Below are 72,089 nucleotides of genomic sequence, written 5' to 3' on the forward strand. Positions count from 1 at the left end.
AATTTGTTAAATGAAGAAGATTGAAGAAGAGCATAGGTGTACTCTTGTGCAACTCAAAGAGGCAAAATGTGAAGTAGAAGGACTCAAGGGAGAGGTGATTGAAGCTTACTCTAAGACCAAGTTTCTTGAACTTGAAATAATCCAAGCTAATGTCAAGGTTGAGCGTATCTCCACTAAGAAACTTGACAGCGTGTTGTCCTCATAGAAACCTTCACATGACAAGACCAGTTTGGGTTATACTAGAGAAGGAAGCTCCAGCAGCGAACCAAAGAAAGAAGTGAGGTTCGTATCAGGCAAGAGTGTTGAGAAACTTAAAGAAGTGATGCCTGAGACAGAGACCCTTACCGCTGAAAAGGGAACCATTAGTGCTAAACCAAAGGATAAAGGGAAGTCATTACCCAAAAATCAAAAGGGGCCTCAAGTGAAGCATGTGTGTCATCATTGTGGCGTCCAAGGCCACACAAGACCAAATTGTTTCAAGCTTCATGCACTCAAGAAGGCTGACTCAATGTGTGGCCAAGAAAGTTGAAAGAAAAGGCTAAAGGGAGCACAACCTAAGGGAGAAAATGAAGGACATCTCATTGGAGACGTCATGGAAATGCTGAAGAACATCTCTCTATGCCTTGCTAGCTTCACTCCGAGGTTGGAAAACTATGTTGGTCGTACCCCTCCATTTAAGGTTCTCACCCAAAACACTCGCAAAGTGTGGATGAAGAAGGTACTCATGCATGATTACTCCCTATGCCCATGCATTAATACTTTCAATGTTTAGGGTCATAGGTTCATGCATCTTGTCATGCAAAATCTTCTTGTGTCATTGCTTCCGGTTCATAACATGTTTCTTTTGCAAGTTGCGTTTATTACTTGTTTTTGTTGATCTTACTTTTCTTGTTATGTTTTTTAGTGTGTTGAAAAAATTCAAAAACCCATAAAAAATTGAAAAATCTTTAAAAAGTTTGATTGTTTGTTTTGTGTATGTCACATGTGAGTTTGGCCTAGTACCTTTGTACTAATGGCGTAGTGCATTTACGAGCTTAGCTTGTTATGTATGCACATCTATCTTGGTGGGAAAAATCTTGAAATTTATGTGTGATTGTTGTAAATCGATCTTCAAGCTTGTCATGAATGATTAGTCAATAGTCTTGCTGGTCTTGATACATGCAAAGACTTGTGCCTATATCTTTTCCCACGTTTATTTATTTATTTTTTTTTTGTATATAGCTCATCAAACGTCAAATCTAGAAAAGAGATATCGAGCTGCAAAAGCTGTCGCACATACTAGTATTTGACTAGGAAAAAGGGAAAGCGACTTATATTGAAATGTATGGTGCCTCAAAAACCCAAAAGTTTACTCACAAAATTGAAATATCAAAAATTTTAGGCATTGATCTCAAAATGAGATGTATTGTTCAAAAATAAACAAATGTTATGGTTTGTAAAGAAGCCAAATGAAAAGCTTCAAAGATATGTAATCATTTTCTTGTGGGAGGTCATATATGTTCATTTCTATAATTGAGATCGACCACTTGACTTAGTACTAGTTGTGTATGATTTGATTGAATTGATCATTGAAGCTTCACTCTAGACTAAAGACTATTCCATTTTTGATACTCACACACAACATACAAGACTTTGTTCAATGAATGCTTATTTCATTTGTGTGATTATACTTGTTCAAATGTGATGTGTATACTCAATTGCTTGTCGATTAAACCCAAAAATATTTTTGAGTATTTTTATGTTTTTGAAAGTGTTTTTATGCTTTCATGTTTTGAGTTTGTTTTCAAAGTGCATTCTCCTTGTTTTTTTTTCAACAAAAACTTGTTCAAAGGCATTTTCGCGAGAAGCTCGTGACTAAGCTCTTCTCGCGAAAATGGGTTAAGGCAAAAATATGAAAACACAAAATTCAGACAAAGACTTTCGCGACTATCTCGTGACTGTTTTGCGAGTAATGCTTACCCGCGAAAACCTTTGTGCTTCAAATGAATTTTTCGCGAGTAGCTTCGTGAGAAAGTAACCAGCAAAAAACGCGTGTTTTCAGTTTTAAAGGGCTGATGTAGATGGTTTTTCAAACATACCATATTTCACTCACTTTGCCTCCCTCGTGCCTCTCTCAACCCAAAACTGATTTTCACTAAAAAACCTAACCAAAACTCAAGAGAAAACTTTTTCAAATCATATCTAAGGTATGTCTATACAATCTTTTCTCTCTATTTACTTAGATTATGCATAAAATTCTAGGTTTTTCTTAGTTGGGTTCATTTTTGAAAAAGGGTTGGGAATTTTAAATTTTGTGAAATTTTTTTCAATTTCTTGATTGGGCTTTGTCCCACTTGATTTGTTTGTATTTGTGTTGGCCCCTTGTGGCAATTTAAGCATGTATTTAGGCAAGATTCACTCATGTTCATGCATTGCCTACATGTTAGTTTTATAAGTGCATATCAAGTGTTTGATGAAATGCCCAAATGGCATTATGGTGTTGTTTTGGACTCCGATGAGTACCAAACTTTGGGGATTACCACGATTGGACTTGTTTATCATGTCTAGATCATTGGGAAGGTTTTTTATACACTTTGACCCAAATGTGCTTAGTCATGACTTGCACATGCATTACGTATGCACACCACATGCACATTCGATGCACACACTTGTTTACTTGTCATGTGTTTGCATATCATTTATGCTAAACATATGTTGTTACATGTTTAGCACTTTTCAACATGATTGTGTAACACTGTTTTGTTCTTTTTAGGACTTTGTGCTTATTTTATGGACTAACTTGACACTAATTAAGTTTTTGTTCTTGTCTTTGTGATTTTGCACTTTTTTTTTTGTGCTTTATGTCTATTTTGCAGATGTCTCCTACAAAGCACTCTGCCACCAAGAAATCCTTAAAGCGTCCACGCACAGACTTGGAAAATTTCCGCTCAATTGAGGCAGACATGGCCTACAATAACTTTTACAGAAAGGCAACAATCATCATGGAAAGGGTTGTAAAAATGGAGACCCTTGAAAACACTGTCATTCTTGAGATATTCAAGGAGAGAACTTGGACAAAGTTGTTGAATCTAAGTGGAAATGTGTATGCTGAACTTATCAAGGAATTCTTCACTAATGCCATAGTGGAAGGAGATCACATCAGCTATTGGGTGCGACAAAAAGAGTTCATTATCACAAGGGATTCAATTCAAGAGTTCTTAGAAGTTCGTCCACCACCTTGACCAATTTCCATACAATATGATGATAGATTGGATTCTCTTGAGCCAATGGTGAGGCTCCTTAGTGGTACTCCCAAAAAGAGGTCAATGAACACCATTCCTTTCAATGCGGAGATGAGGACATTGGCTTATGTAATGATCCACAATCTCTACCTAGCGACGAACTTGACAACATTGTCCGCACCAAGAACTCTGTTCCTGCATGATCTCTTCACAGAGAAAGAGATCGACATATGTGGTCACATCTATCACCTCCTGACAAAGAGCATCACCAAAAGGAACTCAAGGACAATAATGTCATTCCCTACTCTCATCATGAGTCTCATTGCAAAGACAAAGCTGAAGATTCCAAGCGGTGTTACTGTCATGCAAAGGGACTGTCCCATTGGTGCTCAAACGGTAACTCAAAGCCAAGCACACATCTTTGGATCAAAAACTGGCATTTCTCAAATCCCAAGGGCCAATGTTAAGGAAGAAGGTAGGGACACAGAGGATGAAATTGACAGATTCACCTCAGCTCCAGAGGGCTCTATACAGCCATCTTCATAAGCTCAAGCACGGGGACGCAATCGTCTTGATCGCCTTATTGCAAGGGTATAACAGATGTATGGCATGCTAAAATCTCATGTACAGCACACTGCGGATTAGTTTGCTTATATCCAAGGCCAGATTACTGTGTTATCATCCCAAATTGAAGATATGACGATGGTGGAGGGATCCGATTCAGAATCTGAGCAATTCTAGCTCATTTGGCCATTCTAGTCAAAAAGGGAGAGAAAGTTTTGAGGGGGAGTTGCACAATTTGAGGGGGAGCATGGCGTAGCACATGCACATCAAAGATATATTGGTTAATTTTGGGTGGTTTAGTTGTCTACTTTCTTTTGCCATAGTTTCTAGAACATTTTTATTTACATTACTTTCTTTTAAAGCTTTCAGTACTTTGGTTTAATTTCAGATTAATATTCAGTACTTTGTGTTTTGTATCCTTGCTTTGTAGCATTTTTTTAGTACTTTTGGATTTTGTTGCATTATCTTTAGTACTACACATTTGTGCCCTTGTTGGATCATGTATCCTTAATGCAAATACTTTGATGTTTTGCATTGGTTGTGTGTTTGGACATGCAATTGAGTTTTGTTGTGCACTTAATTGCATTGCGTGTCTGGATGATCGTTTACTTGTTAAATAATCATTGTAGTCGCTCTTTAATGATTGTTCTTGTATGATCATGTTATGCTTCATTGTTTATATCTTGCTTATTACCTTGATCGCATTATACTTGCTCCTATACATACCTTGTATTCAACTTGTCATGAGCTTAATGAAAGTTTTGTTTGTGTGCAAGTGTTTTAGGATACAGGTGTATTCGTGCAAGTGCATCATAGCTTCTAGATTAGGCGTGAGTGAGTTTTTCCATTGTTCCCAAACTCATGTTTAAGTCTAAAGTCTGCTATAGGGTATTTTGTCACGGAATAGCCAAAGGGGGAGATTGTAAAGTTATGATTTACAACTATATTGTATTAACTTTAATTTTGTGCCAAATTTGATTGTAGGTTTGATTCAATCTTTTGTACCCTGTATTTTATGTGGGATTTATTTGTAAGAGTTGTGTGTGAGAGAGAGTGTGAAGACTCAAGGCAACATTGAAGACTAAAGAAGTTTTCGCGGGTAGCTCGCAAGTAGCCTTCCCGCGAAGTGAAGCATGTGCTCAGCATATGACTGGAATGCGAAGAGTCATAACAGATGGTGACAACTGGTTTTCGCGAGTGTCTCACGGGTAAGGTCTTCCCGCAAGATACCCGTGAAACATTCTGTTTTGCTATTTTGTCATATCTACTCCACCACATCCTTATACACACTATATATACCATCTTTACCCACATATTGAGAGAAGTGCTTTCAGAGAGAAAATCCTAGCCACAAACCCTTGAGAGTTAGAAATTGTCATACTCACAATCCTCTACACCATCCATTGTGGTTTTCCTCAACTCCTACCTCTTTATATCCAAATCCTTGAGAGGTTGATAGCCCAAAAACTTACCACACCCATACGGAGTGTCAAGTGAGGTTTTGGTACTGTTAGGAAGTATTGGAAGAAACCAAATTTTGGCGGATGCAATCGGGAGCATTGCAGGATCCAGAGAGCTAAACAAAACACAGTTCCAAGAAGCCTTGTTGGAGTAGGAGCTTGGAGGGCTTAGGTGCACTGGGTATATTAGGCTTGGAGGGTCTCTTGCTATTCTTGTATCCCAACTTATTATCTAATGGATCAATTTACCGCTGAGAGGGCAGCGGAGAGGTTTTTGTCTAAGTTCTTCGTTTTCCTCTTCGATAACACATCGACATATTATCTTGTGTTTGCATTTCTCTTCCCTACTCTTTTAGCTTTTATTTTACTACTGTGATTTGATGAATATGGCTTAGAGTAGTTGTATTGTTTGTTCGCTCGCATTTACTTTATTCCGCACTTAGTTTAAATTAGAGTAAAATCAACCGAGCCGTAATTTATTAATTTGGGATTTAAATAGCTCTTGTGTTTTTAACACAAAAACCGAACTTTCGTGTATAATTTAAGTTTCTTAGTGACCATTCTAAAAAGAATTCCTAGAGCCGCCACTGGAGCTTAATAATTAATTTGTCTGCAAAATGAGAGGGAATAATAATACTAACCACAATCATGTAGTCCAAGGAAACTATCTTTAATGGAATTTGTAGAAATTTGTGATAGAGTGAGGGAAACAAAAAAAATAAAGAGAGGGGAGAAAAGACAAAACGTGAGATCTTACGTAGTTTGGTGATTTGGTCTTGTGGCTTATATCCACAGTACAAGAGCCTACATGCTTACATTTTCTCAATCATTTTACTGGATAATCATGCTTTACAATGAAATCCATATTTATAATGGGAACTATAAAAAAAATTCAATCATTATTTGAATTTGAATTGCAGATTGTTTGCCTCAATCCCACATTTTTCTCTAGTAATCAATCTCCTGATTTATTAGCCAAGTTTCATGATTTTCTCTGGCCGTGTTGGACCAAATTAATTTTAGCTCAGATGACAAGCCGGAACAAAGGCCAAGTGAGGGCAATAATTGAGGCTTGAGTGTAAAGCACAGCGAAGATGATACGAGAAACTTTGCTTGAAAATAATAGAGACACGTGACAAAAAGAAATCTCATAAGGCTATTGATCCAAGACGTGGCTTGAGTAATGTGGCTTAAAGATGATAAATATCAATAAGTAGGAAGAAATCCAAAAGACAAGACTACGGATCAGAGTAGTTTGTGGCCAAGATGGTTGAAGACGCTTGATTGAAAGGAAAATCGAAAACTAGGTGCAGAAGAAAGATGTATGTGTCCGTTGAATTAATTTTAAATCACAAAGATCATTGTCAACATATAAGATCTGAGCAAAATCCGAGTGGTTTTTCGGACTTTATCTACGACAAGGGATAAAAGCATACAGAGTGGGTAACATTAACAATAATGGTAAAAGAGAGAACTTCGATGTTGTCCACTACAAAGGAATAGATCATGATGAACATTAATCATTGTGACTAGCACAGGTGGTGAAAGACGGAACATGTATCTAGTGACTAAAAAATATGAGTTAACAGAGATAATATAAGCCTGACTTTGATACCATATTAGAGAAAATGAAAGATCACCTTATACCATGTTAGAAAATATGAAACATAGTTATGATATCTTGAGAAAGTACACCGAAAAAGAAAAGGCATAGAGAGAAAAAGTAAAATGACAGAACACAAAAAACGTTGATAACTACATCTTTTTTTCAACTATATGTTTTATAATGAACCCATTGAAGGCTATTTATAGTATATTCTTACAATCTATGTAGTTATATTCTTTCAACTAAAGAAAAGTGTAATTCTATTCAAATGATAGTTATGCAGGGAAAATTATAGACTAGAAGAGCCAATGAGCTGAAGGAAGAAGTGAGAATGATGCTAGAAGAAGTGGTGGATCCTGTAAATCAGCTCGAGTTGATTGATATCTGGCAAAAACTTGGTTTATCATACCATTTTGAGGATGTGATAAATAAATTGTTGAAGAGCATATCCGACAATATTTCAAACAATGATACATAGGATAAAGAGGTTTTGTCTGCTGCTGCTCTCAAATTTAGGCTCCTTAGACAACACGGATGTAATGTTTCTCAAGGTATCCAAAGGAAGCCCTCTTCTTTGTTCACATTAAAAGAACAAAAAACTGGTAGTTGTATATTTAAGTATACTTTGACTTTAATGACTCCATCTTAAATGAGATATACATTCTTGTATGCAGAGGTTTTTAGGAGTTTTATTGATGAGTTCGGGGAATTTAAAGAACACCTTTGTAAGGATATTGAAGGAATGATATATTTGTATGGAGCATCATGTCTATCAATGGAAGGTGAAAATGTCTTAGAGCATATAAAAAATTTCACAACTACGCATCTTGGAGACTTCATTAATAGAAACAAAGACCAGTATCTTTCCATACTAGTTAGCCATGCCCTGGAGCTTCCATTAATAGAAAGAAAGACGTGAAATGCTTTGGCTTCCCTCCACCACAGAAAGTGACCCTGTTTTTTATAACCCCGGAAATGAAACTGCGTGCTTTAATATCTGGTACTTCTGTATGCATGATAATAAACAATTAACAAACCACACTTTGTCTTTTTCTTTATTCTTTGAGAACAAACATTTAAACAAAGAAAGAAAATAAATAAAAACTGATAGGCTTAAAAAACTATATAAATAGATAGACTAGCTTGTCTGAGAAGAACAAAATTTCTCTCCAAACTCATATATATATATATATATATATATATATATATATATATATATAATGTGAATTTTGAAAATTTAACTGTTGGATTGCATGTTTTTATTATATCCTTCATGCTTGCAAAATTTTAAAAAGATCAAAGATCAATTGCTTTGTCATCAAACAAATATTAAATTTTCAAATTTTTAAGATCTAAAATTGGCTATAAAAAATAAGTTTATTGATCGAATCGTAAATAATATCCAATTTGAACGAAATTCAATATGCATGTTAAGAACATAAAGAACATGAATTTCAATGATTAGATTTTCAAATTTTATATCCAGAAAAGAGATATATAAGAAGTTTGAAAAGTTCTTCTACAATCTAGTTTGGAGAGAAACTTTGTTTGACCGAGAAAGCAATCAACCAAGAAACTTAGAATATAGCTTCATCATAAGATCAATCACTATGAGTCTCCTTTACCTCTTCACTCTTCGGTTCATTTTCTCTCTTTCATTAAATTTCTAGCTACAATTAGAAATTCTAATACAGCAATTATGAGGAGAACAGCAAATTACTAACGTCCCATTCGGGACTACGACTATATGCAATCACTGAGAAGTGAATATGTGGTATAGCTATTGTTCTTATTGTTATTGTTGTTTATTGTTAGTTCTTAGAAGCACTAGCTTATGTATGCGTTGATGCATTTAAAATTAAACATGATTAGAGGCATATTTAGATTTATATTCAAATCTAAATTACTTTTAGTGAAAGTGGTTTCAAATGGAATTTAAATAGAATGGGTTTGAACTTTGAAGTAGTCTCTTGATGGACTTATAATAATTGTAAATATGATATGTGTATTACACATTCAAAGTGTTACATAGAAGTCTAACAAATCCTAATTGAGTCATTTTGTGTTTTTTTAGGTTTAGATTCCTAAAAGTTTCTCCAAAAAAGAATAGAAAAAAGAGGTATAGATTCTTGAATTACAATATTAAAGGCATATGACATGAATTTAGAGAATGGATAACACATATCACAAAATTAAAGTATATTTAAAATCAAAAGACACCTGGCATCAAATTAGAGTATTGCAATTAGAAGGACACTTGGCCAAAAATCATATTGTAATTAGAACTCTTGATTAATTGAGCTACTACTTTAATATTTTTATGAAAATTTGGTGTGTGTGTGTGTGTGTATAAAGAGAGTGAAAAATGAGTTTAAATTACACTCAATGTAACTTTACAGGAATTGAACATTTTTTATAAAACCTTGGTTTTTATAAAATCAATCCAATATATGCATGAAACTGGAGTTTCAAATGAAGATGCATATAAGTACATAAAATATTTGAGTGCTATAACATGGGTGAAGACACTACAACAAAATGTATTTTTAGTGAGGAAAATTAGTGAGGAAATATTTTTCATCGCTAAAAATACAGCTTTAGTGACGAAATATGCATTTCGTCACTAATGATGAAAAAAATTATAACATTTAGTGACGAAAAATAAATTTCGTCACTATTGTGATCTGAAAAATGGGCGCCAAGGGAGGGAAACTTTGGCACGAATTTAATTAATCTATAGTGATGAAATATTTCGTCACTAAAAGTTGAAATTTTTAGTGACGAAATATTTCGTGACTGTAGGTTTTGCACTTACATGTTTTTAGTGACAAAATCACAATTCGTCACTAAAAGTATGCTTTAGTGACGAAATATGAATTTCGTCTCTAAAAACCTTAACAAAGCCTTGGTTCTGTAGTGACAAAATTGACATTCGCCACTAAAAACATAAAAACCTAATACCTTTAGCAACGACAAAGTAGACATTAGTGATAGAAAAGGTTCGTTGCTAAAGACCTAAGTATATTAGGTCACTTAACCCTTTCATTTTGTCATTTCTCTCTTTTATTTCAGCTCCCAAAAGCCTCCCACACAAAAGAACCTTCAGACCAAATATACCGAACCTTCAGATCAACACACAATCGGCGACGGCAACGGTTCCTATCGGTGAGACGGCGACGCTTCCATTCGGCGGTTTCTATCGGCGACGGTTCCCATTCATCACCGATTTCGTGTCCATCACGACGCTTCAGCTCCCAATCGCGACGATTATGACGCCAGCCCCGATCGCGACTCTTCAGCTCGCCGGCGACGCTTCTCTCCCAATTGCGACGATTCAACTCACCGTCGTTGCCGTAGCCTCAGCTCGCCATCGCTGATTCAACCCCAACTGACTCTTCGCCTCCCCTTCGCTGATTCAACTCCCAAACACCGACCGTTCGCCTCCCTTCGCTGATTCAACTCCCAAACGCCGACCGTTCGCCTTCCCTTCGCCGATTTAACTCCCAACGGCCGACCGTTCGGATTCCCTTCGCCGATTCAACTCCTAACCGCCAACTACAACTTGGTGAGTTTTTTTTTTTTTTCTCTGTGATTTGATGTTTTCAGTAGTCCAACCCTTAAAGTCGTGGGTTGTACATTCCTTGGATGGACCCAACGTTAGATATTTGTGTCCCATGAAAGATCCCAGTTAAAGTTAATATTTTTTTTATTACGACTTTGTTTAACTTCTATATCTATTTCTATATATAGAATTTTCAATTTTATTGCCAAAGACAGGGTTTAGATTTCTTTGTTTATTAGCTTGGTCAAAGCTCAATAGGTTGTGTTTCTAATGGACAATCTGCTGGGTCTTCTTTAAGTTCGTGTATGGAAAGGCATTAATCTTGGTTTGAATGGGTTTTGTTTTTGTTTGTTTCCTCTAATGGGTTTTGTTTTGTTTTGTTTTTTTTTTTGTTTCTTTATATATATAATCTTTTATTGCAGAGAAATAGAACATCTATGGAGGTCTGATAAGCTCTGAAGAAGGTATTATGTAATCTAGTAAATTGGAAGTCAAGAATGGTGTTGTTGATAGAAGGAGGTTTAAGAACTTTGTTTTTAATAGAATGTGGGAAAAATTCTTATGGACTTAGGATCACTTTTAATCCAATCTCTCTTTGGTTCTTGAGTGAACATGGGAAATTTAGATATATGACTATGATGTTAAAGGACTCTCCTTTGTCTTTTTGTTTAGGTAAGCAATTCTGTTTTCAAAAAGGTGGAGCTATGTTAACTAAGCTAATAAATTGAAAGAACTAGACTTAGGAGAGTGGATGATTCTGTTTGATGGCCGAAACACTGAATAAATTCAGTCAATATTTTCTATTTGAGATTTGTTCTCTGTGGTGGGACGGTTTGTCTAAGTTGAATAAAGACCGTTCTCATTTTGTATAGATTTTTTTGGATGAGGGTTGTGCTGTTGTTGTTTGTGAACTGGAATGGTGGTTGTGGTTGTGGAATGGTGATTGTTTTAACATTTTGGTGACTTTGGTGGTACCCTTTTTGGGTTAGCTGAAATTGTTGTGAAATGTTTTTAGGTCTCAGTTTTGGGTCTTCACTTTGATAAAGCCAGATTATTTTTTTATGGTTTAGTTAGTTATTTTAGATTATTGTTTGTGTTCCTCAATTTTCAATTTTGTTTCTCTTTCTGCAGGAAAGTATTTCAACAGTAAGTGTACCTTTGGCAAAAACTAGTGATTGATCACTCCTGGCCTAGTGCCTTTGCTTCTTTTTATTATGAGAGGATCATTTTCAAGATTGAAGTATTTATAAATTTAACTTTTCTTTTGTAGGTTAAATACACATTGTTTGCAATAACTTTGGATTTTTTCTGAAAGTTGTAAGCTTAGCTTGAGCAAAGTAAGTAAATTTTAGTAGAAAACCTTATAAAACTCTATACGTGTGATGTTGGAAATTGGATTTGTGGTGGTATGTTGTGTTGGAGCAAGCAGGTGGCTTGCATGGTGTTATAAGGTGGGTTAAACTAATATTGAGAGTGTTTTTCATTTCTTGCAAATGTTAATGAGTATTGTTGATTAGATGTGATGAATAGTATTTTATTTGATTTCAATACTTGTCCATTCATGAATGAGATAGAACTTTATCTAAGTAGCTTATAGACTTAGATGTTAGAATACATTATGCATAAGTTATTCTTATTTTACTAAACTAGCATTTACCTTATTGTAGTCAAACATGGATAAAAGTTGGATGCCAATGGCTAAGACACCTAATGGCAGATTAAGTCGTCCATATATTGAAGGGGTCAATACATTTATTAATTTTGCAAGATCGGTTGTGGACTTGAGTGGTAATATTCCGTGCCCGTGTATTCACTGTGTGAATTGCTATCGACAATCTCTTCAAATTGTGCGTATCCATTTGCTTCATCGTGAGATTATGCAATCTTACGTTAATTAAAATAATCATGGAGAACCCCGTGTATTGAACGAGAACATTCATGATAATGAAATGTCAAATGGTGATCATATGGATGGTATCGATGCCTTGGTAGGTGACCGAATTAGAGGGGAACCAAGAAATGCAACCGAAGATGAGGAGGTGCGTCATTTTGACAAACTTGAGGAAGATGCAAAGCGTGAGTTGTATCCGGGTTGCACTGATTATAGTATCTTGAAGTTTGTTATTGAGATGTTGAATGTAAAGGTAATGACCAACTTGAGTAATAAGGGACTTGATATGATGCTAGAATTGCTAACAAAGGTTTTACCAAAAGATAACTTGGTTCCAAGGTCAACTTATGAAGCAAAGAAGATATTATGTGACTTGGGCATGTCATATGAGCATATAGATGCATGCAAAAATGATTGTGCACTATTTTAGAAGGAAAATGAAAACCTTGATAAATGTCCGGTGTGTGAGATACCTAGGTACAAGGATACACGTGCCTAAGGCAAAAAGATTCCTCATAAAATATTGCGTTACTTCCCGTTGACACCGAGATTGAGGAGATTGTACATGTTAGGCCAAAGAGCTAAGGACATGAGATGGTATATAGACAAACGAGTGGATGATGGGATAATGAGGCATCCGGCTGATAGTGAGGAGTGGAAGGAGTTTGATTTGCAACATCCTGATTTTGCCCTCGAACCTTGCAATGTAAGGTTGGGGTTGGCTACAAATGGATTTAACCCTTTTGGGAATATGAACAACAACTATAGTATGTGGCCTGTCATACTTATCTCCTATAACCTACCGCCTTGGCTGGTTATGAAGGAGCTATATTTTATGTTGTCCTTGCTTATTCCTGGTCTCCATCAACTAGGAAATGAGATTGATATTTACTTGAAACCATTGGTTGACGAGTTGAAGGAGTTGTGGGAAGAAGGTGTAGAAACTTATGATGCTTATAGTAAAGAGCATTTTTAGATGCGTGCAACTTTGTTGTGGACAATACCTGACTATCCTGGATTTGGTAACGTGTCTGGGTGAAGGACAAAGGGTTATCATTCTTGTTACACTTGCAATGATGAACCATATTTAGAAGCTTTGGAAAGTAAAATTGGATTCATTAACCATCGAGCTTATTTGCCTATGGAACATCGTTGAAGACATAGTCGGTTGTATAATGGTTTATCGGAGAAACGGAAGAGATCTTTAGAGTTACAAGTGGGAAAGATACAAGAGCAGTTAGATAGAATGCCAAATATAATTTTAGGAAAGCATCCAAGTAATAAGAAGAGACAACTCATTGGGGAGCCAAATTGGTCAAAGGTAAGTATTTTGTATAAGCTTCCATACTGGAAGAATAAGAAGCTTAAGCACAACATTGATGTCATGCATGTGGAAAAGAACATTAGTGAGAGTACTTACGGTACTTTGTTGGGCATTGAGGGGAGAAACAAGGATACTGACAAGGCATAGATAGACTTACAAAATATGAACTTTAGGCACACGTTGCATTTGAAACAATGTCCTGATGGATCATATGACAAGCCTCGGGCTTTTTTCTTCATTAAGCCTAAATGAAATGGATGGTTTCTATGACTTTTTGAAATCAGTCAAGTATCTGGATGGCTATGCAGCCAACATATCAAGGTCAGTGAATGCAAAAAATGGTAGATTATATGGTTTGAAAAGCCACGACTGTCATGTGCTACTACAACGAATCCTTCCAATTGGGTTGCGGGGGTTTGCACATAAAGATATTAGTATTGTATTGTTTGTGTTGGGTAGCTTCTTTCAAGACTTATGCTCAAGGACCCTAAAACGGAGTGAATTGGAGAAACTAGAAGAACGTATAGTTCTTATACTATGCAAGCTTGAGAGGTTTTTTCCTCCAGTATTCTTTGATGTTATGGTCCACCTTGCTGTTCACTTGCCTCGAGAAGCAATTCTAGGAGGCCCGGTACAATATCGGTGAATGTACCCAATTGAAAGGTAATTAGCACCTTTAATGCATCCATCAATTGTATCTTTCCCACGTGGTATAAAATCACATAATGTGTGTATTTTTTGCTCGTAGGTACCTTGGAAAATTGAAAAGATACGTTTCGAATCGAACTCGACCAGAAGGTTCGATTGCAGAGGCTTACATTCTCAAAGAATGTATTAACAACTAGTCTTTGTATATTGATGAGATCAAAACTGTGCATAATCGAAGAGAAAGAAATGAAGATTTTGGTGAATCTAGTGAAGGATTGATAGTTTTTTCACAGACTGCCCGACCTACAGGTGGTAGGCGGAATGATGGCAACTTGTCTCGTGCATTGCTTGATACTGCTCATTGGTACTTATTGTACAATAGTCCTGAGCTAGAGTCTTATTTAAAGTATGTGATTTCATATGCATGTATTTTTTGATCAAGTTTTGAATAATATTTGCAATGCTTAGCTGAAAATAAATCACCTTATTTTTAACCATGAACACAAAAGTACATTGCATAATCCTACTGGAGAAGCCATAACTCAAATCCAACGACAAGAGTTTCCCAAGTGGTTCAGAGAACATGTAAGACATTTGAAATTTAATCACACACTAATAAAAATTAAACATTTAAATAGTTTCATCATTACTTATTACTAATTAATATCACTTGTTGTATGTCATTATAGATGAATAGATTGAAAGTTAACAAGTCACCAGAAGCTACTAAAAAGTTATGGTCATTAGCAAATGGTCCTAAACCGCATGTGAAGGAGTACACAGTTTGTATGGTCAATGGTGTAAAGTTCCATACAAGGGACCTAGACAATCGTCGTGTAACCCAAAACAGTGGTGTATGTACGGAAGGGGACCATGAGGGAGAAATGTACGACTTCTATGGTCATGTGTGCAAAATTTGGGAATTGGAGTATGTGTTTTGTTCCAGTGTGAATGGTACAATACTGGTACCAATGGTCGAAGGAGAACGATAAGAATCGATGCACACTGCACAAGCATTGATGTTACAAGTCGGTGGTATGAAAACGACCCTTTTATACTTCCTAGTCAAGCGAGGCAAGTTTTTTACCTTCAAGATACCAAATTGGGTGAACCTTGGAAAATTGTGCAATCCATCCAACATAGGGTAGTGTTTGATGTCCCAGAAGTCTGGGGTGAAGAATCCAATGATAATACAGAAGATAGTGACGCATTTCAACAAGAAACGATTGTTGATGTTGTCTCTATCAATGTTGAGGATAATATTATTGACTATTGTATGGGTGATGTTGAAACTGAGGTTGTTCTTGAAGGTGGAACTTCAAGAGATGCTAATCAAAATGAAGAGCATGACATACCTGATGTTGATCTTGATATGGGTTATGGTATGTAGAGTTCATAACAATTGTCTTAAATGTTGTGTGCTTATCTTAAAGTTTTATGCTTGTCTAAGTAGCAATTGTTTTGTACTTATCTTGAACTTGATATGGATATTAATGTGGTCATTTGTTGTGTTGAGTTAGTAGTAATTGTGTTCAAATTTTGCACTTGTGAATTGTTTGATATGGATAATGGCGTAGACTTTGATATGTAAAGTTAGTAGTAATTGTTATTGAGATGTTTTATACTTATTTTGAACTTGATGACATCAATACATAGTTTCAAAAAATGCCCAAAGAAGCCAAATACACTCATAACATATCAAGGTATGAGATGACAAGATTGGATAAAATGAGGCAAAACCAAGAGAGAATTGATGCTTTGGGATTGAAGCACATCTTAACTTCTCTAAATGATACTGCTCAGTCCAATTGTGCAAAAGGGAAAAGAAGTAGAGCTAGTGTTGTGGTAGATGATGATTATGTATCACCTATTGGTGACGATGACAATGATGATGAGTCATCTAATTCTGTAATCCATAAGGTACAATAGATGTTCCATAGGATACAATAGATGATAATAATTTTATTGTTCCATTACTTGTAATAACTTTGTTGTTCCATTATATGTATGTTTGTTAGTTACAGATGGCACCAGGACGACTCACACGCTCACGAGGTGAGGCATCTATCCCGGTGGTTCAATCTACAGTCCAATCTACGGAAACACCTCCTGAAACAAATCCTCCCATCCAAACTTCTTCTAGTGCGGAGGCGCAAACTACTGGCGCATTAACTAGCACGATGGTAATTACATAGAACATACTTAATTACAACTGCACCCTGTTTTTACTATTGAGATTATACTTCACTTAATTTAGTTATAATATACATGGAATGTATAATTTCTTAACATTAATAATGTTTAAATAGGATCTGCTAGCAGAAATACCCGTGGAACAACACGTGGTATAGCAGTACGGGCACTTGTTGAAAAAAATGGTAAGTTGCCAGTACATATAGCTGCAGAATATGATGCTCCTGTTGGGAAGAATGCGTGCAAGCTTGTCAATCAAATTGGCTTACAAGTGCGAAATAATTTGTCCAGTTACAACGTGAAAAATTGGAAAAATGTTGATGCTGCTACTAGAGATGTGGTGCTTCAAAATATAGTGGTAAATTTACATTGATAACGTCTAACTCGTCTTTGTTGTCACTAAGCATATTAAATTCATATAATAGTATTTTTATAATACATATACACTTCATTTTACAGGATTAGTTTGAGCTACAAGGGGATTCCAACTTGGTAACAAAAACATTAAATACAAAATGTGGAAGATTATTGAGTTCCAGCTCCTACAAGTTGCATCAAGCTTATAAAAAGCTCGTACAATTTCATGGTGCTGACTATGCAAGAAGCCACCTGCCAAAGAATGCCAAACTTGAGCTGTGGACTGAACTCATTGATGAGAGATGGACCAATAAGGATTGGCTGGTGAATTATTTATACATATATTATTATTATCCAATGTTTACTATATTACGTTGTAAACTAATTAGATTAATACTTAGATAAAGTAAATGTATACTATTTTATTCATGATCTAATAGATATCTTGAATGTTGTTTATTAGGAAAAATCAATAAAGAACTCTGAAAATAGGAAGAAAATTTCAGGCAAACAAAGATGCGGGACAAAGACACTTGCTGTTAGAGTTGATAAGGAGGTGCGTATTTTTTCATTTTTCTTAAACTTTAGTATATTACATGTTGTGATTAATTAAGTATAACTATCTAACACTTGAATGTTAATTAATCAGACAAATAGTAATGACGGTCAAGTTTCTGAATTGGCAAAAATCTTCAAAGATGTTCATTTCAATCCAAATACAAATATGTGGATACACCATGAGGATGAAGCGACATATGTATGTATATCATTCCATCCTTATCATATTTGTAACGCTATAGCATATGTATTATTAATGTTGTGATTGTTTGTTTCTTTCTCTTTTTCAAATGATAGGAAAATATTCTCAAAGTGCAAGAGGATCATTGTCAAGATCCTAATGCAAGTCCCCTTAAACAAGAGGAGATCTCAAACTTAGTTTTTAAGAAGAAGTCCGGTATTGTAAAAGGACTTGGCATGAGATCTTCCTCTTCTCTAGTAACCACCGCCTCATCTAATTTCTCGGTGGAGTATATTCAACGGTTAGAAAATGAGATCATTGAGGTCAAAGAGACAAGAGCTAGGGACCAAGAGGAGCGAGCTAGGGACCAAAAGGCACGAGCTAAGCAAGAAGAGCTCCAAAAGAATATTCTTAACTTTTTAAGGAGGAATGGTTATGATGACGCTCTTATCTATAGGGGTGGTTCAACTTCAAGTTAAAACATGTTTTGGTTAGTACTTTCTTTTAGCAATTGACCCACATTACATGGTGTGACTACTCTTAATGTATTGTTAGAAATGTTTCTTCTAACATAATTAATGTTTTTACTTTATGATTTTAATGTAGTATTGGTTTTATTTTGTGCAGATTTCTTATTGGTGGTTTTAAGAAGATTTACTTTTGGCATTACTTGAAGACATATGAGAACATCTTCTGTTAGTTCTAATTATATTATGCTACACTTTTTGTATTGTTATAAAACATCTTAAGTTATTGTATATGTTGAAAACAATTATTGTATGGAAGGAGTTTAAATTAGATACTTGTTTTATTTTTTACTTGTGGAATGTATGGATCTTTTTTTATAAATGTGTAGTTGAAATAAATGTATTATTCAAATGTGAGGTTTTAGTAATGTAATAACAGGTTACAGGTTAATATCAAAACCATGAAAAAAAGAAAAAAAGAAAATAAGTTTTAGTGACGAAATATTTCGTCACTAAATGTAACAAAATTTTGTAAGAAATGGTTTTAGTGACGAAAATTTTCATCACTATATGTGCATGGATTTTCTTAAAAATAGTTTTAGTGACGAACTTTTTTGTCACTATATGTACCTAATAAATAGTTTTAGTGACGAAATTATTCGTCACTAAATATGATTTAATAAACTAAAGTGTTTTTAGTGACGAAATATTTTCGTCACTGGATGGTGTTTTTAGTGAGGAAAACATTTAGTGATGAAACGTTTTCGTCTCTAAAAGTTTAAAAAAAAAAAAAAATCAAATCGGACTTTTAGTGACGAAACTTTTCGTCACCAGGACTTTTAGTGACAGGGTTTCAGCGAAAAAATGAATTTTGTCACTAAAAGTCCAATTTCGTCATTAAAGGTTCTTAGTGACGAAATACTGGAATTTTAGTGATGAATTTTTTCATCACTGAAAATACATTTTGTTGTAGTGAGATGAATAAAGATCAAGTTGCAAAATCTTCCTATTATAGGGATTGCAACATGGGTGCTACAACTTTTATAGGGATTGCAATGAACCTTGCTAGGATGGCTATGTTCTTTTATCGTCATAGAGATAGGTTTGGAGTTAAGACTAAGGATCGCATAATATCATTGTTTGTTCAGCCATTTCCATTATATATGTGATTAAGTAACATTAGGTCAATGTTAAAAGTAAATTTTGTAATAGTTTGGTAGTTCAATAATATTACTAAGTGTTGTACGTGGGGAGAACTTGAGTTTCTATTCTCCCATCTCACCTGCTCTTAAAAAAGAAAACGAAAAAGGAAAGTGTTAAGAGTCAATGTTGTAAGGATCAATGTCATGGATATATTAGGTGATCGTGATTGTCAATATTGCGTTTGCAACCAATGTCTTTGTAGCTTTAGAAGCCTAAGAGATTGTCCAATTCATATGAGTGTTGTCTTGAAAACAAATTTTATTAACTATTTGTTAAGTATTGTAAAAGTTTGTCTTATTATCATATAAGTTGTGTTTTGATTACTTTGAAAATTGTATTTGTATTGGAAAATGTTAGAAGTTGTGGTGGTATTAGAGAGAATTGTTGGAGTGTATGATATAGAAAGGAACTAATTGAAATACACGTTAATAATGACATTTTAGGATCCATTTGGACTGAGGGGGAAGGAGGGAGAGTAGAAGAGAGTATAGTAGAGTTTGCTGAAAATAAACTAATTTTAGGCCAAACAGACCATTAAAATTATCATTTATGATTAACTAACTATTCATGCGAGAAAGAATAATATATATTTATGATATTCCTAAAGTATTATATAATTTTCCTAAAAACCATATGTACATATTACGTTATAAAATTTGTTAGGCTTTAATTCAACATTACAAACGTATATAGCTCCAAAAAAAAAAAAAAAAAAAAAGAAGACAAAACAAACATTACAATTTTACAAACATAGAAACAATCTTGATAAAAACCTATGGGAACTTGACCAACTTTGCGTTGCCAAGAACCCCCTAAAAAAACATAAACTAAACTAAACTACTATAAGACTTGGGCAATAACCGGCTCTCTTAGCAACTCAATAAGTTACACAAATAGAGGTGGTGGATTTTTAGAGGCCACTTCTTCCTTTAGTTCTGAACTTTCTTTTTCTCCTTCAACTGTTAAACTACTCCCACCATTTACTTTTTGTTCTCTACTTTTCCCCCACAAAACACTGTATAGCCCTCCAACCAACAAGAGGCCACCCAGAAGGCTACAAATACAAGAAGATAACGTATATAACTATGGAAACTGAAAGTAATAATAAAATGAATAGTGTCATTCACTATTAATAGAAATTATTAAATAAGTATTAAATGTTAGAGATATTATAAATTTTATTATTAAAATATATATATATATGTATGTATAATTAATATAAATTTTAAAAAATAATTAAAATATCTATTTATTATATTGTTGAAGAGATATCAACCAGTATTTCTAACTATTTTTATTCAAAACTCTAAAATGAAATTTGCTTTTTTTAACTCTCAATCTCAACAATTGAAAGCAATTGCACACAGTAAGCATTGCACCTGATCTCAATTTGCCCACCTAGACATCAATTTTTGTGGCAAGGATTTGGTTTATATAAAGAATTGATTACCTTCCCAAGCTAATGATCTCGCCTAAGAGAATTGCGGAAGAGAACATTGTCATGATCAGAGCCAATGGTGTAGACATGGCAAGGAAAACTGGTCCTTTCTTCTCAATAACCCATGCTTGCAAGTAGTATGTCAAGCCAGTCACCACAATTCCCTGGCAGAAAATAAATTCAACTAGTTTTGTTAGCTTTGTTATGTATAAATTAGTGAAATGATTTGAAATCAATTACAATTAATGCAGTTAATTTATCTGAAATGAAAGTATATATAGAAGAAAGTTTTATAGAGCAAATGGTTGTTTGAAATCGCACAATAACTATGTTATGATTCCGCGCATCCGTTTTGTTTTCCTTAATCTCTTTGGTCTCAAAATAGGGAAGTGATTGAAAAAAAGTAGTAGTGGAGATTTACACAGTAAGCTACGGCTAGGAGTCTGACATTCCAACCCAGCTTCCATTGATAAGGGTCTCTTTCAAAAGCAATGGCAATGGCAAATGACTGAATGGAGCTCAAAAAACACTGAAGAGTAGTGAAGAGAAGCTTTGGAGGGTAGCTCTTCATAACTGGTGCCTGCATCCAAAAAAAAAGAAAAAAGAATTAAGTCTACTACTTGGTGGGGTGTGTGTGTGTGTAGAAATTTATATATCTACGCAAACACACACTCATGTATACATCTTCTTCTTTTTTCTTTTTTTTTTTTTTTTTTTTGAGAAACCACACATATGTATACATCTATCAATGGTTTTTAAGGATGATTTTCGCAAACAGAAAAGGGAGTTGCGAGAACTGTTGTTGGGGGGATTGAAAGTGAAAAGTTAGAATATTAAAAAAAGAAAGAAAAGAAAAAAGAGCGGAAATAAGAATTAACATGGTTTAATCTAATGGATCCATTGACAATTTACATCTTTATTATTATGAGACTAATGTAGAAGCCTAGGCAAACCCTAAGATTGTACTAAAAATATAAGTAGAATTTGAGTTATTTTCCTTATTCTACAACTAGATGGATAATTGAGGCCTATAACATATTTGGACATCCTGGACCAAGATATCTCTACTAGGAGCCAACTCTCAATTGGCCACACTGTCAAGGCTAGGAGTCTTCCACAACTTAAACATCTTTCATGTATGACATATATTACCCATCGAGATCATGTGAATCGGTTACATGAAAAACATTGTTCTTGCTTCACGATAAAATTCTAACAAGGCAAATTTACACCTCAAACAAGAAGCTAAGAATTTACATACCTGCAAAACAAGCCATAGACCCCAAAAGGTGCTGGAAATAAGGAAGAGGAAGCAACCCTTTATCCACGCTTTGTTCGAAGGAAGATGAAAAAGGTGATCTCCGAGTTTAGGGTGACCGAAGAGGTGATGTTGGCCCAAGAGTTTCAAATGAGGTCCCTTGTAAAAGGCAAGGGTCGCTGCACCGGCTATGCAGAACAGTATACCTGCAAGCTTTGCAACCCCCGCAATTTTCCTCAACTCCAACACCTCCATCCTATATCATAGCTTTCGACATTAAATGAATTATCTATATATTTGAAATGGACTCCTATATACTTATCAATGAACATAAGCTCTGCATTAAATGATTCTTCTGTATATTTAAAGTGGACTTTTACTACATACCAAGCAAACATAAGCTTGCCTTAGACTTGGATTAACTAACTTGACTAATAAAATAGCTAATTAATCAGAATTAAATTCTTATTGTGGATAGGAAATAAGATTCTCATTGTTAACAATATGAAAAGCATCCTCCAATAAACTATGTTGTTCTACTTAGTATAAACTGGGCGTGTCAATAGCAAATTGTATTGGAAAAATAGAGAGTATGCGTTGTGTAACGGAAAACAATGTAATCTCTTGTAATTGAGCAATGTGTGTTGTAGAATTGTAAATGAAAAATTTTCAAGTGATCTCTGAGTATCTTACGTCAAGAGATCTTAGTTTCTTTGAACTTTAATTGTGGAAAATTATAAAGGTTGGGAGATATTTTTTGTACACTAGTGTGTTTAATTTCTCTAAACTAGGTCTCAAAAAAAAAATCCTCTATGGTGTGTTTGGATGATATGATGTGGACATTCGGATTTGGATTTGGGTGATTGAAATCCAAATATCTTGTTTGGGCAATTTAAAATATGTCAAGGATTTGAATTTGACAAATTCACCAAAGATTTAAAACCTATAAAATATTTGGATTTAAAACAACTCCTAAAATCAATAGATTTGAAATCAAGACATTTCAAATCTAATAATTTAAAATCCAATTCCAAGTTTCGAAACACAACCCCAAAGTATTTTGGAGTTTCTGTGTGTATTAATAGTGTTAGTTAAGATAAGTGGATTACTTAGCGCATAAAAATTAGGGTGTAAATTTTGCCATTTGACAGTTGGCAAGTGAAAGAATATATTGGTACCCTACCAAAGAGGATATCAGGGCTTAAATTGTTAAAGACTATGAATGCGTTTGGATCCAACTTATTTGCATTTACGTTTCCACTTGACATTTCAGCTCTTTTTTTTTTTTTTTTTCCCCCTACACAGCTCCTCAGCTTTTAAGGGACAAAGGCTACTGTTTATGCACTGTGCATGAACAGTAGCCGCAACTTTTGACCAATTCAACCGTGAACAGTGCATCGTGTACTGTTTATGGACCCACAAACTTCACTTTTCAGCAACTTTTTTCATTAAAAATGGATCTCACGGCACTATTCACATATTTAAAAATTATTTTGCTACAGTGTTTTCAGTTTTCAATTTTCAGTTTCAGCAAAATAAGTTCTATCCAAACAGACCCTATATTAGCTTTTGTTAACTTTTTATTTAAGAACAAAATTTAATTACAAAATTGGTTATAACTTTAGGCTATAATCTTAATATCTTTTTATTGGATATGAATTTTGATAAATTCACCATTGGATTACTTCTTCTTCTTATATCTCCCATACTTGCAAAATTTTTGGAAAATTAAATATCAATAGTTATGTCATCAATAAATTATTTAAATTGTAAGTTTTTGTAGTTTACAATTGTGCATAAAATATAAGTTATAGATCATATAGTAAATACCATCCGATTGTCACAAAAGTTGATATGTGTATTAAGAGTGTAAAAAACATACAACTCAACGGTTAGATTTCAAAATATGCAGTAATATTTATTCTATTGAGTAAGATTGTAACTTTATGCTATAACTAATTTTGTAACTAAACTTTGTCATTGTTTTAATTATCATTTCAAAAATGACAACCATTTCAATGTGTTTTTCTTTTTTATGATAATTCAAGTGTTAATAGAGGAAGGATTTGAATATTGGATATCTCCATTAGAAACATTAAAGAATTGTCAATTGAGCAACAAGATTGTTAGCATTATACACTAAATCTGGCTTTATTTTTACTGTTTTCACCATCTAATCAAAGTTCCTTGTACATGCATCAAGCAGCTAGCCTCTTCTGTTCGTTAAATGTGTTCATCCAAAACAAAATTAAAATGCAAAAGCCATGTTCGACTATGAACAGCGGAAGTGGACAGAGATTTGTGATAAGTTGCTTTATGTCATATTGTGCTTTAAGCATTCATCTTATTAATTAATACAAGGTATATAGACAAAAATGGGGTTTGTCGAGACATCACACCTAATTTTGGTTGCAATGTGAAAAACAACCTCCAATATAATCCAAGAAGATAGGCATCAAATTCATTAAAAAAAAAAAAATATATATATATATATATATATAGAAGATACATATCAGAAAATAAAATCATAGAATAACATGTGGCCTTGCTTCTCTGTTGTGGCATATATGAACTTTCTATCTATGTCTATGATACGCCTGTAAATAGAAGATATTTGCTATAAATATAAATTTTGCCGCTCTTGCAATATTGTGGAGGTGCCCATAACGTTTTAGGATTTTGCTAGTTTGCTTAGAGACATATACTTGATTGAGGCTGCCTAGTTTGGGTTGCAATTCAAAAGTTCAGTAATATACGTGGGGGGAATTCATCTCACTAGATATTCCAAAAATTCAAGGGACCCACACATGATGTTTTTCGTGTGTGCCACAGTGAGCAATTAATCCATGGTGGGGTTAAGAGAAAGGTAGCTTTCGCGTCTATTAAATGCATGCTCTAAAAGTTAGTAGAAAGACATGAGGAAGAATATTTACGTAAGGAGGACACCTTTTTTTTTTTTAAATAGTTATTGTCCTTACAATTTTCTTCTTGTCTTTTAGTTTGTCTTTTTATAAGGTAATTTTGCTTTATATAATTAGGAAAGAATTTATATACAAGACACATTAAGATGTAAATACATATTTAGTTTTGGATACATATTTATATCTTAACATATCTAATAAGTTAATATATATACGAGATACAAGCCATGTCTTGTACCCATTTTTGTAAGAGAATAATAAAGTAATAATACTTCTACTTTTGATATCACTCTTTTTTGTCTTTTTTTTTTTATATTTTATTCATATGTCAAGCTTTATACATAAAGAAACATTTTTTACTATGTCAAGAACTTTTGAGGTTTGGTTAGAGAAAAGTGTTATATTTGCAACATTTTTTTTATGATAAATTTTAAGTTGTAATAAATTGTTATTGATTCTAATTTGATAATAAGAGTGAGATTCAATAATGGATCACCAGTTGTTAGCCAGAGCTTGACATTATTTAGCAATCTAAATGTGCATGGCTAATGATGTCATTGGTATACCTGGATTACAAAAATCCTTTGCCTTTAGGTGAATAAGAAACTTTAATACCCAGGAAATATCATAGAAATCTCAAACTTTTCATTGTAAATTAAGTGTAAAGATGTTTCAAGGGTTGAATACCGTAAATATCTTTTCTGATGATAATCATATCATCAACATAGATAAAGAGTAGAATTTGAAAAATTAAACATGGAATCTCTCTAAACAACAAACATGATTCAAAGTTTGTCAGAACTTATCAAACCAAGCATGTGGTGCTTGTTTAAGACCGTAAAAGGCAAGGCAAAGTTTACAAACTTGATTGAGCTTATGAGAGTATCCTGGGGAGGATGCATGTAAAGTTCCTCTTAAGTATTACCATTAAAAAATGCAATTTTTTACATCCATTTGATAAAGAGACCATTTTTAGAAGATGCGACAAGGATGAGAGCCCAAACAAAAGTCATTCTTGATATAGATGCAAAGATATCTTCATAGCCAACTCCTTAGTCTTTATTAAATAACCTTTGGCTACTAACGGAGCTTTATAACACTCTACAAATCTAATTAGATGATAAACTATACCTATCTATTCCCCTTTTTCATTTGGGAAATTCAATATGTTTGGAGCCTTGATTGTACTATCCACATATATACTTTATAAGTTGACATATAAATGAGATATATACAAGTTGGTTAGATTATTATGTCATTTCTCTAAGAATTGAGAAGACACAAGAAAATTCCAACAAACATCAAGAGACAACTCAACCACTTGTCACTATGAGATTTTTACGGACACTTTCAAGGCATATCTAACTCAACCTATCAATGCAAAACTAGTTTGTAACTTGTATGAGTGGGATGTTAGAATAACAAAACCACCTACGAAAAAACTTTACCTATACGAGCGTCGCAATGGAGCTGTATGAGAATTTGAGATTATGCTTTGGAGCATTCATGAAACCAAGATTAAGCTTAGGGTTGAAGCATGCCAGCTTAAAAAAAGTTCATTTCAATATCTAGAACTTTATGCGTGAATAATAATTCTTAATAATTCAAATTTATGATCACTATTGACTCTAGAGTAGAGGTTACTATCTCACTAAATAAGATTCAGGAGTGGGGGGTTTGAACCCTAATTGTTTATGTGGGAAACACCATGCCAATTGATCCACAAGACTTTTTTTTTATTTTTTTTTATTTTATATATAAAATAAAATTTCTACTCTAACCAATCTAAGTGTATATATATGTGAAACTCCTTTTTAGAGACTTAAACACCAACTCTTGCCCCCACACCTCATAAGTATTTATACTTGTAGAGTGATCACCACACCAAGGGTGTGTGGTGGTGATCCACAAGACTCTTGGCTGTGTTCATAATGACTATAAAAGGAATTATGAAATATAATATAGCCCATTAAGACAAATAGTTGTTACAAAATGTCTTGTGATTTATTGTCCATTATTTTGTGATTAAGTTTTCATGTAACTCACAAATATTTTAACTCTAGATAAAGGAACCATGCCAACCTTGAAGAATATATAGATTAGAATTATTGAGATACATGTAGAGTGGGCATTGTTATGTTGTGGGAAAATATGTGTTTCTTTGGTGGAGCTTTTGCTTTATAGGGTGGGCATTGTTATGTTGCGGGAAGATATGTGTTTGACTGTTGTACTTGTATCATTGGAGAGATGAGCTAGTGAAACCGCTGCATCGTTTTAGATGTATGTTGAATATTCTCACATCGTAGTGAGAAAATACGCTTTAAGAAGAGTAAGAAACCAACCAAGCCACATGTCAGTAAAAGCTATTAGTAATTTTATTATTATGCACATCATGTGTTTTTTTTTTTAAATTCATATGATTGTGAGCTTCTTACTTTATTATGAATCGTTGAATTATTTTATTACATTTTTAAACTGTCTATCCAAATCTTTCCATTTCCCTCTAGAAATCTTTCCACAAAGTACCCTTAGAACAAAACCAAAAAACAAAACAAAACTTCCATACATTTAGAACTACTACACAGACTTTGGAGATAGCTTATACACAAAACTTGTAATTTATTTGTACGTTTACAAGATTTGTCAGCTCACATACCATGTTATATATATTTTTGTTTTCATAATTCAATGGTCACAACAAGAAGGATGAGAAGATTTAAATTTTGATTCTTTTCATGAGAGGCAGTAGACGATACCACTAAACTTCAAGTTGCTCTTGGCATACCCCATATTATAGTTTTGGAGAAAAAGAAACATGAATTATAAAATAAGTTACAATAGAACGCTACCTGAGTAATACTGCCAAGAAGAAAGTTATGACTGGAAGGCAGTTTGTAATTGCTGCAGCCAATGTTGCTGACGTATACACAATAGCTACGCCATAGATATCCAGGCTTAAAACGATCCTGAAATTGGAAAAAATAGAACAAGACGACGCATGAAAGCTTTTCTTTAAGGTTATAGTCATGGTTATCCACCAATATGTGGTTATGTAATAATGGTTTTCGTTCTTAATAGGTGACTGCAAAATAATGAAGAGAAAAATTTTGAAGCAAAATGAAATAAATTAAATTAAATAGGCCATACCCAAATAGAGAAAGAAGAAAGATCTTGCAGAAGGTCACCAATGTTAGGGGCAGCGCCTTTTTCCTAGAGCCCAATATAAAATAACCAAGATTCATTCACCATTTTCATCACCAAATAAACTCAGGGACAAAATGAAAAAAAAAAAAACAAACAAAACAAAGGTAATATTATTGTTGTTATTAATACCGTTCAAAGAATACGGCGAGAGGAGCTAAGAAAATAGTTGCTGCAGCTTGTCTATAAAAAACAAACACGAAATTGTTCATACCACCATCTAATGCAGCCTTTGACAGCAAGAACATGCCACAATATATTGCTTGTATAAGAATCACAATCAAAAAAGGCTTTTTTTCATTCATTTTTGGTGAAGTGAACCCTAAAACCTAGCTAGAGTCATACATGTTCAAGTAGTAGTAAGGTTAAAACTAGCTAAATGGCTTATATATATATAAAATTTAAAATCAACATTATTAGTGGACAATATTCAAGGGAACGCTCAATGAAAAGAACATGTCTCCTATATTATGACGTGTGTGGTGATGATATCAAGTTGCTTTAATATTAAGGGGCCACCAAAAGGTGTTAGTGGTGTAACTATTCACCAGTCATGCAGAAGTTCCAAAAAATTAGTTGTCCCTTAAGATCAACATGGGTATTTTCTCTTGTAAGGCTTTGGATCCTCTACATTGATATTCTTTCCCACTGTTGTGTTGTCCATTTTGTCCAAATTTCCAGACAAGTATACAAAAGACAAATGGCGCATCATGTAAATTCAAATGAGTACGTACCTAGCTACCTCCTATATATCATACCAAAAATTGTATACGATATAGCTGTCAAAACAAGAGTAAAAAAAAATATATTATGAGGAAATCTTTTAATTAAGCATAACATTTCTAAATTAATTTAACTCATTCTTTGACACATCTTTTAAAGATTTTTCTCATGGTTCAAATCATAATATCGAGATGGTATTTGATTAGCTAGCTTCTTAAACCCTCACTTTCCGATAATTAGGAGGTCAATCAAAGTATAAGTAAGGAAAAAGTAGAAAACAGCCATTTTTTCTCAACAAAAAAGAGGAGGGGGTAGAAGAAAAGAAAAAAGTAAAAAACAGCCAATTTATGGAATATGCTTGTTTAGTGCTTTTGCTTTCCTTCTCCTTTTGCGTCTAAGATAGCATTCCATTACACTGCATGGTTGCACCTTGGGCCCCGTCCTTGGGCCCTACTAGAGAAAAGCCCCCAAAAATGGGAGCAATATGTGATTTTTTTTTTTTTAATGTGAGTTGTATTATTTTTCCTCCACACTACAAGAAATCTGTACTATTGTGGTAGTTTTTTTTTTTGGTAGCAGGTTCAAAAACCACCGCTATATGTCGCATATTGCAACATTTTTTGAGACCACTGCAGTACATAGGCTCTATTGCGACGTTTTTTGGGACCACCGCTATAGGTATAGTCTTTTGCGGCATCCTACAACGGCGAGACATAAAACCACCGCAATATATATGTTTTAGTGATGGTAACTGAGATATAGTAGCGCTCCAAAAACCCGTCGCAATAAGTATATCATTTTGTGCAAATGCTATAGCTATGGTAGAGAAAAACGCTGCAATAGGGACTCCTTTTTGCAGCGCTTTTTCTTGGTTATAGTGGCGGGTTGGACCGTCGCTATAGACTTTTAAATCTCCAACCCCAAAATTTCCCTTTCCCTCAATTTTTTCCATCTTCCCTATTATTCTGTTTTCATTTTCCCACTTATTCACTTTTCCCACTTATTCATTTTCACTCTCTCCAAACTCTCACTCTCTCCAAAACCCTCACTTCATCTCCATCTCTGCCGGTGTTACTTCATCTCTGCTGCCACCACCATCACTTCATCTTTGCACTCGCTGCCGAAGCTTTCAATCCAAGCTAACCCTCACTTAATCGGTGCTTCACGGTGCAAGGAACGTTTTGCTCAAATCATCGGAGACATCATGAGCTCTCTCTCTCTCTCTCATTGTGAATTCAAAAACCAAATAACAGTTTTTTTTTTTTTGGAATGAAAATTTGGGGTTTTTGAAGCGTAATTATTGGAATCTACAAGAAGATACAAAGGCATTTCAATTTCTTCAAGTATCTCTCTCCCACTCTCTTTTTACTTTGAAAAATATATTTATTTCTTTCTGCAATCTACTTTATATATATATATATATATATATATATATATATATATATATTTTTTTTGTTGAAATTAAACCAACCTAAAAATAGCATTTGTTAAATTGTTGGGTTTGTAATGTTTAGTAATGGAATAAATTATCAAACAAAGTTAAGAGCAATTACTTGCTACCAATTATGTACAAAGTTAATAAATTACCAAATGCACAATGATTGTGACTACTCTGTGTGATACGTATGTTTGTAGTGGAGCTCAGAAATCATTTGAATTGGTATTGGATTATTGTGTTTTGGTTTTTTTTTTTTTTTTTTTTTTTTGGGTATTGGATTTTGAGGTTCAGTTCAGCAAGCTAGTGTGAGATTTCGACTATGCACCAAAAATTGAAATTGTTATCTCTAATTCATTGGTAAGTTATATATGCACTAAGTGATTGAAGATAGTATTATAACTGCAGTGATAGACTGATAGGATAGTTAGGACTGTGAGTTGGGATTAAAACTTAGTTTAATTGAGTTCTATCATTGATAATTATGATTTAGCATCATAATTAAGTTAGAATTTCTTGGATATCTGTAAACTTTTGAGGAGAAATATATATTGAGATAGATCATGAGGCAGTAACATATATGGCTAAAGTCATTTGATCTACCATGTATGGTGGGATTTTATTTAGAAACTAAATAAGGCTGTTAGCACTACTTATATTACAACACCTATAATTAATGACCAAGCAATATATCTTCATCCAATGATACAACTCAATTAAACTAAGTTTTAATCCCAATTATATAAACAACAACAATATTTTCTAGTTGGCATATCTGCATGAGGACTGTGAGTTTCCTTTATGTTCCATCTTTGCATTACAAACAATAACAATATTTTCTGGTTATAGTTTCACTCTCCTTTGGAGCTAAATGTTCTTCAAGTCAGCCTAAGATCATACACCGTGACATCAAGGCAGCTAATATTCTTCTTGATGATAACTTTGATGCAAAGGTAAGTCTAAACAACTAATATTCTAGTATAATATTATTTTTTTTTTGAAAGATCTTGGTTTCTTTTTATTACTATTGAATTTTTGTGAGTATTAAAACTGTTGTTTTTGGTTCCTTTAGAAGCATTAGATTTGTCTACATCCATTTTTCGAGTTTGGGTATCTCTTTTTGGATTGCTTGTTTGTTGCTTTGGCTTTCTATACATGCTTCAATCTAAGCCTCATGTGTCACCACCTTGTGACTTTTTAAATGAGTTTTGAAGAACCATTTGTAGTGTTTTCAACACAACTCTATGAGCAGTTATAGACAAATTTTCTGTTAGGTTGTCATCTTCTTTAGGCACTGCCATATGCTAATTTTCTCTCAATTTGTTGGCTTCCTTGTCCATGGTTGTGCACTTCTCCATTGCTCTCTTCTCTAAGCTTCCCCCCGCCCCCTTTGTGCACAAGGAAATGGTGTATCTCATTGGCAATTTGTTAATCATCATTAGGGTGAGATCAAAGAAAGCTGTCTTACATGATTACTTAGTCATGTGTACAATATATATATATATATATATATAATTTAGTAGTATTAAGTAATTTGGCTGATGGCTATTAGAAGAAGGTGATTGCTAGAATTACTATGTGCTGTGATTAGAATTACTATAATTCATTATTAACATGGTGAACCATGACAAAGATCCCCTTCTTTATACAATGATCATATCCTTTCCAAATCACTATATTGCTAGTCCAAACTTTCATACTGTAATTAGTAGTAACTTAATATATGAAGTGGATTATCTTACAGATTTGTGATACTCTACCTTCTAATATTACTAGTCCAATCCTGTTGTTGACACTTTGCAGCATTTGGACCGTTGATCTCGCATAGATACAATTAACTGCTGGCAAAGTAATTGAAGTTGGTGAAATAATTAAGGTACTCTCTCTCTCTCTCTCTCTCTCTCTCTCTCTCTCTCTCTCTCTCTCTCTCTCTCTCTCTCTCTCTCTCTCTCTGTGTGGTTGTGGTGTGTTGTTGAATTAGGGCAAGTAGGTGGCTTGCATGGAGTAATAAGGTAGTTTTATTTGATATTAGGAGTGTTAACTGTTCTGTGTAAGATTGGATGATTTTTGTTGAGCTGTTTTTATTTGATTAATTCATTTTAGTCTATTGCTAGTAATGATGTTATAGTTACCAAATGTATTGATAACTTCTCTATGTGTTTAAATTCATTGTTTTGTTAGGAACATAGCTGAAAGTGAATGATTAAAGAAGATTTGTTTCTTAAATTAAAGTGAAATTGTGTAAATGAAATCTGTGTTAACTCTTGTTTTGTGCTTTCATGAAATCACATTATAGGTATTTCTTGTAAACCACTTTATAGCAATGGATAGGAGTTGGTTGAAACTTACGAATAGAAGGTTGCGAGAATATTTAGATGGAGTCCAACAATTTCTGAATTTTGCATCTAACCATGCACACTTGGATGGAATGATTTCATGTCCGTGTAGAAAATGTGTGCATAAAAATTCGTGGCCTATAGATGTTGTACAGGTTCACTTAGTGTCAAAAGGGATTTTTAAAGGTTATAACCCTTGGGTTTTTAATGGGATATCATCATTTGCACAGACTTCTTCTGAAATTCCTAATAGTCATGTCCAAGAAAACCCGATAGAGTATGTGGATCTTCGTGACAAGTTGCATGACATGTTCCCTATACGAGATATGATATCTAGGCCAATGGAAGAAGTCCCTACTGTGCAACAACCCACAGAAGGTCCTACAAAAGGTCCAATTGAAGATGCACTTCGGTTTATAAAATTGCTTGAAGATGCTAATCAACCTTGTTATGAAGGTTGTAAGCATTTTAGCAAACTGTCATCCATTATGCATTTGTATGACATGAAGTGTCTTAATGGTTGGACCAACAAATCATTTACCATATTATTGCAATTTTTGCTTGATTTTCTTCCTTCAATTGCTAAGTTGCCAAAAGATTGTTATGAGGCTAAAGAATGTATTTTATTGGGCTTGAGCTATGAGAAGATTCATGCTTGTCCTAAAGATTGTATTTTATATTGGAATGAGAATGCCAATCTTGAAGCTTTTCCGAATTGTAACCATTCAAGATGGGAAAGTAATGAGTATAAAGGTCAACAAAGTACTAATGCTTCCTCCCAGAAAAAAGAAGAAGAAGAAACCTGCAAAGATCCTACTGTGGTTCCCCTTAAAGCTAAGATTGCAACGACTATTTATATATCATGAAATAGCCAATCATATGAAGTGGCATGCCAATGGTCATGTGAATGACGAGTTACTAATGCATCCTGCTGATTTTGAAGCTTGTAAATCATTTGACTCTAAGTACATAGAGTTCTCATCCGAGCCTCGTGATGTGAGGCTTGGATTAGTAGCCGATGGATTCAACCCGTATGGAAATATTAGTAGTACTCATAGTACATGGCCTATCATTTTGATCCCATACAATCTCCCTCCATGGATGTGCATGAAAAGGTATTCTTTCATGCTATCATTATTGATTCCCGGTCCGACCTCGCCCGGGAATGATATAGATGTGTACTTACGGTAGTAGAAGAACTGAAGGAGTTATGGGATATTGAAGTAAAAATGTTTGATGTGTCTTCCAAAAAATCATTCCAAATGCATGCTGCATTATTGTGGACCATAAATGATTTTCCTACATATGGTGATATCTCAGGTTGGAGTACCAAAGGTGCTCCTGCATATCCCCCTTGTAAAAATGATAGTCAGTCTCGTTGATTAAGATATGGAAGGAAATTTAGCTACATTGGACATAGACGATTCTTGGATAGTGATCATAAATTCCATAAGCAAAAATAATCATTTGATGGGCATGTTGATAAGAGATCAGCTCTTATTACAGTGAGGGGAAATAATGTTACAGTTATTTTGTTTGGGAAGAAAACAGTTAATTTGCCCAATAAAAGAAAAAGAGAAGAGGAAGCCTTAACTATGTGGAAAAAGAGAAGTATATTTTTCACCTTGCCTTATTGGGAGGACTATGTGTTGTGTCACAATCTTGACGTGATGCATATTGAAAATAATGTAGTCGATAATATAATCGGCACATTGTTGAACTTGGATGGCAAAACAAAGGATTACTTGAAGGCACGTCAAGACTTACAGGATATGGGTATAAGAAGTGAACTTCATTTGGAAAAGGTTGGGAATGATAAGACAAATATGCCACATGCCTGCTATCATATGAATGCTAGTGAAAAGAATGGTTTTCTGCAAGTTTTGAAAGATGTAAGAGTGCCAGATGGATATTCTTCAAACATCTCACATTGCGTTAAACTCAAAGAACGCAAGATTAGTGGGATGAAGAGTCATGATAATCACATCTTAATGTAACAACTTTTTCTAATAGCAATACGTGGATCATTTCCCTCTGAAGTGTGTAGGCCTTTAATTGGCTTATCTTGTTTCTTTAGGGAGATTATGTTCCAAAGTACTGAATGTGGATGAACTTGGGGCTCTTGAGAAGAGAATTGCAATGACATTGTGTGAGTTGGAAATGATATTACCTCACTCTTTCTTTATAGTGATGGTACATCTTATCATGCATTTAGCTAGCGAAGCCAAAGTTGCTAGCCCAGTTCATTATCGTTGGATGTATCTCATAGAGAGGTAACATGTATAGTAACTTTTTATATCTAATTAATTGTTTTTCACACCAATTTCCCGTTGTTGATCTTGGGTTTTCCAATAGGTACTTGTCAAGATTTAAGTCTTACGTGCATAATAAAACTTATCTAGAAGGCTCCACTGCATAAGGGTATATAGCAGAGGAATGCTTAGCATTTTGCTCAAGCTCTTTTAAATTTGTTTAAATTGCATTCAATCGGCCAGTAAGGAATGCTGAGGAATCCATGGCTGCGGTGATGAGCATTACACTAGATTCAAATTCATGGATCCAAGCACATCATTATGTGCTATTCAATTGTGAAGAAATCACCTCATTTCGCGAGTAAGTAATATGTTATTGCGTATCCTTTCAAAGCATTCAAGTACAATATTCTAACTTAACACTAACACGTTTGTCTACATAGTGTACACATAGCGAAGATCAAGGATGATTTTCCTTTTCATGTAACCGATGATGTTATTCAAAAGCAGCACATGGAGAAATTCTGCAGCTGGTTTAGGAAATATGTAAGTAAAGCATGTATATAAAACTCTATTGTTTACAATAGGTGATATCAATATCTACATATAAAACTTGGTTGTAACACTTTAGATAGCATAATTATAATAAATGTCATTGTCTATATTAGGTGATGTCAATGGATGCATCTGAGAAAAAGAAACTCTCTGATAAAGTCATATGACTTGCTCGATATCTAGATAATGAAGCAAAACAGTTCATTATACATATCTTTTGTTAGTGTTCTTTTTATTGTCTTTAACCGCATATGTAGTTATGCTTTCTGAGGCACCATTATGTGCCATTTTCTATAAGTTTGTGATTTTATTTTCTCTTATTTTTTCTTTCATTATACAAAATGGATTATCTTCTATCTTGTAGAGACATAGCTCAGAAGTTTTATTGGGAGCTTGTCCATATTAGCCACCTCACTCTCTACCTTGCATACATTATTTGACATCCTGGTGCTCTTTTGGGCTTAAAATAATTTTAATTGTTATATCTCATCTGTTTGAATTTGTTCTTTGGATTTGCATTGGCTACTTTTGTAGTTGTTTCAAGCAGAGTGCTTGGAGCAGGTTTTGCCAGTTTTTGGCAAGGTTGTAGATATTTGTTACTTAAGTGTAATTCTTGGATTAATTTTTTTCTTAAAAAAACTATACTGTTGTTCTAAACCTCATTCTTTGGAGAAATCAACTATGTTGGACCAGGTTCTATAAGTTGTTTTGTCTTTTCAAATCTAAAATCTGATTACTTTTTTGGTTGTTCTTAGTGTATGTTAGAATAATAATGCTCTTAATTGAGTTCTTGCACTTTTTTTTTTTACTGAAAGAGCATATTAAAGTAGTCAAAGTCAAAATTTTTTGATATACATTTTGAGATTGTTTTTTTTGAACTTTTGACCATTTGCTTAAATTCTTATTATTGGCATAACATATTTGCATTTTTTTTCCCGATTATTATTTTCTTACAAATTTGGCATGCAGGACCCTAGCCTAGATGGAGAAAATAGGTGGTTCTGAGGAAGCTGGTGGGCCACCACCACCTTTGCCCCCACCGCCTTCAACCATACCCCCCAATGTTAAGCCAGAACGAGTGACCACTACTAAGTATACTATTACCAGCAAGCGTGGAGTTGGGACTACTGGTTCTTCTTGCAAAAGTGTACCAAGAGCATCTTCTTGCAAAAGTGTTGAAGGATTGTTTAAATACTTTGGAACTTTGATAATGGTTATAGGCAATGTTATATGTATTTGATAATATATTTATATATTAATATTACGTTAGTTTGGACACATTTGTGGTGTTGTTAATTAGTTGCATTTGTGGTATTGTGTTAGTAGAGCTAAAACTATTACAGGTTTTTTGTAACATGTCCGTAAAAAGAAAATAGTGGTTTTAAAACCTGTTGAAAAAAAAAAAAAAAAAACCTATAGCGGCAATCAAAAAGCGCCGCTGAAGGTGCATATATTATGATTTAAATGAAGCTCTATGGCGGCATTTTTGCCCCGCTAGTAAAAGGTTTATACATATAGCAGCGTTTCTCCCCGCCGCTAAAAGTGAAATGAGTCCATTTTAATTAGTTCCCTATAGCGACGCCTTTTGCTCACCGCTAGAGGTGGACACCAATAGCGGTAGACATAACCTGCCGCTAAAAGTCAATTGACACGAATTTTGACCCCATATGGCAGCAGTTTTCTGCCCATCGCAAAAAGCCAAAAATGCCACTAAATGGTGCATTTATAAAAGCATTTTTTGTTACCGCTGCAATAGAGCTATTGTGGCAGCGCAAGGCTAGCGAGTAGAACCGTTGCAATAGCCCTCGCTGCAATAGGCCAAATGGTCCTTTAGCGGTAGTTTTTTTGGGCTTTTGCGGCAGTTTTGGCCCACCACAATAGAATTTTATTTATTTTCTTTCCTTCCTCATGTTATCACTAATTTATGGGTTTAGCTTAAATCTAATACTTTTTAAACTAGACATATCATTTTATTTTAAATATACAATACCAAGTAGTAGTGAGTTTTAATCTCCACATTTTATTTATTTATTTATTAGTACAAGATAGAATTTTTACTCTAGCCTAATCTAAGTGTATATGTGTGTGAAGCTCCCACCTAGAGACTTGAACCCCGACCCGAACCCCCCATACCCCATAAGCATTTATACTTGTAAAGTGACCACCGTATCAAGAATGCACGGTGATAATCTCCACCAGTGAGTAATGTGACAGTCTATCATTAAAACAAAAGGAGATTCCTTTTTCAAAAGTATTAAAGTTAAGCTAAACTTCTAATTTCTACACGTGATTGCATATGTAAATATATATTCTCGTTGACATGAGAAATCATGCTTCCACTCATTGAACAATTTGAAAAAATTTAATATTCTCTTGTTATATTTTATATTATCAGTGTCACTTTATCTTTATCTACATGTTATTATTTTGTGATAGATGCTTCCTTTTAATTTTTATGCATTTCCTGGAGCACTGAGTCTATGACTATGACCTTAAAGAAAATGGGACTATGCAACTGTAGGTTTGCTTTGTCTGATAATTTAGGCACCTTTTTTTCTTTTTTTTCTTTTTTTTTGGGGGCATGATCTTGTTAAAGTAAAGATTAAATTTTTGAGTCCCCCTTTTTCCTGGCTATTTAATAATTTTAATGTTCTTCACAAGCAGCTGATGATGACCTCACGGTCACTTTAAAATGCCTAAACACTTGTTAATTATATTTGTTCAATCAAGTATAACGCTTTAGGTTATTCAAAGCCGATTTCAGTGGCTGTGGGAAGAAGATAAGCCTAGCTATTTGCTATTTGTCATTGTTCCTGAAAACACAACCCAATTATATTAGAGAGAGAAAGAGAGATTACTATTCCAAAAAAAGATTTACTATTATTTTCCCTTCAATAATTTATTCTATTTTTTTATGTGGAATTTGTATTCATTCATTGTGTTTGGAAAAGTAATAATGAATTAGTTTTTTTTTTTTTTCTATACTTTCACATTTAAAAAAAAAAAAAAAAACCCAAATATATATGGTCATATCTAATTGGCACTACTTAGTGGTCACTAGTACTGTTGGTACCCCTCCCCTTTTATTTAGCCAAGAAAAGAAATCTTTTCTTTTCTTTTCTTTTTTTTGGGGAAAAAAAATCATATTAACAAGCCAGCTTCCCACTCATTGGACTTTTTTTTTTTTTTTTTTTTGTAAATGGACTGTACTTTTTTCCTTTTTGAGAGAGAGGGAATTTAAGTTAAACACATATCTTCATTCCCAAAAAATGCAAGGCATCATCACTTTTTTATATATATAAAAAATATCATAAAGGTGGTCTCGAATCTTATTTATGTTTTCAATTATCTATAGAATACAAGTAGAAACTAATAAAGATTTTGGACATTTTTTTTTGTAAATGGACTATACTTTTTTCCTTTTTAAGAGAGAGAAAATTTAAGTTAAACACATATCTTCATTTCCTAAAAAGGGCAAGGCATCATCACTTTTTTTTTTTGGCGTAAATGCACTTTTAGTCCCTACATTTTAGGGTTTTTTCTATTTTGGTCCCTACATTTTATTTTTACCACTTTTAGTCCCTAAACCAATTAACGTGTGACATTTAAGTCCTTACCATCTCCAAACTAATAGAAAATGCTAACGTGGCTAACGGCATAGTAAAATAATAATTAAAAAAATATTTTGACATTAAAAAATTGCCACGTCAGCATTTAAATTAATTTTAATTAAATAAAAAAAAATTAAAAACAAAATTAATCTTGTGCTCTGTTTCTAAAAAAAAAACATGTGCTCTCGAATTTCGTGTCCAAATCAAAGTTCTCAAATATCGTCTTTAACAAAAAGCAAAAAAAAAACCCAACTTTTCTTTACAACTATACATGATTGGTCTCTAATTTTCAAGTTTCTTTTCACAAACTGTGATTTGCTGAAATGGCGGGCAAATTGGATTCTTTCAGATACACTTTTACAGAGAAGAGAGAGAGGTTGCTATCAACAAAGGGGTACTCAGACCTAGGTGGGTTCAATCCTCTAGAACCCTATGAAGAAGAAGAAGAAGAAGTAAGTGTTGGTCGTTTGGTTTGCTTAAGGATAGAGTTTCGAGGCTATGGAGAACAGTGAAAGATGTGGGTTACAAAGCTTGGAAGATGGGTCGGACCGACCCGAGAAAGATTGTGTTCTCAGCGAAAATGGGTCTGGCTTTGACTCTCATTTCGTTGCTGATTTTCTTGAAAGAACCGGTCAAAGACCTTAGTCGATACTCTGTTTGGGCTATTCTTACTGTTGTTGTGGTCAAATCTCTTGTGTTTGGGATCGAAGAAAGCAAAGTGAAGTGAAGAGAGAGAGAGAGCGGCATAGCTTTTTCAATAGGAATCTCGGTCTGGTTCCGTCTCGGTGGAAGGGAGCTTGTTGGTGGGTGCTGGGTTCGTTGGTTGCGATTGCAGGGTTTGTTGTTGTTGTTGGTTTGATCGGTTTGGGTTTGTTGTTGTTGGTTTGGGTGTGGTTCGGTCTGATCTATTTTGTTGTTGTTGTTGTTGATGTTCATGTTCTTGATTCTAGGTTTGATGTTCATGTTCTTGATTCTAGATTTGTTGTTGTTGATGTTCATGTTCATGTTCAATTTTTGTTTCTAATTTTTTTATTTAATTAAAATTAATTTAAAATCAAACGTGGCAATTTTTTAATGCCAAAATAGATTTTTTAATTATTATTTTACTGTGTCGTTAGCTACATCAGCATTTTCTATTAGTTGGGTAACGGTAAAGACTTAAATGTCACGCGTTAATTGGTTTAGGGACTAAAAGTGGTAAAAATAAAATGTAGGGACCAAAATAGAAAAAGTCCCAAAATGTAAGGACTAAAAGTGCATTTACGCCTTTTTTTTTATATAAAAAACAAATCATAAAGGTGGTCTCGAATCTTATTTATATTTTCAATTATCTACAGGATACAAGTCGAAATAATAAAGATTCTTTTTATTTATTTATTTATTTTTGATAATTCGATAGGTAAAGATTCTTTTTTTCTTAAATCTTCCTTTCAATGAGAAAAATAAAACCCTTAATCAAAGAGAACATACAATTATATTAAAATCTTTAATAAAAAAAAAAGCAAAACAAAGACAAAGCATATTATGAGAAAACAAAATATTCATAATCTCATAGACATTAATATGTTGTGTTGTAATATATTTATTTTGTAGCTCTTTTATTTATGTATTAAAAGTCAAAGTTGAGAGAAAATTCAATTAAATTCTAAATTGGATTCTAATTGTTTAATTTTGCGTCATTTGTCCTATTGAAGTTTTTGTTAATTTGTTTTTCTAAATGAGTTAATATTATGCAAAAAACGAAGAGTTTAATATAAATAAACTATTAAAAAACCCGAAAACCAAAAAAAAAAGTAAACTCATGAGTATATCCAAAAAAAAAAAACAGAAAGAGAGAGTAAAAGCTCATGTATATGTATCTAAAGCTTAAAAATGTTGTAACTCTTAAATTATGTATAATTTGAACTCATATATGTGTGTGATTATTATTTTTTTTAATTGTACTATGCATATGCATGGATTATACATTAGTTAATAATAATAATGATGATAATAATAATAATAATATTAATAATAATAATAATAATAATAAGGCGTAAATGCACTTTTAGTCCCTACATTTTGACTTTTTCTATTTTGGTCCCTACATTTTATTTTTACCACTTTTAGTCCCTAAACCAATTAACGCGTAACATTTAAGTCCTTTCCGTCACTCAACTAATGGGGAAAGCTGATGTGGCTGACGAAGACAATAAATAATGATTTTTTTTTACCCACCCCCACCGTCTAGCTGCTTAGTCACACCACCCACCTCCGCTGATCAAAATCCATAGCAAAATCTAGCCAAAAAATCAAAATCCAACCTAAATCCATAGCAAAATGCAGAATCCAAATCCAAAATCCAAATCCAGCCAAAATCCATAGCAAAATGCAAAATGCAAATCTAAAATCAAAATCAAAATCCAAAATCAAAACCAGACCCACCATTGCAAGAAACCCACGCCAAACCCACCACCGCAAGAAACCCACGCTACCGCTGCCACTACTACACCACCTAACCCATGCCCACATCAGTCACAAACCCACTCGTCGATCTCCACCTGACCCACGCCCACTTGCCGATCTCCACCGCCAAAAATCACAAAAAATACCCAAAAAACAATGAAGAAAATACCCAAATCCACCTAAAGATTATCATGTCGATGAGAATAAAAGTGAGAGAGGGCTGAGAGGGTAGATGAGAAAATGATGAAGAAAGAGAGAGTTGAGAAAGATAGAGAGCATCTCAACCCAAAGAAAGAGAACAAAACAAGACCACGCTAAGAAGGAATGTAAAGAAAAATGAGAGAGAGAGAGAGAAGTAATACATATGAGGGAGATTGATGATAATGGTGGTTTAAGAGAGAGGCTGTACGACAGAGGTAGAGAGCTGATTTAGGGATTAAAGTCTAATTTGGGATTTTTCTTTACCTGTGCACCAGATTGGTTGGTGAGTGACATACACGTGTGGGGCGGGAAAGCCATGGGTCGAAGTGGGTGGGGCCATGTGTAAAAAAAATAATTATTTTATTGTCTTCATCAGCCACATCAGCTTTCCCCGTTAGTTGGGTGACGGAAATGACTTAAATGTCACGCATTAATTGGTTTAGGGACTAAAAGTGGTAAAAATAAAATATAGGAACCAAAATAGAAAAAGTCAAAATGTAGGGACTAAAAGTGCATTTACGCCTAATAATAATAATAATAATGTATTATACCATACCAAAAGCTTACATTAATGTATATGATTAATGATCAAATAATTGGAGCACAAAATTATTCAACACTTTTGTTTTTTTAAGAAACAAAACTATTTACCACCGCATACTCTTGGTGTGATGCTCACTCTATAAGTATAAGTGATTGTGGGGTGTGGGGCAGCAAGAGCCGGAGTTCAAGTCTCCAGGATGGAGTTTCATACACATTTACACTTAGATTAGGTTAGAGTAGAATTTCTATCTTGTATCCAAAAAAAAAAAAAAACTATTCAACACGAAGGCTTAAGATAACACGTAAAACTTTTAATATAATGTGAGTTATAAAGATGGACAAAAGATTCTAACTTAATTTGACAATGGAGAGTGGAGACCACCTAATCGATATTTATTTTTCTTTAAAAAAAAATCTATATTTATTTTATTCTAAATCAAAGAAAAATTTTCTCTTGCTTAATTTATAGCTACCTTTTTTGAAAACAAGGCATTCATTCATTCAATAATATGTAAAGAATCTTGGTATAAAGCCTGCACTGCAGGTGGTGGTGAATCCTTTACCCAATAAACTTCATCACTAATATTTTTTTGCATACCTAGCTAATGAATGTGCTACCATATTCCCCCCTCTCTTAATACAACTAATAGAAACATGTTGAATCCCATTAAGGTAAGCACAAATATCCTCATAAATGTGTACAAGTAAGGAGTTATGGCAAGACCCGAGACAGCTCTCATCACTGTGACAATATCACCTTCAATTACAAGCTCTAAAAATCCAGTTTCCATGGCAAAAATCATTGCTTTTCGACATGCCAAAGCTTCTACCTCTTCACTATTTCTCACATAGGGCTCCTTTAACGACATCCCAGCCATCACTTCCCCCTGTGCATTTCAAATTATTGCTCCAATCCCTAAACACTGCTGATCCATGAACACAGTTGCATCAAAATTCAACTTAAACATATTCGTTGGTGGAGGCTGCCATTTTTGTCTGCTTGGTGTTGTGTTTGAAACAACTAGATGTTTTTGTGCCTTCTTGTATTCTTCCAGGTAATCTGTTGCTCGCCTGTTCAACCAACGTGGATCCTTCATCTGTCCGCCGTGCACCATCATGTTTCTTTGGTTCCACACAGTCCAAGCTTGAACAATAAAAATTTCCATCCCAGCTGCTTCCAAACCTGTTCATCAATGCCTCAAATAGCTACATAAAATCATTACTGGTGGAACTACCAACCCACACATCTTGGGCTGCTGGACATTCCCAAATGGCATGAATAATCATTTCTGGAGCTCTCGGACAACAATGGCATGTATTCTCCATAATGATCTTTCTTTTGGACAAATTTACTCGGGTTGGCAATATCTCATGACAGGCTCTCCAAGCAAAAACTTTCATTTTGTTAGGCACCCATACCCTTCACAGCTTCTTCCATATTTGTTGCCCTGAACTTGTCGAGCATTTAGCCCACTCCCTAAGCACCTTTCTAGCCACATGATAGCCAGACTTGATTGTGTAAACTCCCTCCCTATTATGTAGCCACACCACAACATATGTCACACGCCTATGGCTAAGGGGAATTTTACAAATTGCCTTCGCATCCTCTCTATTAAATCTTTCCATGATGATATCTCACCTCTAGCCATGTAATTCCGAATCAATAAGATCTGAAACCCTCCAATCCTCCTCACCCTCATGTACCGGATGCAATATCTTGTTTGATGGATAATTAGGAATCTATTTATTCAACAAAACTTTTATGGATTCACCATTTCCCACATGCCAACAAGATCCACTTCTCAAGATTGACATGGCAGACATAATACTTCTCCATACAAAGGAACTATTGGGAGACACAGCTACATCCAAGAAGTGGCATCTTGGAAAGTATCTAGCTTTAAATCATTTAAAGAAAAGAGAATTTTGATCATGCATTAATCTCCAACCTTGTTTAGCTAGCATTGCATGATTAAACAACTTCAAATCCCGAAATCCCATCCCTCCATCAGCCTTTGGTTGAGTTAAGCTACCCCAATTCTTCCAATGAACCTTTCTTTCAGTTCCCACTTGTCCCTACCAAATTGAGCACACAAAGCATTCAATTCTTCACACAATTTAATCGGCAACTAGAATACCCCCATAGTATATGTAAGAATTGCTTGTATAACTACCTTTACTAATACTTCCTTGCCTGCTCTTGATAACATCATGCCCTTCCACCCTTGTAATTTTTTCCAAAATCTATCCTTTAGATAGGAAAAAGTTTGATACTTTGTCCTTCCCACCAGAGTAGGCAGCCCCAAATACGATTCAAATATGTCCACCACCTTCACCCCTAACATTGACACAATCTCTGCTTTTTGTCCTTCTTGAGTGTTACTGTTGACATAGACCGAAGATTTCTCCATATTGAAGCATTGGCCAGAAGCATTAGCATAGGTTTGCAAAACTTCATTAATCATCCCAACCTCTCCACCAATGGCTCTACAAAAAATTATGGAATCATCAGCAAACATTAGATTTGATATTCTAGGCACCCTTTGACATAGAGAAGCTCCCTTGATACGACCATCGAACTCTGCCTTTCCTAATAATGAAGTGAATCCTTCTGCACATAATAAGAATTGATATGAAGAAAGGGGATCCCCTTGCTTGATTCCTCTAGATGGACAGATGTTGACATATGCTTTTCCATTAATAAGAATGGAAAAGGAGGGAGTGGTTACACACCCCATCACCCACTGAATCCATTTGTCTAGAAAGCCCAATTTATTCATTATGCCTTGCAAAAGAGTCCACTCAACACGATCATATGCTTTACTGATATCAAGCTTCAATGCCAATGATCATTTTTTTCCTTTTTTCCGAGAATGCATAGAATGCAAAACTTCATAAGCCACCAGTACATTGTCAATAATAAGCCTCCTTGGCACAAAAGCACTCTGTGTAAAAGATATAATAGATGGCAAAATCGGTTTCAACTTGTTAGCCAGCACTTTGGAAATAATTTTATAAATTACATTGCACAAACTAATTGGCCTAAAATCAAGCATTCTCTCAGGAGATTTAATTTTAGGTAATAGTACAATATTAGTGTGGATTATATCAAGCCCCATAACACCAAAATTTAAATAATCTAATACTACATTAACTACATTATCCCCCACTATATGCCAAAACTTTTGGTAGAAAAAAACATTCATACCATTAGGTCCGGGCACCTTTGTTGGTCCTATTTGGAACACCACTATCTTGATTTCACCAGTAGTAAAATCACTGGACAATGTTTGTTGCATGTCTGGGGTCACCCTATGCCCCACCATGTTAAGAAAATCATCAACCTAAGTACAAGTACCTACATTAAACAAGTTTTCAAAATAATTTATTGCCACCTGAGAAATATCTTCCTCCTTCTCCACTCAATCTCCATCAGAATTTTTTACACCCTGTATATAATTTCTCCTTCTTTGTTGTGTTACTTTAGAGTGAAAAATTTTGTATTCTTATCTCCATGCTTAAGCCAAGAAATTCTAAATCTTTGTGCCCAAAAAATCTCCTATTTCAACAATAAATCATCCAACTCCTTGCTCACCTCCGAGAATTCTACCTTTGAAGCCTCCGTGGTCACCTTTGTATTCAAGTTTTCCAATCTTTTTTGAAGCTGTTTGATATCTTCACTATTCGGTCTGGCCTTAGAAATTCCCTAAGCTCTTAATTGGTCACCACAACTCTGAATTCTTTGCTTAATAAGTGCCAACCCACGCCCTCCATTATGTTCCACATTCCATGCTTCTTTGACAATAGCCTCACATTCCTCCCAAAGCAGCCATGATTCCTCAAACTTAAACCCTTTCCTTCCTTGTATTCTATGCTTCTCAAATTTTTGTGTGTGAAGAACAATTGGCAAGTGGTCCGATGCATGAGGAGCCAAATGCACCACTAAACTCAGCTGAAACTTTTCTCTCCATTCCTTCATTGCAACAGCTCTATCTAACCGGATTTTTGTGTTTGCCTCCCATGGCTTTTTATTATTCCAAGTATAAGGATATCCCTTAAAACCCAAATCCTCCAACTGACATTCCTCCATTGCAGCCCGGAAATCTTCAACTTGGCTTGCTTAGGCTGGCTGTTTACTAAGCTTTTTAGAGGACTGGAGAAAAGCATTAAAATCTCCTATACATAGCCAAGGACCTTCCAAAAAGACTTGAGATGGTTTAGTAATTCCCAAGACTTATGTTTTTGCTATGCTTCCGGCCATCCATAAAAGCATGTCAAACACCACTCAAATCCGTCTTCCTCCTTCACTTTTGCAAGCAAATGATTATCAGTGAAATTGATCAAATCCATCCTAATATCATCCTTCCACAGTAAAGCCAATCCTCCACCCAAATCAGGTTTCTTGACAATGACTTATGACTAAAACATTTTTGAGTAAATTATGTATTTGGTTCATATTCTTTACACCATATTTCAATATAGTCTCTAACCTTTCAATTGTATCAATTTGGTCTATAACCTTTCAGTATCATGTCAATTTAGCCACTACCATTGTCTCTTGGATGAAAATTGAAGACGTGGCAAATGGCCAAAATAAAAAAATTAGTTTCTATTGATGTGGCAATAAACTATTTTTTTTATATTTATTTTGGTCGTTTGCCATGTTAGCAATTTCCATCCAAGAGATAACAGCAGAAACTAAATTTACACGCCATTGAAAGATTATGAACCAAATTGGCACAATTGAAAGTTCAGGGAACAAATTGAAATACTATGTAAATAATAGAGATCAAATACATAGGTTACCCAATAATTTTAATAGTTAGATATACACCAAGTACAAATTATGTAAATTTATGCTTTTATTTAATTATCCCAAAATTTGATTGGGTATTACAAAAAAATTTATGGATGAGAATAAACAATTACATAAAGAATAAGATCTTATTAGTCTTTTTTTAATATCACTTTTGAAAGATAACTGTAAAATTGTTTTTTCATTTCGTAGAACACTAAGGTCATGTTTGGCAATTGTTTCTGTTTTTTATTTTCAAAAACATGTTTTCAAGCATAAAAATAAAAGTTTTCTTGTGTTTTCAAGATTAAAAATTCATTTGGCAAGCTTGAAAATTACAGCTAGATTGTTTTTACTCTAACTTAGACTTACTACGGAACAAGAGTAAATGAGCGCAATGAACCGATAACACTACCCTAAGCCATATTCATCCATTATTAACAATAAAGTAAAAGCTTAAAGGATAGGGAAAAGAGATGCAAACACAAAGATAACACAGAGACATGTTATCGAAGAAGAAACCAAAGAACTTGACAAAAAACCTCTCCGCGATCCTCCAAATCGAAATCGATCCACTAGAGAATAAAGTTGGAGTACATGAATAACAAAAGACCCTCCAAGTTTAGTCTACCCCATGTACTTGAACCCTCCAAGCTCTTACTACCAACTGACTTCTCAAAGCCTTGTTTTCTCTAACTTTCTGAATCCCGCAATTCAGCCCTATTGCATCCGCCAATGAATGGCACCTTCCAATACTTCCCAGTAGTACCAAAATCTCAATTTACACTCAGTATGAGTGTGTTAAGTGTTTGGGCTAGCAACCTCTCAAAGATCTAGCGATGGTGAGGTAGGAGTTGAGGAAAACCAATTAGAAAATGTGTAGATGATTGTGAGTATAACAATCTCTAACTCTCAAGTGAATGTTTTAGGATTTTCTCTCTAAAAAACACTCCCCACCATTTGTGGGTAATAAGGGTATATATAGTGTGGCTAAAGACTTGGTAAAGTAAAACACAACTTTTTGCCAAACAGAGAGTTTTGCGGGTCCTTCGCAGGTTAGCCTAACCCGCAAGAAAGTTGCAAAAAATCCAGCCTGGCATGACTCTTCATCTTCCAGTCATGTGCTCTACACATGGCTCATTCGTGGGTTGCTTCTTGCGAGACAGTCGCGAGCCAGTTGTGAAATTCACTTGATCAACTTTTGAAAATTAATTCTTCACCCATCTCTCACACTCATCCCTTACAATTAATCCCACATACATGTAGGAAAAATGATTAAAGAAATTACAATCAAATTTGGCACGGAATTAAAGCTAACACAAAATAGTTGGAAATCACAACTATACAATCTCCCCCTTTGGCTATTCCGTGACAAAACCCCTAAACAGACTCTAGACTTAAACGTGAGTTTAGGAACATAGGCAAAACTCACTCACACCTAAATCTAAAGGCTGTGAAGCACTTGAATCATATACACTTGTATCTTGAAACACTTGCACATAACAAATAAACTTCATTAAGTACAAGACAAGTAGAACACAAGACATATATAAAGAACAAGTAAAATGCGATCAAGATACCAAATGAAATATAAGCTATAAAGCATAGCTTGATCAAACATGAACAATCATTAGGAAATGACCACAATGAACCTTTTCAAGTAAATGATCATCTAGATATTCAATATGATTAAGAGCAATGCTAAAATCAATTGCATGCCCAACAAACACATGATGCATTAAAGAAAATAAAGCTATATGCAATATAAAATAGTAAGCATCAAAACGGCTATAAAAACCAAGATACAAAACAGTACTAAAGAAAAACTGAGTTTTAAACTAAAGTACTTGAAAGCTTTAAATGAAAGCACTGTAAATATCCAAAAAAATATAAAAGAATTAAATAAACTAGAAACCATCAAAGTAAACCAATGCTATGCTAAAGTCACTAAGTTACTAAGGTACTACTCCCCCTCAGGCTGTACTCCCCCCCAATCTACTCCCCTTTTTTGACCGGAATGGCCAAAGAGGCTAGAATGCATCGGACTCCAAATCTAACTCCGGCTCTGATTTCCTCATCAAGTCATCAACTTGAGATGAGAGGACAATGATCTAGCCTTCAAGGTACGTGAATTGAGTTATGGAGTAGTTGATATGTGAAGCTAGCATCATATGCAACTCTTCAACCCTTCCAATTAGATTATCAAGGCGATCTGGTGCTTTTGCTTGTACTGGGGAAGAAGGTTGTGCAGTGTCCTCTAGAACGGAAGTGTATTGATCAATGTCCTCATCAGTGTTCCTTCCTTCTACTACTTCTTCATCTCTTGGAATTTGAGACACACCGACGCTTGGACCTGAAATGTGTGCTTTGCTTCGGATAATGGTCTGCTCACTAATAGGATCTTCCCTTTGCATCACTTGAAGTCCGCTTGGAATCCTCACCCATGTCCTTAAAATAAGATACATGACAAGGCTTGGAAATGGTAGAATTAGCCTTGCATTCCTCTTTATGATGCTTTTAACGATCAGGTGGTAGATGTGACCACAAATGTCAATCTCCCTATGAGTGAAGAGATCATATAAGAATATGGTCCTTGGCCCTGACAAAGTCGTCAAGTTCTTCACCAAATAGAGGTTGAAGATCATGATGTAGGCCAATGATGTGTAGGGCCTTTTTCTTGAGTTGTCCACCAAGAACTTCCACAAGGGACTCGAGTTTCTCCTTTATCTCATCATACAGTAGAGATGTGTCCTGAGTCGTTGGTCAAATCTCTAGAATCTCTTGAATTGATTCCCTTAAGATTGAGAGCTCTCTCCCCCTTAACCAATAATTGATGTGATCACCTTCCACAATGGAATTAGCGAAGAATTCTCAAATGATATCTTCAAACACATCACCCATCGGATTAAGCAACTTTGTCCATTTCCTTTCCTTGAACACATCTAGAATGAAGATGCTCTCTAGGGACTCTAAATCCACAATCTGCTCTAGGACAATTGGGGCCTATTTGTAGTGATCAATATAGGCCATGTTAGCATCGTCATTTCTGAATGAGTCCAAGGAGGTGCGGGGACGCTTTAAAGGCTTTTTTGTGGCCTTTTTCTTAATAGGAGACATCTGCACAATGAACAACCACACAAACAAATAACAAACACAAGCATGGAAACAAACTTGATTAGATACAAGTTAGTCCATAACAACAGACAAAAAAGTCCTAAAATTGCATAAAAACTATAGAACAAAGTCACAAGATCATGCTTTAAGTGCTAAAGGTCTAACAAGACTTATGCAGCATGAATGAAATGCAAAACATGTCAAGTGATCAAGTGTGTGCGTCAAGTGTGCATCAAGTGTGCTTGTGGTGTGCGTGTGTGAGGCATGAACAATGCATGACAAGGCACTCATGGGGCAAAGTGTGTTAAACACACAACCAATGTTTAAAACATGTTAAGAATGTAAAAACACAGTAAATCCCAAAGTTTGGTACTCATCGGAGTCCAAAACAACGAGAAAATGTCATTCTAGCTTTTTATCAAACACTTGGAGTGCATACACACCATTAACATGTAAAACCATGCATGAACATGTTGAAATCTTGCCTAAATACATGTTCAAATGCCACTTGGAGCCAACTCAAACACAAACAAACACAATGGGACACAACCCAATCAAGAAAAAATAAAAAAAATTTCAAGAAAATAATTTTTCCCAACCCCTTTCAAGAATGACCCAACCCTAGAAATCCTAGAATCTAAGACTTAATCTAAGGAAACAAGAGTGAAAAAGTGTTAAAACATACCTTAGATGAGTCTTAGGGATGAAAGTTCTTGAGATTTAGGTGAGATTTTGAGTGAAAAGGTGTTTTAGGTTAAGAGAGGCATGGAGGCAAATAGAGATATTTGAAAAACTGTCACTGTTTGCCCTTTAAAAAACTGAAAATCCACTCATTTCGTGGGTAAGCTACTTGCGAAGTTACTCACGAAATGACCTCTAAAGCACAGGATAGGTTTCGCGGGAGTTTTCTTATCACGAAAGAGTTGCAAGGGAGTTGCGAAACTCCCTATGTAAATTTTTGAAAAATTGAAAATGGCTTCCTCATTTTCGCGGAAAAGGTTCTTACTTGCTAAAATGCCTCTGAAGGAGTTTTTCAACAAAAACAAATTGGACTTTTGGAAAAACTATTAACACAAAAATGCTACATAAAAACACTTTAAAAAACATATAAAATACTCAAAAATCTTTTTGGGTTTAATCATCAAGCAATTGAGTATACACATTACATTTGAACATGTAAAATCACACAAATGAAATAGGCATTCATTGAACATTAGACTTATGTGTTGTGTGTGTGAATTAAGTATGAACTAGTCCATAGTCTAGTATGAAACTTAAATGATCAATTCAATCAAGTCATACACAACTAGTACAAAGACAAGTGACCTATCTCACTTATAGAAATGAACATATATAACCCCTCACCAATGTGTCTACATTTGATTGAAAGCTTTTCATTTGGCTTCCATTTTTCATACTTTTGACCAGATATAACTCAAATTTTTTAGAAACAATGCCATGAGCTTTTTGATATTTTTGACAAATAAGCCTTTGGCTTTGGCACCATATATTTTAATACATGTTTGCTCTACCTTTTCCTAATCAAACTAGTTTTTGAAGCAATGCTTTTTCAGTTTTTTCTCTTTTTAGAGTTTGACAATGTAGAGCTCTTTGAAAAAGGAAAAAATGTGAGGAGATATAGAGGCACAAATCTATACATGTGTCAAGATCAAGCAAGACTATTGACCAATCATTCATGACAAGCTTGAAAATCTATTTACAACAATCAAATGTAGATATCTAGATGTCGCTCACACTTAGGAAAAAAATTTGCATACATAACAAGCTAAGCTCGTAAATGCACTACGTCATTAATACGGAGGTATTAGGCCAAACTCACATGAAATATACTCAACACAAGTGATCAAAATTTTTGAGATTTTTCATTTTTTTTATGGGTTTTTGAATTTTTTCAACAAACTAAAAAAAAAGCAATTAAGTAAGATCAACAAACCAAAAATAAGGTAAACAAACAAAGACCTATAAAAGAAATATGCTTAAAACGGAAGCAATGACACAAGAAGACTGCATATGTCATGATGCATGAAACTATAACCCTAATATGTTGGAAGTATTAATGTTTGGGCAAAGTAAGTAATCATGTATGAGTACCCTTCTTCACCCACACTGTACGAGTGTTTTGGGTGAAATCCTTGGAAAGAAGGGTACAACCGACATAACTTTCAAACCTTGGGGTAAAGCTAGGAAGGCATGATGAGATGTTCTTCAACATCTCCGTAACATCTCCAACGAGTTTTCCCTCATTTTCCTTTTCAGCTTGGTTTCCCTTCGACATTCTTCTTGAGTTATCTTCGCCACGTAGAGAGTTAGCCCTCTTAAGAGCTTGAAGCTTGAAGCAATTTGGCCTTGTGTGCCCTCGCAGGCCACAATGATGACAAAAGTGCTTCACTTGAGGTCCCTTTGACTTTTGGGTAATGACTTCCCTTTTTCCTTTGGTTTTGCACCAAAGATTCTCTTTGCAACAACAAGGGTCTCAACTTTGGCCTTCTCTACATTTTTGGCCAACACGAACCTCACTTCCTTCTTGGGTTTGCTGCTTAAGCTTCCTTCACTGGTATAGCCTAGACCGGTCTTGTCATTGAAGGTTTTTAAGAAGAAAGTCACTGTCAAGTTTCTTGATGGAAATGCGCTCCACTTTGACATTTGCTTCAATGATTTTAAGTTCAAGGAACTTGATTTTCAAGTAGGCATTCAACAATTCTTCCTTCAACCCTTCAACTTCACATTTTGCGTCCCTGAGTTGCACAAGAGTGGACTTATGCTCTTCCTTAATTTTCTTCATCTTTTTAACTGCGCTCTTTGCAACTTTGGCATATTTACCACAATCTTCAAGCAACGCATCATACACTTCTTGAAGGTTCTTCTCACCTTCATTGAGGCATACATCCTCATCTTCCGAATCCTCAACTTCTTCACCTTCGGAATGTACACCTAGCTCATCAACCAAGTCGCTCAACTCGTCTCTAGAATCAATAGTGGTAATTGCCATGAAGGCCGAATAGCTTCCATCACTATCACATTCTCCTTTAGCGTTGGAATTTGAGCTTTCCGAGTCACTAAGAGTAATGGCAAGTACTTTACCCTTTCCTCTCAAATAGTTTGGACATTCTTTCTTTAGATGTCCATGACCATTGCATTTATAGCACACAATTCCTTGGGTTGATGAAAAATCTTTCCCATTCTTCTTCTTGAACTCCCTCTTGTCAATTTTAGAGGATGAAAACTTTTCTTTACCAAACGACTTCCCATTGTTCTTCATCTTGATAAATTTCTGGAAGTTCTTTGCTAGAAACACCACCTCCTTCTCTACATCATCTTCATCGGAGGAATCACCCATTCTCTCATTTAAATTTTTGAGAGCAAGTGATTTGCTAAAATTGTGAGAGGGCAGTCCAAGCTCATAGGTTTAGAGAGATCCAATGAGTTCTTAAATCTTTATCTCATCCAAATCTTTACTCTCCTCTATGGTTGTGACCTTAGCCCAAAAGCTTTTGGGTAAGGATCTCAAGATCATCCTCGTCACCTTGACGTCTTTAATCTTCTCTCAAGATTGAGCTTGGCAATCACTATCTTGTTGAGTCTCCCATAAAAAGAATCGAACGACTCATCGTCGCTCATCTTTACTTCCTCGAACTGAGTAGTGAGCATTTGAAGCTTAGTGTCCTTAACCTTCTTGGTACCTTCATAGGTTGTCTCAAGAATGGTCCACGCCTCTTTAGCGGTCTTCACATGTGAAATCCTGTGAAACTCATCAGTAGAAACACCACAGAAAATAGCATTAATAGCTTTGCTATTGGCATTTGCCAAAGCAAGAGTGGCTTTATCCCATTCGGATTTGGTAGTAGTGGGTCTTACATATCCATTCTCAACTGAATCCCACACCATCTCATCAATAGCACAGAGAAAAGCACGCATACGTACTTTCCAAAGGGTGTAATTACTCCTATCAAAGTAGGGAGGTGAATTAAGGGATTAAGATCTATCCATCTCACTTTGGGTCTAGGATCACACTAGGATAATGAAATTCGACAAGTGTTCATGCTCTGATACTAATTGAAAGCTTAGATTTGCTAAAACATAAGAGCTTATTTAGACCCCCAATTAAAAATTACGGCTAAATTGCTTTTACTCTAACTTAGACTAAATGCGGAACAAGAGTAAATGAGCGCAATGAACCGATACCCTAAGTCATATTCATCCATCATTAACAATAAAGTAAAAGCTTAAAGGATAGGGAAGAAAGATGCAAACACAAGATAACACTAAGACGTGTTATCGAAGAGGAAATCGAAGACCTCGGTGAAAAATGTCTCCGTGACCCTCCAAGTCGAAATTGATCCACTAGAGAATGAAGTTGGAGTACACGAATAACAAAAGACCCTCCAAGCCTAGTCTATCCCATGTACTTGAGCCCTCCAAACTCCTGCTACCAACTGACTTCTCGGAGTCTTGTCTTCTCTAGCTTACCGGATCCTGAAATTCAAACCGATTGCATCCGCCAATGAATGACACCTTCCAATACTTCCAGTAGCACCAAAATCTCACTTTACACTCAGTATGGGTGTGTTAAGTGTTTGGGCTAGCAACCTCTCAAAGATCTAGAGATGGAGAGGTAGGAGTTGAGGAAAACCAAAAATAAATGTGTAGATGATTATGGATATAACAATCTCTAACTCTTAAATGAATTTTTTAGAGTTTTCTCTCTAAAAAGAACTCCTTAAAATTTGTAGGTAATGAGAGTATACATAGTATGGGTAAAGACTTGGTAAAGGAAAACACAACTTTTTGCCAAACAGAGAGTTTCGCGGGTCCTTCGCGGGTTGGCCTTACCAGCGAGACAGTTGCAAAAAATCTAGTTTGACATGACTCTTCATCTTCCAATCATGTGCTCTACACATGGCTCATTTTGCAGGTTACTTCTCACGAGACAATCGCAAGCCAGTCATAAAATCCACTTTATCAACTTTCGAAGCTTGATTTTTCACCGATCTCTCACACTTATCCCTTACAATTAATCCCACATACATACAGGGAAAATAATTGAAGAAATTACAATCAAATTTGACACGAAATTAAAGCCAATACAAAATACTTGGCAATCACAACTTTACAAAGCTAAATCTTAAAAACAAAAACATAAATTTTTATAATATCTATAACAAATTTTTTTTTCTTTTTAGGTTTTTTAATTTTTTTTTTTCCTCATTTCCAAGTCGTAGCCACTAGAGGCTAGGTTACACCTGATTTTGAGGTTTAACATGGAGGTTAACCTTCATCTTCTTGCACCTCGTACTCTATAGTTATTACATAGACCCAAGTAACTCAATGCCTCAAAATCCTTCAATATAGCCCCAAATTCAAGCTCCTCCTATCATATACTTTGGTCAATGAGGTTCACCCTCCATAGCTGAGTTTCACTATACCTCATAATTGCCCAATAAATCTTCAATAGTCCACCAATATTAGTAATAGTACATAAAATTTATATATTTTTACCTTTGCAGCTATAAATACATGGAGCTAAGTGGCTGAATAGTAAAGGTCAAATAGATCTATGCAATCAAACAAAAAATTGTGAAGTTTGGAAAGAGAGAGCACTGTGGGTCTTGTAACGTGAAGAAGAAGAAGAAGAGAAGCCATGAGTGTCCTTATGTTTTTGCGAGAAAAAGAGAGAAAAGTAAAATCAATAAAATCGGTGTTATGTTGTCATTGTGGTTCAAACTAGAGCATGGATATATTAAAGCGTAGCTTTTAAACTATCTTGTTTGTGTTTTCATTGGGTCTCAACATCTAGAAACTGAATACAACCTAGTGGATGTTTTGAATTTGCTTTGCATTCCGAGATTTGAAAACTGTTTTTGTTTTAAACTGTTTTTGTTTTTTACTTATTTTGGGTTACCAAACAAGTTTTCTTTTCTAAAAAGCAGAAAACTATTTTTAGAACAAAAAATTGGGAAAAAAGGTTACCAAACATGCCCTAACTTATTATTTTCTACTTTTTCCCTTGCTTTCATTTTCCTTTTATAGATTTTGACTTTTGAACCTTATATGGAATTGATAAAATAAGAAACATAGTTATTTTTTGACAAAGAAAAATTTTCTTTCTTATATATCAACAAGAAATACATAAAATAAATTCACCCAAAAAATTTTTTTATGTGAAAAAAGAAATTCTTAATTGGGGAGGGGAGCAAAAGTTGTTAGCTTACCATTAATTTATTACATTTTGATGGGCTGGGGAAACCGCCCCCTCTCGAACCCCCCTCCCCCCTCCCAATATTTGTGCAGAAATTATTACTCATTTTTATACTCTTTAGATGCAATTTATTTTTAAAAAAAAAAAAATTTAAAATTCATTAGCTAGATTTTTTCACAATGAAAGATTATTTATGAACTTGAGTTTGTGCTTAATTTGATCTTGTGCTTAGTTTAAAGATTTGTGTAACGAAGCAAGTCAAGCTCAAGCTATTTGAATTTTTTAACAAATTAACATTTGTTTGAACATTGTAAATGAGCTCAAGACAAGCTCGATCAAGCTGAGCTTTAACACAATGTTAATCCTGCCAAGCCAAGTTCAAACGTTCAATACTCAGCTAGACTCAACTAATTACAGCCCTAAATACCAATATTTTTAAGAGTTCAAACGTTCAATACTTGGAAGTAATATTTAGAACCGCACACCTTAAACTATATGTAAACAGTGATGGTATTCCTGTATAATGTATGGATTAAATATCTATTTAATTGAATATAAAATTATTTCGAAAATATAATTTTTCTTATACGAATCTCTATTGGTTTAGATGACACTTTGATAAGAGGAAAAGACAAATATAATTTTGTGTTAATTATAATTTTTGGTAGTAGGGACTGTAGAGTTCAAAAACAAAATAAAATAAGTATTGAAAATTTTGACAATATAATTTTAGGTGGAGAAAAAAAAAATTCATTCAAAAAGTTTAAAATTTTTGCAATTAAAAAAAAAAAAAAAAAAAAACCAATGAGTCATGTGAATATATGATAAAAGGATGACACCACAAACGCAAATTTCTTGTCCAAAAATAAGTGGAAATGCTTTATAAATATCAACTTGTAGTAATAAATAAATAATAAGTATAATGATAGTGTAATATTCGTTCAAAGTCAAGATTTTCTCCTTCTTGAAAGGTAAGATGAATGGGAAGATCTTCACAACGAATTTGTAAAGAATTTTTGGCTTTGTACTTATAACAACTTTGGAAAGATCTTCCCATTTTTTTAATATTCTTCAAATATTCTTTATATTTTTTTGTTTGAGACTTTGAGTACAAAAATTTCGAGATTTCAAGGGTTGAATCTAGAAGAGTTCAAATGGTTAAAATTTTAAGTTCTTAGCCTTGGGACTTTTTTAATCATATATATATATATATATAAAAGACTCGTATATGTATTCATTGTTATCTTAGTCTTGGGACTTGATTTCGAGACTTGAGTGAATGACTTGAATGTGGTTGTGACAGCTAATTTTGATTGAAGAGTGAAGACATGTGTCACTATTCCCCCATACATTACTAATTTCTATTACATTATATCACCTATAATAGTATTGTTGGGGTTTGTGGAGCCTAATTATATTTGATCTGGAATATGACCCGATCCAAAATAATATTATGATAGTTTTTTATGGGAGATTTTCTAAAACTTAGTCCATGGAGCAGAGGATAAAAAACAGTTGTTTTGGATATTCGGGTTTTAGGTTGTTTTTGAGAAAGATAACCGAATTGCCGCATCTTGTATTTTTCCTTAAGAATAGTGAAATCCCTGTAATTTCATGGACGTAGGCAAATTGCCAAACCAAATAAATATTGTCTTGTGTGATTGTTTTCTTTGGCGTATATTTTCTCTGTTTTTGCATATTACAAATTTAGGAATTTCGTGAAAATTCCCCTTCAACTAGTATCAAAGCCTAGGGCTAGGTTTGAGTTGGAGCAATGGCAAAGGAAAGAGGAAAGATGTTTGGAATAGAAAAATTCGATGGCACAAACTTTGGATTCTAGAGGATGCAAATCGAGGTTTACCTCTATGAAGTTGCATTTGAGGGAGAAACCTGCAACTATGAAAGATGATGAATGGACTTTTCTTGACAAACAGATACTGGGAGTTATGAGATTAAATCTATCAAGGTCTATGAGAGATCACGCCCCTGGCCCTTTTTTTGGATGTTGGTCATAACCCACGTGAATGGGTGGAGTTGTGTTATTGCCTCTCAAAATGGAGGTTCAACTGATTATATCTTTCCCTTTAGATTATATGTTTTACTATGGAGTTGCCACTTATTTAATTGTTGGAATAAATAAGAAAACCAAAATTGAAAAATTCCTCATTTTATTAATTTGAAATTGAATTTACATTGATCATAGGAAATTACATGGCTTTGGTCCTAGATACAATCTAAGATAGAGTACATAGCTTTGTTTCCTAGTTACAATCTAAAAATTGAAAATTACAAGGATAAGCATTAATCTATCAACCATTGATCTAAGCTCAGAGGCTATGTTACAAGGTAAGAAGGTGTTAGGCACCCACCTTGCCTAGTGAAACCAGTCTTTTAGACTATGGTGGCCAATATTCATATCACATTATCCAATATGTTATAAATCAATTTGCATGTTGAATTCAATGTGTGTGTATGTGATAAACCCTAATTCAATTTATTAAGTATTGCATTTGGATTGAAAAAAATAAATAAATTCCAGTGAATGTGTAGGAATGGTGATATCCTAGATTCAAGGATTTGAAAGAATTATGAAGCAAACATCTTTTTCATATTTTTGATGTGGATTTAAAATCAAAACTAGTGTTATACACGAATATGTGATGAACAACTAAGAACGTATGAAGAACACATAAGAACATTTAAGAACATTCAAACATATTCAAGGGAATTTAAATAATTACTATTGATGATGCAAAAAAAAATCAACAGTTAAGCTCCTCGTCGTAGCAGATGGATGATGCTGTGAATGGGGTTGTCTCTGTAGATGAGAAACCCGCAAAACGAATTGGGTGGAAGAGTAATAGGCCGGTGTGGTGTTAGCCAAACCACCTTTGATGCTTAAGTCAGTAAGGGAGACAAATTCTAGAGAGAAAATGAGTAAGGAGTGATTTCATAGAGTATTTTTTTGCGTACCTTTGACTTCTGTTATCTTCTCTTTTATAGTTGTATGCCTCATCAATGGGTAATGATGTGTTGCATTTATGCTCAACAGCTAGTGCATTATAGAATCTTTTTTTGGAGGTCACAACTCACTTTGTGACCATTGCTTCGTCCATTACTTTTCGTCATCAATGATCGTAATAAATGCGTAACGTCTTCTTTGGGCAAATGATGATCTGCGTGTAATGACGACCGTAAATTTCTGGTTCATCAGCTTCCCTTTTGTTCGTTTTCTCGTCTTTTAGACGAGATAAGAACAAATTCGTCTAACGCTTTGTATTCCATGTACTGCACATTTATGACGATTTGATGTCTAGGTGGTTAGGCGCCACGTGTACGGCTAGGATGTGTTCGATGTGCAAACATGTCTTGGTTTTCCCGTGTGAGTTTTGGCCACCGGTTTTGCATTTTTCCCTCCTTTTTCCTTTCTTCTGTATTTTTCCTTATTTAATTTTCTGTTCTAGGGTTTGTTTCTCCTCCAAGCTTCCTTTCTCTGTTTAGCATTTCCTGGTAAGTCCTTCGCACTTCTTCTTTTCTAATTCTTCCATGGTAGATTATTCTGCTGTTAGAGCAGATTGTCCTTCAATAGCTTTCTTTTTTGCTCACTTAGGTAGTTTACTTGAGTCCGTAGAGGGGGAGCATCTTGAGAGGATTAGTTCTTTCGTAAGGGATGAATGTCCATATACTTCTGTCATTTCTGCTTTGTTTCCTTTAGTTTCCCATTCTGTTGAGGTAGCTAGGTTGCTAAAGATGTCTGAGGAAGGTCTAGTGACCTGGAGATGGAGCTGTCCTCGTCCGATGATCGTGTGGTCTCAGAGGCCACTTCTGTTTCCACCCCTTACAAAGTTTAGAACATCTCGTGTTCCCTTATGGGAAAAGAAGAGCAGCGAATTAGGGATATATTTCAGTTCCTTGATTCTGTAAAAATTAGGATCTCGAGTGATGAAGAGAGGGTTTATCACTCTTATGCTGATGACGTTTGTTTTTACAGGCCGATATTTCTAGTGGCCTTTGTTTCCCTATTCATCCCTTTGTTAGGGAACTTTTTTTTTATTTACATCTCGCTTTGGCATAATTAGTGCCCAATTCTTGGCAGATCATTGTCTTTTGCATAGTGGTGTGGATGTCCGCCAATGATGGCAATGTCATTAGGACGGACGAATTCCTTCACTTTTATCGTGTGAGGAAGTCAAAGGACCTCGGCTATTATAAGTTTAAGCCGTGGGATAGAGCTTCTAGGTTAATACTTGACTACCCATCATCTCTCCGAAATTGGAAGCCAAATTTCTTTTTTGTTTCTGGAAGTGATTGGGAGTTCATCCCTAGTGGGGACTTGGACGAAGCCCCCAAGGTTTTTCGTAGTTGGGGAGTTCCCATGTCTGGTGCATCTTTCTCGTCTTTCTGTTGTTTTTCCTTTCTTTTATAAGTGACAATAATAAGTAACTTACTTGTGTTTTCATTTGCAGTTTCCCAACATCCTTGGTCAAAGAAGAGGTATCAGCATCTTGCCAAAAAAGTAAAGGAATATTTGGAGACCGTTAAAGACTTTGACAATCTCGTCTCTCTTCAATCTTTATTTCTTCATTTCTTGGGTCTGGAACCATCTACTAAGGTTTGGAGAGATTTGGAAGTTGTGAAGAAGAGTAAGTGCTTCTTCCCTTTTCTCTCTGAAATCTCGAGCCCCTTTTTTTTATATGTGTCTTTCTTCTTCCTTTCAGGAATGACGACTAGGTTCAGTAAGCAAAAATTAGCCGAGGCTCAAGAGAAGAAGGCCAAGGGTGGCATTGTTAGTGGTCTCTTATCCAAGAAACGTTCAAAGACGGGTGAAGTTTCTAGGGAAGATCCTGTGGTAACTGCTCCTCCTACCTATTCGCCTGCTAATTGTCCTACCTCTCCCACTTCGTCTCTGAAGGTAATTGCCTCTACTGGAAAGGAGGTTGGGAAGAAGAAGGTTGGTGGTAAATCTTTTCTTCCTACCTTCTTGAACGATGCTGACGCAGCTGCTCTGAAGGCTTATAAGGCACTCTCTGTGGATGACCTAAGTCCTCTAATGGCGAAGTTGCCCAACGAGGTGATGTCGTCTCACATTCAAAAGCTTGTGCAGGTATGTGTTGATGATGCATTTTCTCTACCATTACCTTTACTTATCCTTTTGCTAAGTGAGGTTTCTTGTAGGCTTTGGGAGAAACCTTGTTCGTTTCTAGGAAGCTTTTGGATTTGGAGAAAAAGGTGGCCTCGTCTGAGCCTATGGTCAAGTCCCTTTCCTTTGAGAATGAGACACTTAAGAATAAGGTTGCCATCCTTACCATGAAAGCTGAGAATGATAAAGAATGTGTGGTAACCTTGGAGAAAAGCCTACAAGTGGAGAAGGACTTCTGCAAGCTGAAGGACAAGCAGATTGGTGACCTGGAGCAGAATCTGTAGAGCGTTGGGGCCATAGCAGTACAGGATTTCAAAGACTTTGATGAGTACTCTAATGAATTGTGCAAGTACTATGTGGAGGGCTTTGATCTTATCGTGAAGTGGATGGCGAAGCATCACACTGGCTTCGACCTTTCTGGCTTGCCTGTGGACGATGTCGAAAAAGAGCTCATGTCTGATCGTCCATCTAAGGCTACAGCGAAGAATGTGATGGAGGAAGCCATAGATGTTGCTGAAGGAATGAAGGAGGCCACCATTATAACCCGTATAGACCCTGTCCCTAATGAGCAGTAATCTTTTATTTTATTTTATTTTTCATTTTTTATTTCTTTGTAAGGCAAGAACAATATTTCTCTTTAGGCCCATTGTTTTGGGCAACTAAACAATTTCTTTGATGATGATAGATAGGCTTATGGATTTCCTACATTTAGCTGTAGTAAACAACTCTTTTATGCTTGGACAACCCTTTATGACGATGTTAGTTGTGTTGAGACAACTTTTATGTTTAGCTTGCATTTGAGCAACTTTTTCATACCTAGCTTGTACATAAATAGCTTTTTACCTCCAGTTTCGTTGGAATGATTTTTTATTGAGTCATATTTAACTGACAACCTTAGTTGTGTTTGAACATCTTATTATTTTTTTAGCTGTGTTTATACAACTTTGTATTGAGTCATGTTTGAATGACAATCTTAGTTGTGTTTGAACAACTTAGTATTTTTTTTAGCTGTGTTTAAACAACTTTGTAATGAGTCAAGTTTGAATGACGATCTTAGTTGTGTTTGAACAACTTAGTATTTTTTTTAGCTGTGTTTAAACAACTTTGTATTGAGTCATTTTTGAATGATAATCTTAGTTGTGTTTGAAAAACTTTAGTTGTGTTTAGTCATGTTTGAATGACGATCTTAGTTATGTTTGAACAACTTAATATTTTTTAGCTGAATTTGAACAGTTTTTTACTGAGTCATGTTTAAATGACGATCTTTGTTGTGTTGGAACAACTTAGTATTTTTAGTTGTGTTTAAACAGCTTTTTATTGAGTCATGTTTGAATGACAATGTTAGTTGTATTTGAACAACTTAGTATTCTTTTAGCTGTATTTGAACAGCTTTTTATTGAGTCATGTTTAAATGACGATGTTAGTTGTGTTTGAACAACTTAGTATTTTTTAGCTCTGTTTGAACAGCTTTTTATTGAGTCATGTTTGAATGACGATATTGCGCTCTACTCGTGACTTAGAGTCATAGTATTTGGAGCGTCTTTTAGGTTAACACTTTTTTGTTTTGTCTTTGAATGACAATTATATTGGTTGTGTTTGACCAACTCTAATTTAGTCGACTTTGGTAGTTGTGTATCAACAACTTCAATGGCTATGATGCCGTTGGCTATGCGTGAATAGCTTTTAATCTGAAATTTTAATGACAGAGATCCTTGAGACGTCTCCCAAGGACGACTCCTAAGCGTTGTACACGTTTTGATAGTGATAGATCATGGACAATCATTGATAAATACATATTGTACATGTTTTGACACATCATGGATAATCATTGATAAATACGCATGGATAATGCTTTCATGTATTGTTGATCTTCTGAATGACGAAAGTAATGGTTGTCATACATACTGATATGAAGATTAGGCAACTTGAAAATGTAAAGCATTCCTTACTGGTATTATTTCTTCAAATATTTTATGTTCCATGGTCGAGGCAATTCCTAGCCATCTAAAGATTTTAGGTAGTTGGAGGTTTTTTTAGGAGTGACGGAGTACTTTGTAGGGGCCTTCCCAGGTTGGTCCTAGTTTTCCTTGTGATAGGCTTTGTTGCTTACGATACCTTTCTAAGAACGAGGTCTCCTGTGTTGAACCTTCTTACCTTAACCTTTCTGTTGTAGTATCCAGTCATTGCTTCCTTGTGTTTGGCCATTCGCTTCATAGCTTCTTCTCTAACCTCATCAACTAGGTCCAAGTTGTTGTTAAGCTCCTACTAATTCTTCTAGTCTTCATATGTTTTGACTCGGAAGCTTGTCAATCCTACTTCCACTGGTATGACGGCCTCAGTGCCAAACGTCAGTCTGAATAGTGTTTCTCCTATTGGGACTCTTGTGGTCGTCCTATATGCCCAAAGGACATTTTATAGTTCTTCAGGCCATGCCCCCTCAAGCCTAGTTTTGATAATTTTGAGCAAGCTTCTGTTCGTGACTTCTGTTTGGCCATTGGCCTAAGGGTGTCTTAGAGAAGAGTAGTGATTTTTTACTCCTAAGTCTTAGAAAAATTTTTGAAACTTGGGGGTTGTGGAACTACTTTCCATTGTCTGATATTATGACGTGTGGACTCCAAACCTGTAGATGATGGTTTTCCACACAAAGCTTGCGACTTTAGCCTCAGTTATCATCGTTACTGGCTCTAGTTCTACCCATTTTATGAAATAGTCAATTGCGATGATCAAAAATCTAAGCTGCTTCTTTCCTAGAGGGAATGGACTCATGATATCAATCTCCCATTAGGCGAAGGGCCATGGTTAGGATATGAGTGTCATCGTCTCTCCTAGTCTCATCTGGACATTTACGAAGTGTTGACACTTGTCGCATGCTCTGACGATGTTGTATGCATCTTTCTGTAGGGTCAGCCAGTAATATCCTGCTCTGAGCACCTTTCTTGCTAAGGATCTTGCCCCATCGTGATTTTCGCAAATTCCCTCGTGTATCTAGCGGAGCACATAATCTGCTTCTTCAGAACTGGCGCATCTTAGATATGGGAGTGAATATCCTCATCTATAGAGCATGTCATCAATAATGACAAAGCGAGCTGCTTTGATCTATATCCTCCTTGCTTTCATCTTATTTTCAGGGAGCCATCCTTCTTTCAAATAACAGATGATGGGAGTCATCCACTTGTCTTGTTCTTTTATCTTCAGAACTTGCCCACCTTCTATGCTTGGCTGCCCCCTTATCTCTATACATAGTTCAGAAGTTGCATTGTAGTCGTCTGACGAGGCCAATCTTGCTAGGAAGTTAGCTTTTGCATTTTTGGTTCTTGAGATTTGCACAAAGTCTAAGCTGTCAAAGTGCTGTAAGAGTTGTTGGACGATCTTCAAGTACTTTGCATCCTTTCTTCTTTGGCTTCGTAATCTCCCTTCACTTGTCCAATTATTAGCTGAGAATCAGCTTGGATGATAAGATTCTTTACTCCTAGAGCTTTTGCTAGGCTTAGCCCTATTAGCAATGTTTCGTATTCCGCCTCTTTATTCATTGCTGGGAACTGTAATCTAACTGCATACTGCGTTTTTCAATCCAAAGGGCATGACTTTGTAGTAATACAACCCTTGGTTGGTGACGAACGAGGTCTTCTCTTGATTGTCTTGGTCCATGAGAATCTGGTTGTATCTAGAGAATGTGTCCATGAAACTCAAGAGCTTATGTCCAGCAGTTAAGTCTACAAACTGATCAATCCTTAGCAAGGGGAAGCTATTTTTTGGGCAGGCCTTATTCAAGTTTGTGAAGTCGACGCACATTCTCCACTTGCCATTGCTCTTCTTTACCATAACCACGTTTGCTAGCCAATCTGGATAGAAGACTTCCCTGATGAAATCAGCTTCTACTAGTTTCTCTACTTCTTCAGTTACAGCTTTGTTGTGTCCTGGTGCAAATACTCTTCGCTTCTACTGTACAGGTTTACATTCTGGGTTGACGTTGAGACGATGCTATGTGATCTTCCTATCAATTCCAGGCATATCCTCGTGTCTCTAGGCAAAAATATCTTGGTTTGCCCTTAAGAAAGAGATCATTTTCTCTTTCTTCGAGATGATCTCAACTTCTTGTGGTGTTTTTGACGGTTCGGGAATGGGCTCTAGTTCATTGATCACTCATGTGTGATTCTTACTAGATGCTAAGGTAGTTTGATAGCACTCTCTTGCCAGAACTTGGTCTCCTCTGATTTCTCCTACCTCATGGGCTGTTGGAAATTTCACCTTCAAGTAATATGTTGACGTTGTTGCTCTTAATCTGTCGAGTGCAGGACTTCCCAAGATGATGTTGTATGTTGAAGGACAATCAACTATGAGGAAATCAACATTCTTGGTGACTTGTGTTGAATAAGTTCCTATAGTTATAGTTAGAGTGACGATGCCCCAAGGGATGACTCTATCCCCTGTGAAGCTTACTAGAAGCGAGGTGAAAGGCTTGATCCTTTTCTTATCCAGCTTCATTTGCGGAAATGTGGGCAAGTAGATGATATCCGCTGAGCTTCCGTTGTCAATGAGCACTCGGTTGATGTTGAACTCTTCCACTATGAGCATGATTACTAGTGGATCGTCATAGGGTTGCCGGATGCCGTGACTGTCTCTCTTTAAGAAGACAATATCAGGCTCATCATTCTTTAGCACCTTCAGTGGAGGGAGCCACGAAAGGACACTATTTATTTCCCTTCCCTATGCCTTTTTCAGGGATTTCAACATTCCGCTTGCTGTTATTCCTCCGGAGATCATCCTTATTTCTCCTGCAGGGGGTTCTGTATCCCTTATCTATGGAGTTCTGTCCTAGTTGTCCTTTTGTTGGTACTTGTGTGGCTTCATCTTTCTGATGTACTTTTGCAACTTCCCTTGCTAGATTAAAGTCTATACCTGGTCCTTCAAATCCTGCACTCATCAGTACGATGCCCGTGATCCTGGTGGAATCTACAGTACTTGATCTTATCTCTTATTTCTACTAAAGTGCTAATTGGCTTTGGCCATTGTAGGGAAGGATCATCTCTTTTCTGCATAAGGACCTACTCAATTGGCATTATTAGAGGGGTGAAGTTGGTAAACTTGGGTTTCCTGTCTAGAAGCTCCTTCTTTTTCCTTGTGGTCTGTCCAACACTTCATGCCTCCTTCTTCGTATCACGACTGCTCCTTGTTCCTCCGTCTCTCTTCCTTTTTCCTTTCATCTCCTTTGCGAGCACCGCATCTTCTGCGTTCATGTACTTCTAAGCCTTATTAAGCAATTCCATGACTGTTTTTGGTGGACTTTTAGTAATCGAGAAGAAGAATCTCCTGCAATAGCTCCTTGTTGAATCGAGTGACGCACTGTCTTAGTGACTTTCCTTCTGCTTGCTGAATGTTGAGAAGATGACCAGTTGGTTTTTTGTGTATTTGCCCCTCAATGAAATGACGAACAAAACATTTGCTGAGTTGTTCAAAGTCTGCAATGGTTCCTAGGGGTATCTTGCTGAACCATACTCTGGCTGCTCCCTTTAGTGTTGTTGGGAATGCCCTACACATCATTTCATCTAGGGTCATCTGTAATAGCATCAACTTCTTGAACGATTTGATGTGATCTAAAGGATCCTTGGAACCGTCATATGACTCGAACTGTGGGAGACGAAATTTTGGTGGGAGAGGACCATTCAGCACTTCGCTGGTGAATGGTGAGTTCGTCCTTCGAATCATCCTATCCAAATTCTCCCTGCCTTTGTCTTTCATAGCACTTTTTAGTTCATCCATCTCTTTCCTCATATTACGAAGCTCATTCTCCACCTTAGTGGAGTCTTCTCCTGAAGTTCTATCTCGCCTGTTGGCTTGGGAGTTTGATTCTTCTTCATTTTGGATTTCACCTGTTTGCCTACGTTCTGCTTTTTGGGACTCCATTGTCTTTCAGAGTTCTTCATTATGGAGAATCAGCTCTTCCACATTGGCCAAAAAGGCTTGGATTTGTTGTTGTTGCACAGCATCTGGCTGGGGTCTAATCTCTGCTTCCATCTTGTTCTTCGAGGAACTCTTTTGTTACTGGGAAAAATGGCTTGAATGATTAACATCCCCACAGATGGCACCAAACTGATGATGCAAAAAAAATCAACAGTTGAGTTCCTCGTCGTAGCGAATGGATGATGCGAAACCTGCAAAAAAAATTGGGTGGAAGAGTAATACGTCAGTGTGGTATCAACCAAACCACCTCTGATGCTTAAGTCAGTAAGGGAGACAAATTTTAGAGAGAAAATGAGTAGGGAGTGATTTCGTAAAGTATTTTTGTGCGTACCTTTAACTTTTGTTATCTTCTGTTTTATAGTTGTGTGCCTCATCAATGGGCAATGATGTGCTGCATTTATGCTTAACGGGTAGTGCGTTACAAAATCTTTGTCTGGAGGTCACATCTCATTCTGTGACCATTGCTTCATCCATTATTTTTCGTCATCAATGATCGTAATAAATGCGTAACATATTCTTTGGGTGAAAAACAATATGCATGTAATGATGACCATAAATTTCTGGTTCATCAACTATCATGCTTTAATCTTAAATTCTCATCATGGCAACATAAAAAACAAGTTAGGGAAATGGATTATTCCTTCATACAAGATCCATACGGTAGGTGTGGAGACTCTTGGTGGAGGTCCTAAGGGTGGAGGAAAAGAAGAGTTAGGAGTGGGAGTGTATGTCTCACTCAATACCTTGAGTCTCAAGAAGACCAAAATATGACAAGACTACTTTACTTCACTAGAACTTAAGAGAGGAAAAGAGAGGAGTTTTTTTTTTTGGTCTTTGGAATGGAGGAGATGGGGGTTTATATAGTAGTAGTGGAGAAAATATGAATGGAAGGTCATTTAATGAGGGTTGATAAAAAATCATGAACCTAGACCTTATTTTAGCCTTTGGGAAAATCAGGTGCATTAAATGTTGAGATTAGTGGGAGTGAGGAGCAAGCAAAGTTTGGTTTTCCTGTAGCTATTGTAACAGCTTGTAGAGCCAAATTCAAAAAAATCATATTTTTACTCAATTCTGATCGAAATTGTCTCGTTCTTGTGTTCAAATTGAAGCCCCGAATATCTAGATCCTATGAAAATTAACCTCATTTACAGATTCAAAATATTCTGAGTAATATCAATGAAATGGTGAGCAGAGGTCATTTGTTAGAAAACAATTTCAGCACAATTAACATTAATAGGTCCTATATTAGTTTCCAATTAACATTAATAGGCTCTAATCACTCCCATTTTAGACTTAATTAGTTCCAAATTTACCCTAATTAAAAGATAATTGCACAAATTACTCATTGAATAATTAATATTTAATTATCTAATTAATTAAGTGTGTGCAACCTTACCATAAAATGTAGTCCTAACCAATCAAATTATGACACTTCATTTATCTCAAATTGATTATAATTATAACCAATTGGAATTAATTGTTCAAAATCAGATATAGTCAGACTTAATTTGTGATAGTACATCTCGACCATCAAAACTTGATTTGATGATAACTTTCAATTTGATAGTCCAATTAGGGCTTATGACAAGTCGATTTGATCATACAACATCAAGATCATTTTGGTGAAATGAGATTAAGGATCTAATGACTAGAATTAAGATGCATATTTTCAAGGTGAACTTACCCTTTTACCTTCCATGTGAGGTTAAATGTAAGTTGCAAAATAGGGTGTCAATAGAATGCCCCTTATTAGCAGATCTTGAAAAGCAAATGTTAATGTATGAAAGAGACTCCTAACTTTGCAATTAGTATTTAACCATGGTGAATGCATGATTCATGTAGATAAAAATGTAGACCGTCATGTTATGGATCAATATGTGGACCAAATCTCGAGGGAGATTGCCTACGTACCTCTTAGTGGGAGGATCAGGTCCAAACGTAATTCATGCATGCAATTGTTTTTTCTTTGAATGAGTACAAGACATGCTTACTTGAGCTCAAGAAAATATGGAGATTCTGGTCATGTGTTTCAGAGAACCAAAGGTTCTAGATCTTGGCTCATGTTTTTAGAGGACCAAGGATTTTTTGGGCTTTGACTGATGTTTTTAGAGGACCAAAGGTTCTGGATCTTGGCTTATGTTTTCAGAGGACCAAGGATTTTTGGGCTTTGGCTCATGTTTTTAGAGGATCAAAGGTTTTGGATCTTGGCTAATGTTTTCAGAGGACCAAGGATTTTTGGGCTTGGGCTTGGGCTTATGTTTTCAGAGGACCAAAGGTTCTGGATCTTGGATCATGATTCTAGATCTTGGCTCATGTTTTTAGAGGACAAAAGGTTCTGGATCTTGGCTCATGTTTTCAGAGGACTAAGGGTTTTGGATTTTGGCTCATGTTTTCAGAGGACCAAGGGTTTTTGGGCTTTGGCTTGTGTTTTTAGAGGACCAAAAGTTTTGGATCTTGGCTCATGTTTTCAGAGGACCAAGGGTTTTTGGGCTTTGGCTTGTGTTTTTAGAGGACCAAAGGTTTTGGATTTTGGCTCATGTTTTCAGAGGACCAAGGGTTTTTGGGCTTTGGCTCGTGTTTTCAGAGGATCAAAGGTTCTGGATTTTGGCTCATGTTTTCAGAGGATCAAGGGTTTTTGGGCTTTGGCTCGTGTTTTCAGAGGATCAAAGGTTCTGGATTTTGGCTCATGTTTTCAGAGGACCAAGGGTTTTTGGGCTTTGGCTCGTGTTTTCAAAGGACCAAAGGTTCTAGTACCCACAAATTAAATATTTTCAATTAGTAACAGAGTTATTCATTGAAAAGAATTTGGCATACCTGGTGAATGCCCATAGTTTGGGACATATTCCATGCTTCGATGAATGCTGAGGGTGGATTGTTGACTTGATGTTGCACCATTGGTGAATATGGAAGAGGATCATAAGTTTCTATTCTTGGTTCCTAAAGAAGAATTTAATGAAGATTTTTCCTAGGGCTTCTTGATTTTTTTTTTTTTTTTTGTTTCAAAGATTTGGAAATCTTGAATTTTTATTTTTTGAAAGAATTGAAAATCTTGATTGAATTTTTTTTTTTTGAAAGCAACCTAAGAAGCACAAGCCCAATGCCCTTTGTCCCAAGGCTTTTTGAAAACTCTCTCTTCTCTTTTCTTCTCTATCTTTTTTTTTTTTTTGAAAGATATGGAAATATTTCTTTTTTTGAAAGTTTTACCTTTTTTTTTAGATATGGAGATTTGTTCGTTATCAAAAAGTGAAGAAAATAAAGATGAAAATGGAGTAAAAGTGATGAAGATTTATTCATGATGATTTTTTTTTTTTTGGGTTGAAAAACCAATCCTTTCAATGAGAATAACTTTGGCTGGAAGTTGATGCGGATTGCTGGATAAGTCCTTGCTTAGTTCCTGTAAAAAGATAATTTTAATTAGCAATGGATTTTTTCATTCAAATGAAATGGAATTACTTACCCAATGCCCCTAGTTTGGGGCATATTCCATGCTTAGATTAAAGCTGAGTTCATTTGATACTGTGACCATTGGGGAACATGAAAGAAGATCACGATCCACCATCATTGGTTCCTGCAAAATGGCTTTCTTTCTCTAGCTTGTTAGAAACCAGTTATCATGAAAACATTTTTTGCCATTGCCCTTAGAGTGGACTTGCTTGCAAAAACAAAAATGGATTGTTGCCTCAAATGAAAACATGCTTTCATGCGAGAAGGATATATCCTCATAAAATATAAATAGGCCAACACCCCAAGTTTAAGTATGCTTGATGCAAAACAAATGGGCTTAGATTAACATGCACCCAAACAATTTTTTCACATTGTTTTGAATTTGTACCACAAGGCTGTTTAGGTGATTAGTACCAAGTCTTTGAAAGGCTACCTATGTACCTCTCTCACAGAGGATTAGGTCAAAATGTAATTCAAAAGAAAATTTGGATTTTCAAAGAGAAAGATTTTTTTTTTTTTTTGGGAAATGAGATTTCTCTTTCTTTTTCTTTTTTTTCTCTTTTTTTTCTTGAAAAATTCTTCATTCTTGAATAACCATTTTGAAAAATCTAAGTGTTTAAGATTCAAACAAATCTCTTGGATTAGGAAGGATCAAGATCATTAAACTCATGTAATCAAATTTACTTGTTTCTTTTGAACATTGTCTGACTAAGTCTCCAAAGGCAATCAAGAAATGAAACGTGATAATATTTACAAATCACATTGTTGGGTGTAAACAAGGAGAGTGCTCCAAGTTTGAAATTTCTTTTGAGTCATTTGAGGATTTAAGAATTTGAAATTTTTTGGCCTCAGACATATCATCCAGTGGGGTTTGACAATTTTAAGCAATTTTCCTTTTTAATTCAAGAGAAAATAATATTAGAGTTTAAGACTTGCCTACAACTAGCAAGACTTCAAGGAGGTCTTTACTCATGGGTTGTAATGTAGGCCAAGTTTGGGTTATGAAATGAAAGATATAAAAGGCTCAAAATTCCCTATGATGTTTCCCCTAAGTATGCATTACTCAAAAATCAAGTATTAGAGGAGTCTTCATTGGTCACTTGTATCAACATTTGTTTTTAAGCTCATTCCTCTTGAATCATAACTCTAGACTTTCATCTTGTAAAATCCTTTTCTTTTTAGATTACACCTTCAAGTTTTCAATTTGTTAGGATTTTACCATTTTTTTTCTTCTTTTCTTTGGCGCTAACTTTTGCCTAGGCCG

General features: G+C 35.2%; 2 protein-coding genes across 3 annotated transcripts; both read right to left on the bottom strand.

The window, feature by feature from the left end:
- Positions 1-7,721: 7,721 nt before the first annotated feature.
- Positions 7,722-28,478, bottom strand: LOC142625962 (WAT1-related protein At5g64700-like). 2 transcript variants are annotated; one of them, XM_075799721.1, is made up of 7 exons: positions 28,186-28,449; positions 28,000-28,062; positions 27,702-27,818; positions 21,935-22,187; positions 21,095-21,253; positions 20,686-20,837; positions 7,722-7,857 (listed from the first exon to the last, which is right to left on the bottom strand). In XM_075799721.1, the coding sequence occupies exons 1-7, from the start codon at positions 28,356-28,358 to the stop codon at positions 7,842-7,844; spliced, it is 933 nt and encodes a 310-aa protein (XP_075655836.1). In that variant the 5' UTR covers positions 28,359-28,449; the 3' UTR covers positions 7,722-7,841. The 2 variants fall into 2 exon arrangements, with proteins under 2 accessions (XP_075655836.1, XP_075655835.1); XM_075799720.1 differs by lacking the exon at positions 7,722-7,857 and adding an exon at positions 19,845-20,289 and having other exon boundaries at positions 28,186-28,478.
- Positions 28,479-45,860: 17,382 nt separating this feature from the next.
- On the bottom strand, positions 45,861-46,244 carry LOC142625207 (uncharacterized). Its single transcript, XM_075798900.1, has one exon. The coding sequence runs from the start codon at positions 46,242-46,244 to the stop codon at positions 45,861-45,863; it is 384 nt and encodes a 127-aa protein (XP_075655015.1).
- Positions 46,245-72,089: the final 25,845 nt, after the last annotated feature.

The sequence above is a fragment of the Castanea sativa genome, chromosome 2 (genome assembly GCF_040712315.1).
Source record: "Castanea sativa cultivar Marrone di Chiusa Pesio chromosome 2, ASM4071231v1".
Taxonomy (NCBI): domain Eukaryota; kingdom Viridiplantae; phylum Streptophyta; class Magnoliopsida; order Fagales; family Fagaceae; genus Castanea; species Castanea sativa.

Bases quoted from the DNA above. Each gene is read 5' to 3' on its own strand.
- LOC142625962 (XM_075799720.1), bottom strand. From the start codon at position 28,358: ATGAATGAAAAAAAGCCTTTTTTGATTGTGATTCTTATACAAGCAATA. The intron at 22,188-27,701 runs GTAGCGTTCTAT...GCTATGATATAG, and splicing joins TTCTTGGCAGTATTACTCAG to GATGGAGGTGTTGGAGTTGA. The intron at 20,838-21,094 runs GTAAATCTCCAC...ATTTTCTGCCAG, and splicing joins TCCTAGCCGTAGCTTACTGT to GGAATTGTGGTGACTGGCTT.
- LOC142625207 (XM_075798900.1), bottom strand. From the start codon at position 46,244: ATGGAGGAATGTCAGTTGGAGGATTTGGGTTTTAAGGGATATCCTTAT.